We start from the raw sequence: 72,089 nt of genomic DNA, 5'->3' as shown, positions 1-72,089 counted from the left end.
AAGTCTATTATGGCAATGTAGCATGAAAATATTGCGTAATTAGACTGGAAAACCTTTTTATATAATATGCCTGTGTCTCTGCGTCTATTCAGAGTTTTGTTTTGTTTTTTTAGCACTGCACATGTGCAGGGAGGGGCGCAGAAACACAGGGGAAAAGTTGAGGGAGGATAGGGCCAGAGGCGGCCAGCGTGTGCGCAACGGTGTATGAGGGCACGCGCGTGGCGGGTGCATGTGCACAGCGGGCACATGCATGCGCAGCGAAAGGCCTAGCTTGTTTTTTTTTAAACGGGCTAAGGTCATTAGTTACTAAATGAGATTTGTTTGTCTTGCAGAGAAATGCCTGGTTTCTCTAGGGTTGAATGTTGTACTGATTAGCTGAATGGCGTGAAGTGGCAGAATGTGTTGATGATGAAGTGTGAATTGAGTTGTTTCTAATGAATTGTATGAAGTTTGCTTTGAGACCTTACTGATATAGAGTGTATTATATGTTCAAGAATACCTCTGTTAAAGACGCTAGAATGTATGCATATGCTAGTTTAGAATAATACAAACAAACTGTGAAGATAACAGATTTTTGTTTATACCAGAATCTAGCTGGTGGGGTGGTTAAAGTAGAAACGATTCCTTATTGGAAAATGCATAAGGATGCGGTAGCTCCATATAGGGGAACACCTGTGTCAGCTGGGTTGGATTTGCATGCTTTAGAAGTTGTTATCATTAACCCCTCACAGGTTACAACCATTCCCACAGGTATAGGATGTAAAATACCTGACTAACATTATGGGCAAATAGCTACCCAATCCAGTTTTGCTCAGAAAGGAGCTATAGTGATAGAAGGAGTAATTGACTCCGACTATCAAGAATAAATTAAAGCGATCATGATTAACCTGGGAAATAGTGAGTTAATTATTGGAAAAGGAGAGAGGATGGGTTAAAGTTTTTAGGGGAGGACACTGTGTATACACAGGCCAAAGAGTTGTATAGCCCAGGTTCTCCTGAGGGCACTTTTACACTTAATGCGTTAGTATGCATTAGTACGCATACAATTTTGTTGTTTGTTTTTGTTTTTTCTTGTCTTTTGTTGTTTTTTCCCCAATGGCGATGCATTGTGAAAAGATTTCAATGTTTTTTCAGTGTATAGTGTGAAAGAGGCCATAGGGGGACACGGACGCTGGACTGTACATCAGTTGTTATTTTGATTACAGTTAACAGCAGCTGATTAAGTGTAAAGGGACCCTAATTCCTTTATTTGTAGAGAGGAAAGCCCATCAGTAAAGGGTGATGAATATTTTGGTTCTACTAATACAGTAAATGTTGGAGCTAAAATGTGGGTCAGAATCCCCAAGGACCGCCTCCTCCAGCAGATGTGATTGCAGTAGGCAAGGACCGAACTCTGCTGGTAATGAGGCCAGAACAGGAAAAGTGGGAATATATCCCACAGGAAAAATGTTATTTGCAAGAATAAGTCACACTTGTTTGGGTTTTTTGCAGATTGATCTCCATGTCTATGGCATTGTCCTTGGGATCCTTGGTATCGTGTGGTTGGAAAGTTGTGGCGTTAATGCATGGACTTCAGGTATTCGAGTAACCGATACAGGGGATCCATGGTGACTTTCGTGTGGGGAAATAAAACCAAGGGTTGTCTACAGAGAAACTTTACCTGTAATGCTAGGCAAGCATGTGACGTTCTCAATGCTACTTTCAATGGAACATGTCTCGGTGGGGCCTACTTTGATATTTGTGGATATGATGGATGCGAAAGTGGACCCTGGGCATATAAAGAGACTACCTTCCACTTGTGCAAAGGTGGGGCAACATGCCTAAAAGACTGTGATTCATGCACGTTTCCAGCTGCCATAAACTGTTCTAAACCACACTAAATACGGAGAGAGTGGTATGACACTTTGTTAGGAGGATATGGGACATTGACTGGAACTCTTAATAGTCTTGATATTGAAACATTAGCAAATAGATTGCATAACGCTGGAAGTAAAATAAATGATGTCTTAACTTTACAAGCTAAATGGATGCCAACTATATGGGCGCCATTTAAAATTACAAGCTAAAATAGATGATGATTTGCTTGACTTAATTAACGCAAGTGCCTCTGTTATGTATGAAACAGATGTTGATATAACTAGAATTGTAAACTGGACTATCTGTTCCATGCAAACCTTACAACAGCAACAACAGAAAGGGTTATTTCAAACTATGTTGTTGACTGGAAATGAGGAGGTTTGGAGGACCGTGTCCAGTTCCATGATAAGAACTGATCACTGGAGAGATATCAAAGCACCTAAAGTGATGTGCAATGATACATTTTGCATGGGACAATTAACACTTTACAATGTTACTAAAAGTAGTATAATGTGTAAGTATGTTATTTTTCCATTATTAATTGGGCCAGAAGGTGATCAGCACTTCTGGGTACCTACGTTTTATGGACAGGTTATTGATGACCGCAACAGAACACATGATTTGACTTTTTGTGATAATACTTTAAACAGTAAAATATGTAAGTTACAGTCTACTGTATATGAACCTTGTTTGTTACAGAACACTGTAAACAAATGTGAGTGGACCATAATGCCTATAACTAGGGATGGGACGAATCCACAATTTCTTCGAATCCGAATCCGGATCCGAATCTAAAAAGGTTCTCGAATATCTCGAACGTTTCGAATCCCGAATCTAACGAATCCTGCACATAAGAATTGTGCGATCCATGGAATAGTTGCCCGCACTATAGGTAGCTAGGTAAAGGTGTCTTCAGTATAGCTAGCAAGGTATAGGGGCCTTCACTATAGGTTGCAAGGTATAGTGGCCTTCAGTATAGGCAGCCGGGTATAGTGGCCTTCAGTATAGGCAGCAGGGTATAGGGGCCTTCACTATAGGTTGCAAGGTATAGTGGCCTTCAGTATAGGCAGCAGGGTATAGTGGCCTTCATTATAGGCAGCCGGGTATAGTGGCCTTCAGTATAGGCAGCAGGGTATAGGGGCCTTCACTATAGGTTGCAAGGTATAGTAGCCTTCAGTATAGGTAGCAGAGTATAGTGGCCTTCAGTATAGGCAGCAGGGTATAGGGGTCTTCAGTATAGGCAGCAGGGTATAGGGGCCTTCAGTATAGGCAGCAGGGTATAGGGGCCTTCAGTATAGGTAGCAGAGTATAGGGGGCTTCAGTATAGGCAGCAGGGTATAGGGGCCTTCAGTATAGGCAGCAGGGTATAGGGGGCTTCAGTATAGGCAGCAGGGTATAGGGGGCTTCAGTATAGGCAGCAGGGTATAGGGGGCTTCAGTATAGGCAGCAGGGTATAGGGGCCTTCAGTATAGGCAGCAGGGTATAGGGGCCTTCAGTATAGGTAGCAGAGTATAGGGGGCTTCAGTATAGGCAGCAGGGTATAGGGGCCTTCAGTATAGGTAGCAGAGTATAGGGGCCTTCAGTATAGGTAGCAGGGTATAGGGGCCTTCAGTATAGGTAGCAGGGTATAGGGGCCTTCAGTATAGGTAGCAGGCTATGGGGGTGCTTCAGTATAGGTAGCAGGCTATGGGGGGCTTCAGTATAGGTAGCAGGCTATGGGGGTGCTGCAGTATAGGTAACAGGTTATGGCGGGCTTCAGTATAGGTAGCAGACTATGGGGGTGCTTCAGTATAGGTAACAGGCTATGGGGGGCTTCAGTATAGGTAGCAGGCTATGGGGGTGCTTCAGTATAGGTAACAGGCTATGGGGGTGCTTCAGTATAGGTAGCAGGCTATGGGGGTGCTTCAGTATAGATAGCAGGCTATGGGGGGCTTCAGTATAGGTAGCAGGCTATGGGGGGCTTCAGTATAGGTAGCAGGCTATGGGGGGGCTTCAGTATAGGTAGCAGGCTATGGGGGGGGGCTTCAGTATAGGTAGCAGGCTATGGGGGGGCTTCAGTATAGGTAGCAGGCTATGGGGGGCTTCAGTATAGGTAGCAGGCTATGGGGGGCTTCAGTATAGGTAGCAGGCTATGGGGGGCTTCAGTACGGGGGGCTTCAGCATAGTTAGCAGGCTATGGGGGGCTTTAGTATAGGTAGCAGGCTATGGGGGTGCTTCAGTATAGATAGCAGGCTATGGGGGCTTTAGTATAGGTAGCAGGCTATGGGGGCTTTAGTATAGGTAGCAGGCTATGGGGGGCTTCAGTATAGATAGCAGGCTATGGGGGGCTTCAGTATAGATAGCAGGCTATGGGGGGCTTCATATGGGGGCTTCAGTATAGATAGCAGGCTATGGGGGCTTCAGTATAGATAGCAGGCTATGGGGGCTTTAGTATAGGTAGCAGGCTATGGGGGCTTTAGTATAGGTAGCAGGCTATGGGGGGCTTCAGTATAGATAGCAGGCTATGGGGGCTTCTTATGGGTGGCACATATCCTCCTCCTTCCCCCCGCAGCCTCCTCCGCTTGTCCCCCTGCATACATAAGGAGAAGCAGCCTCTCACCTCCAGCATCAGCGTGGAGCCCGGAGCAGCAGACCTCTTCCTTCACTTCCTGGTTCCCCCTAGTGGCCACCTGACCGGCTCTTACTGATGACGCGTAGTAAGAGCCGGTCACTAGGGGGAATAAGGAAGTGTGCAGGAGGTCTGCCGCTCCGGGCTCCACGCTGGAGGTGAGAGGCTGCTTCCTCTTATTTATGCGGTGGGCGAGCGGAGGCGGCTGCGGGGAGCGGGAGGAGGACAATTGCGAGCGGGGGAAGCGGCGGATGCGCGGCGATGCAGCGTCGGGATTCGGCGGACAGAAAATGGCGTCGGGATTCGAGTCCATGAATCTCGAATATTTCCTAATATTCGAGGGATTCGTGGATTCGCCGGATTCGTCGTCCCACCCCTACCTATAACATACCGCTGGATGGTGGAAATAACACCTCAAGTGGTATGTGTAGTGACAGATCGTCAGGTGGTCCCTAAAATGAGGGTGCCTTTTGCAGGATGTATACACAATATCACTGTATTCCAATGGGAAAATGAAACTTTTATGTTAATGCCAGACATAGCGTTAACTACAAAGGTTTCCTGGCAAGGTCAAGGTTTGGATGTCCCAAATTGGGATCTAAACCTTACCAAATTGCAAAAGATCATAGAACAATCTCATGAGGTACAACAGACAATAAAACAGTTGAATAGAAGTATAATCGTACACCAGCTCAGTACTACCGTGATTGCAAACAAAATTGTTAAAGTGGGCTCTGCCATAGCAGATGCCACCTCCCACCATTGGTGGGATGTATTTATGGGTTATTCGCCATCAGCAGAAACAATGATGAAGTGGATGGTTCATCCTCTTTTGATTGTAATGATTGTTATAGTTATCCTATCCATATGGAACTGTTATGTGGCATATGGAATCTGTTGTAAGAAGGAAAAAGTTGTCATGGTTTCATATGTTAATGGTCATCGCTAAGGACCGAATGTGATACACGTCTGAAGAGCTTGTGTGATTGACTGGCTGTTAGGAGAAAAACACATTAGCAAGCTAGTCTGTAGGCAGATAGGACATATTTTGATCTTTTAGTAGCGATGTACCATTCTCCATAGAAAAACCATGGACAGACCAAGAGGTTACTACGAGTTAAGAAAACATGTTGTTTGCGCTGCCAGCACGCAGTGGTCACGAGGGATGAATCATGCTTCCACGTTGTGGATAGGCTGAAGGCCGAACAAACCCTATCACAACAAGTACTGAGCATGCGTGGCACGTGATATGGTTATATAACATTGTGTTGCAATAAGCGTGTAACCCTGAATTAACTGTTTCAGGGATGGCACGACTTAACTAGAACTAGTTCTGTTTATGAAAATATTGACTATAAGTCATCCAACCGTAGTGAAGCTCATGCCTGTGCATCCCCAGGATGCAATAGGGAAGATGAGTGGAGCTATGAGTATAAGAAAGAGAGATTTCCCTTGCTCTGATGGGACTCTCCACTACTGACGAGTTGTGTGATGTTGTGTATGCGCTGCCTCCTGACAATCGCTGGTCCCCCGATACGGAACGATGATGCAATATCCGGTAATGTATTGATTCTTTACTCTATTACTTATCCATGATTCACTGCTATACCTGTAAATAATGTAAATAATTGAATAAATATCCTAATACAGTGTGAAGTTGTAAGCTATGTATTTACCTAGTCTGTGTGCTAGTGTGAGTCGAGTGTGATGCCTTAGCAACGCCAAAAACATAGCATTACACGCGGCCGTCACGCCGCTTTTTCCAAGAGCGGGGTGGATCCATGTGCCTAATGGCGCTGAGACGCTGGGTTATGTAGTGAAGGCCGGAGGTGACAGCGGACGTGATGTCAAACCTGCTCACGGCATAGGTTTGAAAAGGAAGTGACCGTTCGGATTGCGAGGAACACGGAACCACGCTGGAGCGCAAAGAAGTAAGTAAGTATACAAGCTAATGCGTAACAAGGACACTGCCAATAAGTGCCCATAGATAACAGAACCACGCAGGAGCGCATGGATAGGTAAATATATACTAATGGGAAGCATTGTATACATATTAATCCAGCGTGGTTAATGGACCTGCAAGATATGGGGGTCCAAGCCAGAAGGCAAAAAGGATAATTAATAATAAAGTGGGGAAATTGATATGGATTACATTAGATCCACGTATGATCTCACTCATGTAATTACTGTTATAAACCTATCAATACACTGAAAATATCACAATTATACATAGATATAGTGATTCTTATTTATGAACAATACACTCATTAAATTGTATATATTAGGGGCCAATCACATAACGGGAAGAGGAATCAGAACAAGCAGACACAGACAGTTTCAATGTGTGAACCATTATAGACCAGATGAAACACAGCGGCGTAAAATGGCACAAAAACGTGTCGCATCAAAAATTGAAACTCCAGAGGGCGTTTATTTGCAGTCCATACTTTACGAGCAACATATATATATTTATATAGTTCTCAACGAGTCCATGGTCCATACAAAACGTACAAGAGTATTATAATGGAAAGGAACATCAGGGAATGTTACAGATATGGCACAGTTCTGAAACATAAAAATAAAAATGTCAATACAAAGATTCAAAAAATCATACTACTCAGAGACCTTATGAGAAACCAGAAAAATCAATTTCCTCATTGAGACCCACTTTTGTACTTAGATTATAAATCCATCTAGCCTCTTTCTGTAAGAGGGTTTTCACAATATCCCCCCTCCTAACAGAGGGTCTGACCCACTCCAGGCCAAATACTTGCAATCGACTATATGATCCAGCATGGTGATTAGAGGTGGGCCGAACGGTTCGCCGGCGAACGGTTCCAGGCGAACATCGGGTGGTTCGCCCTCGCCGGCGAAGGTGAACTTTCCCGGAAGTTCGATTCGCCCCATAATGCTCTATAAGGGTCAACTTTGACCCTCTGCATCACAGTCAGCAGGCGCATTGTAGCCAATCAGGCTACGCTAAGCCCTGGAGCCCCACCCCCCCCTTATATAAGGCAGGCTTCGGCGGCCATTAGCCTCACTCGTGTGCCTGCTAGAAGAGACAGAATAGGGACAGCTGCCGCAGACTTGTTCTCCTAGGGACAGATTAGTCAGGCTCTTGCCTTCTTAGCTTGCTTAGCTGAATCTTATTGCTATAATAGCGCCCCAGAAAAACGCTTTTCAGAGCTCATCCTGCTGTGATCAATTTTTTTTTTCTGTGTTTGAAACTGACACTTGTGGTGTTTAGACAGCATTGCTAATTCATACTGTGTGTCCCACTGCCAGCAGCAGCAGCACATTCAGTGACTACTACCTGTGTGTAGAGATGTCGAGAACCTCCGATTTTCAGTTCGCGAACCGGGTTCGCGAACTTCTGCGGAAGGTTCGGTTCGCGGAAAAGTTCGCGAACCGCAATAGACTTCAATGGGGAGGCGAACTTTGAAAAATAGAAAAAATTATGCTGGCCACAAAAGTGATGGAAAAGATGTTTCAAGGGGTCTAACACCTGGACGGGGGCATGGCGGAGTGGAAAACATGCCAAAAGTCCCAGGGAAAAATCTGGATGTGACGCAAAGCAGCGTTTTAAGGGCAGAAATCACATTGAATGCTAAATTGCAGGCCTAACGTGCTTTAAAACATCTTGCATGTGTATACATCAATCAGGGAGTGTGATTAGAGTACAAGAAGTGCTTCACACTGACACACCAAACTCACTGTGTAACGCACCGCAAACAGCTGTTTGTGTAGTGATGGCCATGCTGGACTACTGCGCAACATGGCGAGATTGCTCTTCCTCACTCAGTGATGTAAGGTAATGTGTGACTTCCTTCTCAACTTTCCATGGCATTGTTAAAAAGCTTACGTTTTGTTTTTAAATTACATTTTCTACTTGCTGTGTACTTGTTCAGTACCGCTACAATGAGAATCCTGTGGAGGCGGGCAAGTCTGCCATTGTGACCCCGGGTAATGGCCGGGGAATGAGGGGTTTGAATCCGGTGTGGAGCCTGAGCAACGGCTACCACTACACGTCCAAGGAGGGCAGCGGGCAGGCATGCACGCCCGCCCGCCCCGAGGTAGTGACCAAAAATAACAATACAGGAGGCGGACTTTCGAGGCCCTGCTGTGTATTTGAAATGAATTAACTTTAAATCCTTTAACGGGAATCCGTTATGGAGGGCAAGTCTGCCATTGTCACCGCGGGGAATGAAGGTTGGATTCCGGCCCGAAGTGGGAGCCTGCTGAGACCCATGCTGTAGCTGCCCTGACCGTGCTTTGCAGACCAGGCATCTGTGGTCAGATGGACCCTTGAGCCAGCGGAAGACAAAGCAAGTCGAAAGCATTTGCCAAGAATGTTTTACGGAGGGCAAGCTTTTTTGCCCTTTTTTTACATTGTTTGAAAAATGATAGATGGTTGTATTTTTAAATAGTTTGAAAGTTTAAATGGTTGTATTTTTAAATTTTTTGAAAGTTTAGATGGTTGTATTTTTAAATTGTTTAAGTGTAGCCATTCTTCCTCCCCCCAGCCACGAACAATACCATGGGAACTTGGAGCAGCAGAAGCCCCCTGTGACGGCTGCCGCGGTTGTTCTCCGCGGCTTGTCTTTTGAGGGGTGCTGCTTTTCCTCAGGTGTTCTTGCCATAGCTGTTTGTGCCTTCTCTCCAGGTGCCTTCGTAAAGCACTTGTTCCTATGTGACAGTTGGCCTTTCCACGGCTCAATTTTTGCTGGCAGAGACACTAGATGGCTTTGCTCTGATCTGAGACACACACGTTAAAAAATTTCCAAACCGCAGAGCCCACCTGGGCTGATGGCGCTACGGTGGCATCAGCAGCTGACGTTGAAGGGCATGTTGGCTGTCTGGCCATAGCGAGCGATACATGGCGCCGGACACTGCCCCCAGCTGTTTCTGAGGACGAGCTCCCTCTGCTTCTATCATGGAGTCGTCTCCTCCTAGTCCCCTCTGACTCCTCCTCTGAACTGTCCCCCTGGTCATCTCCTCTACCGGGAACATATGTGGTATCCGTATAATCGTCATCATAATCCTCCTGGCCAGGTGCACTTTCCTCAGACACCTCCTCAACTGCACCAACTTCAGGTGTTTCATCAGCCCCCTCCACACACGTTTTGTCCATACTATCGCCACCTAACTCAGACGTAGGAGGTGGTGTACCTGCGCCTTCTTCTTGTTGTTGCAGTAGTGGCTGTGAATCGGTGATTTCACCACCACCACCACCACCAAATAAAACCTGCGAAGTGTCAAATGCAGCGGATGTGGTGCTTGTTGTAGTGCTGGTGGCTGCGGGAGATGAGGTGTTCTGTGTTAAATACTCAATCACCTCCTCACGATTTTGGGAAGTGATGGCACATGCCTTCTTCTGAGCACTGTATTTTGGGGCAGGTCCGCACGAAATCACAGCAAAACCACCTCACACAGACCTGCCGGTGCCTGGTGGCCTTCCTCTGGGTCTGCCTCTACCTCTTCCTCTACCTGGTTTGTCCATTTTGTCCATCTCGGGGGGATGCTAGGTATATGCAGTGAGCTGGGTTCACTGAACAGTAAAGGTACTAGGATGCAGTGAGGTGGGTTCACTCAACACAACAGGTAGTAGGATGCAGTGAGCTGGGTTCACTGAACAGTAAAGGTACTAGTATGCGGTGAGGTGGGTTCACTCAACACAACAGGTAGTAGGTATATGCAGTGAGCTGGGTTCACTCAACACTACAGGTAGTTATGTGCAGTGATGAGGTGGGTTAAGTAAACACAACAGGTAGTAGTAGGATGCAGTGAGCTGGGTTCACTCAACACAACAGGTAGTAGGTATATGCAGTGAGCTGGGTTCACTCAACACAACAGGTAGTAGGTATATGCAGTGAGCTGGGTTCACTCAACACTACAGGTAGTTATGTGCAGTGATGAGGTGGGTTAAGTAAACACAACAGGTAGTAGGTATATGCAGTGAGCTGGGTTCACTCAACACTACAGGTAGTTATGTGCAGTGATGAGGTGGGTTAAGTAAACACAACAGGTAGTAGTAGGATGCAGTGATCTGGGTTCACTCAACACAACAGGTAGTAGTAGGTATGTGCAGTGAGCTGGGTTCACTCAACACTACAGGTAGTTATGTGCAGTGATGAGGTGGGTTAAGTAAACACAACAGGTAGTAGTAGGATGCAGTGAGCTGGGTTCACTCAACACTACAGGTAGTTATGTGCAGTGATGAGGTGGGTTAAGTAAACACAACAGGTACTGGGGGTATATGCAGTACTGGGTAGTACAATGTGCAGCTCCCTGTCACACACACAGGCAGTCAGTCACTGAATGTGCTGGGCTGCTGGCAGTGGCACACACACACTATCAATTAGCAAGGCTGTGCATGCAACAAAAGTGTCAGTTTGACACACAGTAAAAAAAAAAAAAAAGTACAGGATGAGCTCTGACAAAAGCTAGGGTGCTATAAAGCAATAACAATCAGCCAAGGAGCAAACTAAGCAGCCAAGAACCTAACTAATCTGTCCCTAGAAGAACAAGTCTGCAGCAGCTGTCCCTTTCCTCTCACTAGCAGGCACACGAGTGAGTGTAATGGCCGCCGGAGCCTGCCTTATATAAGGGGGGGTGGGGCTCCAGGGCTTACTGTAGCCTGAATGGCTACAATGTGCCTGCTGACTGTGATGCAGAGGGTCAAAGTTGACCCTCATAGTGCATTATGGGGCGAATCGAACTTTCGTAAAAGTTCGCCTGACGCAGGCGAACGCGAACCACCAATGTTCGCCTGGAACCGTTCGCCGGCGAACCATTCGCTACACCTCTACCTGTATGTGTGATAAACTTGTGTTGTTTAGACAGCATTGCTAATTCATACTGTGTGTCCCACTGCCAGCAGCATCAGCAGCACATTCAGTGACTACTACCTGTGTGTGTGATACACTTGTGTTGTTTAGACAGCATTGCTAATTCATACTGCGTGTCCCACTGCAAGCAGCAGCAGCACATTCAGTGACTACTACCTGTGTGTGTGATACACTTGTGTTGTTTAGACAGCATTGCTAATTCATACTGTGTGTCCCACTGGCACTGCCAGCAGCAGCAGCACATTCAGTGACTACTACCTGTGTGTGTGATACACTTGTGTTGCTTAGAAAGCATTGCTAATTCATAATGTGTGTGTACCACTGCCAGCAGCCCACCAGCATTCAGCAGCACATTCAGTGACACCTGTGTGTGTGACAGGGTGCTGCACATTGTACTACCTACCCAGTACTGCATTTACCTACTACTAGTACCTGTTGTGTTTAGTTAACCCACCTCATCACTGCATACACCTACGTTTGTGTTGAGTGAACCCACCTCGCTGCACATAACTACCTTTTGTGTTGAGTGAAATTGCGTCACTGCATATAACTACCTTTTAAGTTTCACCTCACTGCATATCTACCTTTTCTGTAGAGTGAACTCACCTCACTGCATATATAACTACCTTTGGGTTGAGTGAACTCAGCTGACTGCATATAGCTACCTTTTGTGTTCAGTGAACTCACCTCACTGCATATAAAACTACATCTGGGTTGAGTGAACTCACCTCACTGCATATATAACTACCTTTGGGTTGAGTGAACTCACCTCACTGCACATAGCTACCTTTTGTGTTCAGTGAACTCACCTCACTGCATATATAACTACCTTTGGGTTGAGTGAACTCACCTCACTGCACATAGCTACCTTCTGTGTTCAGTGAACTCACCTTACTGCATATATAACTACCTTTGGGTTGAGTGAACTCACCTCACTGCACATAGCTACCTTTTGTGTTCAGTGAACTCACCTCACTGCATATATAACTACCTTTGGGTTGAGTGAACTCACCTCACTGCATATAGCTACCTTTTGTGTTCAGTGAATTCACCTCACTGCATATAGCTACCTTTTGTATTCAGTGAACTCACCTCACTGCATATAGCTACCTTCTGTGTTCAGTGAACTCACCTCACTGCATATATAACTACCTTTGGGTTGAGTGAACTCACCTCACTGCACATAGCTACCTTCTGTGTTCAGTGAACTCACCTCACTGCATATATAACTACCTTCGGGTTAAGTGAACTCAGCTGACTGCATCTAACTACCTGTTGTGTTTAGTGAACTAACCTCACTGCATATATAACTACCTTTGGGTTGAGTGAACTCACCTCACTGCACATAGCTACCTTCTGTGTTCAGTGAACTCACTTCACTGCATATATAACTACCTTTGGGTTGAGTGAACTCACCTCACTGCACATAGCTACCTTTTGTGTTCAGTGAACTCACCTCACTGCATATATAACTACCTTTGGGTTGAGTAAACTCACCTCACTGCACATAGCTACCTTTTGTGTTTAGTGAACTCACCTCACTGCATATATAACTACCTTTGGGTTGAGTGAACTCAGCTGACTGCATATAGCTACCTTTTGTGTTCAGTGAATTCCCCTCACTGCATATAGCTACCTTTTGTGTTCAGTGAACTCACCTCACTGCACATAGCTACCTTTTGTGTTCAGTGAACTCACCTCACTGTATATATAACTACCTTTGTGTTGAGTGAACTCAGCTGACTGCATATACCTAGCTTCCCCCCGAGATTGACAAAATGGAGAAACCAGGTAGAGGAAGAAGTAGAGGCAGACCCAGAGGAAGGCCACCTGGCACTGGCAGGTCTGTGCGAGGTGGTGTTGCTGTTATTTCGTGCGGACCTGGCCCAAAGTACAGTGCTCAGAAGAAGGCACGTGCCATCACCTCCCAAAATTGTGAGGACGTGCTTGAGTATTTAACACAGAACACCTCATCTCCCGCAGCCACCAGCGCTACAACAAGCGCCACATCCGCTGCATTTGACACTTCGCAGGAGTTATTTGGTGGTGGTGGTGGTGAAATCACTGATTCACAGCCACTACTGCAACAACAAGAAGAAGGCGCAGGTACACCACCTCATACGTCTGAGTTAGGTGGCGATAGTATGGACGTAATGTGTGAGGAGGGGCATGATGATCCACCTGAAGTTGGTGCAGTTGAGGAGGTGTCTGAGGAAAGCGAAGCTGGGCAGGAGGATTATAATGACGATTATACGGATGTCACGTATGTACCCAATAGAGGAAATGACCAGGGGGACAGTTCAGAGGGGGAGCCAGAGAGGAGTAGGAGGAGACGACTCCATGATAGAAGCAGAGGGAGCTCGTCCTCAGAAACAGCTGGGGGCAGTGTCCGGCGCCATGTATCGCCAGCTATGGCCAGCCAGCCAACATGCCCTTCAAGGTCAGCTGTTGATGCCACCGTAGTGCCATCACCCCAGGGGGGCTCTGCGGTTTGGAAATATTTTACGGTGTGTGCCTCAGATAGGAGCAAAGCCATCTGTTCTCTCTGCCTCCAAAAATTGAGCCGTGGAAAGGCCAACACTCACGTAGGGACAAGTGCCTTACGAAGGCACCTGGAGAAAAGGCACAAACAGCTATGGAAGAACACCTGAGGAAAAGCAGCACCCCTCAAAAGACAAGCCACCCTCCTTCTCCTCTTCCTCCTTCAGGTGCATCGTCTTCATCCGCTTTCTCCCTTGAACCTTCACAGCCACCCTCCTTCACACCGCCTCTGCCCTTGAGCGGTTCCTGCTCCACTGCCCACAGCAGTAGCCAGGTGTCCGTGAAGGAAGTCTTTGAGCGGAAGAAGCCAATTTCGGCCAGTCACCCTCTTGCCTGGCGTCTGACAGCTGGTGTGGCGGAACTATTAGCTCGCCAGCTATTACCATACAAGCTGGTGGAGTCAGAGGCTTTCCGTAAATTTGTGGCCATTGGGACACCGCAGTGGAAGATACCAGGCCGCGCTTATTTTTCACGAAAGGCCATACCCAAACTGTACCGTGCAGTTCAGAGGCAAGTGGTGTCATCTATTGCAAAGAGCGTTGGGTCAAGGGTCCACCTGACCACGGATGCCTGGTCTGCCAAGCACGGGCAGGGCCGCTACATTACGTACACAGCCCATTGGGTCAACCTGGTGACCGATGGCAGCAAGCAGGGAGTACGTGGCTGCGCAGCGGACCGACTTGTCACACCTCCACGGCTTGCAGGCAGGCCTCCTGCCACCTCCTCTCCTTCTCCTCCAGCTACATCCTCTTCGCTGTCAACCTCCTCCTCCTCCTTGGCTGAGTGTCAGTTGAACTTTAGCGGTACTGCCATCTCCTCTTCCTCTCCAGCTACACAGCCCCATCTCCCCAGAGCCTACGCTGCATGCCAGGTACGACGGTGTCACGCAATTTTAGACATGTCTTGCCTCAAAGCGGAGAGTCACATTGGAGCAGCTCTCCTGGCTGCTCTTAACAAACAGGTGGAGCAATGGCTGACCCCGCACCAGCTGGAGATCGGCAACGTGGTGTGTGACAACGGCAGCAATCTCATTTCCGCTTTGAATTTGGGAAAGCTGACACATGTACCCTGCATGGCACATGTGCTGAATCTGGTCGTGCAAAGATTTGTCTCAAAGTACCCAGGCTTAGAGGACATCCTGAAGCAGACCAGGAAGTTGTGTAGGCATTTCAGGCGGTCTTATACTGCCATGGCAAGGCTTGCGGACATTCAGCGGAAAAACAACTTGCCGGTGAGGCGCTTGATATGCGATAGCCCGACTCGCTGGAATTACACCCTGCTCATGTTCTCTCGCCTGCTAGACCAGGAGAAAGCCGTCACCCAGTACCTGTACAGCTACAGTAGAAGGACACAATCTGGGAAGATGGGGATGTTGTGGCCCAACAGCTGGACACTGATGCGAAATGCATGCAGGATCATGCGGCCGTTTGAGGAGGTGACCAACCTGGTGAGTCGCGCTGAAGGCACCATCAGCGACTTGATCCCTTACGCTTACTTCCTGGAGCGTGCCGTGCGTAGAGTGGTGGATCAAGCTGTGGAGGAGCGGGAACAGGAACAGCTACGGCAGGAGGAGTCGTGGGACCAATTTTCAGCCGAACCACAGGTTTCCTCAACACCTGCGGCACCACAGAGGGGGGAGGAGGAGGAAGAAGAGGAGTTGTGTGGGGAAGGAGAGGAGTCAGACTCGGATGATTATGAGGAAGGTGTTTCTGTGGAGGAGGAAGAGGCGGCAGCGGCAGAAGAACAACCGCAGCAGCCGTCACAGGGGGCTTCTGCTGCTCCACGTTCCCGTGGTATTGTCCGTGGCTGGGGGGGAGGAAGAGAAGTTGCGTGACGTCACTGTGGAAGAGCAAAAGGAGATGGAGAGTACGTCTGGATCCGACTTTGTGCAGATGGCCTCTTTCATGTTGCCCAGCCTGTTAAGGGACCCCCGTATCAAAAAACTCAAGGGGAATGACCTGTACTGGGTGGCCACGCTACTAGACCCTCGGTACAGGCACAAAGTGGCAGACCTGTTACCATCTCCACACAAGGCGGAAAGGATGCAGCACTTGCAGAACAAGCTGTCAATGATGCTTTACAATGCATTTAAGGGTGATGTGACAGTACAACGCAATAAAGGTACCACTGGCAGTATTCCTCCTCCTCCTCACCAGTCCACGCAGGCAAGGACAGGCCGCTCCAGCGATATCGGGGTGATGTCGGACATGCGGACATTCTTTAGTCCAACGCCTCGCAGTAGCCCTTTGGGATCCACTCTCCACCAATGCCTGGACCGGCAGGTAGCCGACTACCTGGCCTTAAGTGTGGATGTACACACTGCGACTGCGAGCAGTGAGGATGAACCCTTGCTCTACTGGTTGCGCATGCTTGACCTGTGGCCAGAGCTGTCCCAATTTGCCATACAACTTCTCTCTTGCCCTGCCGCAAGCGTCCTGTCAGAAAGGACCTTCAGTGCAGCTGGAGGCATTGTCACTGAGAAGAGAAGTCGCCTAAGTCATGACAGTGTTCAGTACCTGACCTTTATCAAAATGAACGAGGCATGGATCCCTGAGGGCTATTGCACGACCGAAGACTAAGTCAGTCCCCACAGACAGCATCTCTCCCTGCAGGCCGTTTGACTGCCTTCTCCGCCACCACCACCAGGGTCCAGAACTCTAGGCGGATTCCAGAATTTTTAAGGCCGCTGCTAGCAGCGGCCGCTATACTAATTTTTCTTGGGCATGCACATGCCTGCCTAATTTTTATGGCTGAACTGCAGGCGGCTGCAACAAAAAACAAAAGGCATGTACATGTGCCCATCCCCCTTCATGATCATTACCTTGCCGCGGTGAAGGGGCTTGCGTATCACAATGAAGCAATGACCGCCGGCTATATGAGTGTCTCGGGTGGGGGTGGCACACCAAAGATAATAAGGTTGTTGTTTCATTGTGGTCAGACCAGATTTGATCAGCTGGACAGTCACTGTTCTGTCATTCAGCTACATCAGCCGGGCGAGCATATGGGCTGAAAAGCCACCATCACCTGCACTCTCGTCATGGTGCGCACCAGTCCAGCATGGCCGTCACTACACAAACGGCTGTTTGCAGTCACTGCATACCTTTCACTGCATCTGTGACTGCACATTATACCTGGCAGTCAGTGCATAACTTGCACTTGAATGGATACAGTTTCAAACAATTTAAAAATACAACCATCTAAAGTTTCAAACAATTTAAAAATACAACCATCTACATTTTCAAACAATTTAAAAAAATGCCAACAAAAATTGCCCTCCGTAAAACATTCTTGGCAAATGCTTTCGACTTGGTTTGTCTTCCGCTGGCTCAAGTGTCCATCTGACCACAGAGGCCTGGTCTGCAAAGCACGGTCAGGGCAGCTACAGCATGTGTCTCAGCAGGCTCCCACTTCGGGCCGGAATCCAACCTTCATTCCCCGCGGTGAAAATGGCAGACTTGCCCTCCATAACGGATTCTCGCCGGAGACCAACCTGGTGAATCGCAGTGAAGGCACCATCAGACTTGCCCTCCATAACGGATTCCCGTTAAAGGATTTAAAGTTGATTCATTACAATTAGGGCCGCAAAAGGTCCTCCTGAGTCCTGTATTGTTATTTTTGGTCACTACCTCGGGGCAGGCATGCATTGCCTGCCTGCCTGCTGCCCTCCTTGCCTGGATGTGTGGTGGTAGCCGTTGATCAGGCTCTAACTCCGGAACGCAATACAACCATCTAAAGTTTCAATCAATTTAAAAATACAACCATCTAAAGTTTCAATCAATTTAAAAATACAACCATCTACATTTTCAAACAATTTAAAAAAATGCCAACAAAAATTGCCCTCCGTAAAACATTCTTGGCAAATGCTTTCAACTTGGTTTGTCTTCCGCTGGCTCAATGGTCCATCTGACCACAGAGGCCTGGTCTGCAAAGCACGGTCAGGGCAGCTACAGCATGGATCTCAGCAGGCTCCCACTTCGGACCGGAATCCAACCTTCATTCCCCGCGGTGACAATGGCAGACTTGCCCTCCATAACGGATTCCCGTTAAAGGATTTAAAGTTGATTCATTACAATTAGGGCCTCAAAGTCCTGTATTGCATGCCTGCCTGCTGCCCTCCTTGGATGTGCAGTGGTAGCCGTTGCTCAGGCTCCACACCGGATTCCATCCCTCATTCCCCGGCCATTACCCGAGGTCACAAATAGCAGACTTGCCTGCCTCCATATGATTCTCGTGAAAGGAATGTGGTGTCATCTTTGCCCGCCATAACTGGTTCTCGTTAAAGGATTTAAAGTACATTCATTTCAAATACACAGCAGGGCCTCGAAAGTCTTCCTCCTGTATTGTTATTTTTGGTCACTACCTCGGGGTGGGCGTGCATGCCTGCCTGCTGCCCTCCTTGGATGTGTAGCATTGCTCAGGTTCCACACCGGATTCCATCCCTCATTCCCTGGCCTTTACCCGGGGTCACAATGTCAGACTTGCCCGCCTCCATAGGATTCTCATTGTAGCGGTACTGAACAAGTACACAGCAAGTAGAAAATGTAATTTAAAAACAAAACGTAAGCTTTTTAACAGTGCCATGGAAAGTTGAGAAGGAAGTCATACATTACCTGACATCACTGAGTGACTGAGGAAGAGCAATCTCGCCATGTTGCGCAGTAGTCCAGCACGGCCGTCACAACACACAACAAACAGCTATTTGCGGTGCGTTACACAGTGAGTTTGGTGTGTCAGTTTGAAGCAGTACTCTAATTACACTCCCTGATTGATGTATACACATGCAAGATGTTTTAAAGCACGTTAGGCCTGCAATTTAGCATTCAATGTGATTTCTGCCCTTAAAACGCTGCTTTGCGTCACATCCAGATTTTTCCCCGGGACTTTTGGCATGTATTCCACTCCGCCATGCCCCCCTCCAGGTGTTAGACACCTTGAAACATCTTTTCCATCACTTTTGTGGCCAGCATAATTTTTTCTATTTTTCAAAGTTCGCCTCCCCATTGAAGTCTATTGCGGTTCGCGAAATTTTTCGCGAACCGAACCTTCCACGGAAGTTCGCGAACCTAAAATCAGAGGTTCGGCCCATCTCTAATGGTGATCCAAAAAGTGTGATGCTACTGAAGTGAGGGATTTGCCCTCCATTCTGTGTTTTTCCGCTAATCTAATGTTAGACAGATGTTGCTGTATTCTTAAGGGCATTTTTGGTCTGGCCCACATAGATTTTTGGGCAGGTGCATCTGAGGACATATATCACCCTGTTAGTACGGCAGTTGATATTTTGTTTCAGGGTATATTCTTTTTTGCCCGTAGCATCCGTGATCTTGATTTGGTTCTGCAAAAAGGGGCAGACATTGCACTCTCCACAAGGGTAAGTACCACAAATACGTGCACCTTGTATGTGGGTCAACATTGGTCTATAATGGCTGGAGCATAGACAATCCCTCAAGGTAGGGCATTTTTTAGCCATAACTGAGGGATGTGGCATAATGTTTTTTAGAAATATCAGGATCCGCCTGCAGAATCGGCCAGGCCCTATGTAAGGCTTTATTAATATTGGACCAACCATTATTGTAAGTAGTACAGAGTCTCACCAAGTTATCTTGTACTTTTGGTCTGCTGTTTATCAGGTCACAACGGTTCTTCAATCTGGCTCTATGGAAGGCAGATTTGATGACTTTTTTCGGGTAACCCCGGTCAAGGAAACGTTGTCTCAGGATCTCTGTCTATCTGTGAAAATCGGCATCATTAGAGCAAAGTCGTCTCAATCTCAGAAACTGGCTATAGGGAATATTATCTTTCAGTGATCTATTATGTGCACTTTTGTAATGTAAGAAACTATTGACAGATGTGGGCTTACGGTAAAGGTCCGAGGTCACTGAGCCATCATCTTGTATATGTATTGAAAGATCCAGGGACTCCACCTGCTCCGAAGAAATCTGTGATGTCAAAAAAATATTCATATTGTTATGATTCATATCAGAGATGAACTTCTTAGCTACCTCAACAGGACCATTCCATAATATTAAAAGGTCGTCTATATAACGATGCCAGGCTAAGATATGGGGAAGGTAAATGGAGAACTGGTCTTCAAACACAATTTCACGTTCCCAATACCCTAAAAATAGATTGGCTATTGCCGGAGCACACTTTGCTCCCATGGCTACGCCACATACCTGTTTATAATATTTGCTGTTGAATAGAAAGAAGTTATGACCCAGGATAAACTGAAGTAGTTGTAGTAGAAACTTATGGAGTTCCTTTTGAGGACCAACAGGACTGGGATTTTGGAACATTACCAATGTGCGCACCCATTATAGTGTTTTTATCTAGTGTTGTATTCATGAGGGTGGCGCAGTTTGCTTTGAACTTTTGAATTTAAATATTCCACTTGAACATCAATAGGTGGATGTTGTAGGCTCCACCCACTTTCCTGATTATTAATCCAAGTCACCCAGTGACCAACTGTGCCAAGTTTAAGAACCATGCAATTAACATTCTAAGAATGGCTGCAGTTTGCATGTTCCCATTTAAAATGAATGGCTAAAATTTGATTGGCTATTTTATGCTTTGCCCACTTTCCCTGAATTTTTAACCTTGGTCATCAAGTGATCAACTGTGCCAAGTTTGTGGACTTTTTTTTCGCTTTTATGCTTTTTCTGTGAGAATGGCAGCCTTTTAAATGAATTAATAAAATCTGATTGGCTGTTTGTGGTTCTGCCCAGGTGTGCAGGGGGGATCTGAAACCCCCAGAACATATTTTCCCAGGTAGTAAGGGATCTATATACCAAGTTTTGTTGAAATCAATCAAGGTGTTGTCAAGTGATGGCAGCATATACATACATGCAGTTAGCCATCTCTCCTTCCCACGTACTGGTTAGGAGGGATGTTATTATTATTATTGATTTATAAAGCACCAACATATGTTGAACTAAAGGCCACAACTCCCCTTCCACCAGACAGTGCAGCTCAGCCACATTAGGAAAAAAGAACTACGCAGAACGTGACCACCACTGTTGAGGTATTAAAGAGAAGGTTCACGGACATGTTTAAAAAAATAAAAATACTAATTCACTTACCTGGGGCTTCCTCTAGCCCGTAGCAGGCAGGATGTGCCCTCGACGCCGCTTCGGAGGCTCCCGGTCTTCTCTGGTGGCTCACCCGACCTGGCCAGGCCAGCTTCCTGGTCGGGCTTCTCTTTGCGCTCCAACGTGCATCTCACGCGGTTGCGCTGATGTCATTGGACGTCCTATGGACTGTACTGCGCAGGCGCAGAACTACTGCGCCTGCGCAGTACAGCCTGGAGGACATCCGATGACGTCAGCGCGACTGCATGAGATGCATGTTGGAGCGCACAAGAGCCCGACCTGGAAGCCGGCCTGGCCAGGTCGGGTGAGCCACCAGAGAAGACCGGGAGCCTCCGGAGCGGCGTTGAGGGTATGTCCTGCCTGCCACGGGCTGGAGGAAGCCCCAGGTAAGTGGATTAGTATTTTTTTTTTTTTTACTTACACCCCGAACCTTCCCTTTAAGAAGTGTTTTTACCAATTTAGACTGTACTTACATAACTAAGGGAGGTGAAGGGAGTTGTTTCTTTACTACAAAGGAAGACAGGATGAGGAAAGAAAGTTTTACAGGCTTTTCCCATGAAGCAGTTAATTGAATTAATTCAGTCATTCAAAACATTAGCTCACGAGACACAGCTGATTATACCACGTTCTAATCACACTGTCCTACCATCACCAGAAAACTGAGATTTACACAACACTTTACACAATTCTCATCTCCCTTTGCATCATATAACGCCACATGGGAACTTATAACTTAGTGGTTATTTCGGACATGCAACAGACTGGGCAGCCTCTTACGCAAATGAAATCAGTTGTGCATTGCATCAGTTTTAGTGGGATTTCCATTATTCCATAAAACAGAGATTTAATAAATTAAAAAATGCATCTTCAATCTACAGGCCACAAATATAGATAAGGCAGCTACTAAATATCACTCATTACAAGTATCAGACTTATTAAGCATTTTTTTTTAGGTTTTCTATAATCTCCTTCAGGGCCGCCATCAGAAATTTTGGGGCCCCTCACACATCATCAGGCCTGGGCCCCCCCTTCCTGGGCCCACCCACTGGTTGCTGTGCCCACCCACTCGCCACCTCACCCGTGTCCCTGTATGAAGTGCGCTGCGGTGAAAAATGTGCATGTCTTCGACACTGAAGAAAGCGGCATGCACAGCGTGATGCGCAGTGGGCGTGACCATGACATGTTGTGGGTGGAGCCAAATACTAGCGAATTACAGGTAGTGCCTGGTTAACAAATGAGATAGGGACTTGTAGGTCCGTACTTGCCCCCCTTCTTTTCTTCCTGTGCTTCTTTTGCCCCCCTCTGTCTCACCTCAGTTTGTCCCTCTGTGTGACCTCATGTTCCCGTCTTGTCTCTTTTCACCCTGTGCCTCTTTTGTCCGCCTCTGTTCACCCTGTGCCTCTTTTATCTCCTTGTGTTACCTCTTGTCCCCTTCTGTCTCAGCTCTTTCCCCGGCCCTAGCCAGGTTTAGGTGCCCCCAGTATAGGTATCTAGGCATAGGTGCACCCAGTATAGGTAGCCAGGTATAGTTTCCCCCAGTATAAGTAGCCAGCTATAGGTGGTGCCCCAGTATAGGTAGCCTGGTATAGTTGCCCCCAGTATAGGTAGCCTGGTATGGGTAGAACACCAGTATAGGTTAGCCAGGTACAGGTGCCCCCAGTATAGGTAGCAAGCTATGGGCGCCCCAGCATAAGTAGCCAAGTATAGGCTATGCCCCAGTATAGGTAGCCAGGTATAGGTGGTGCCCCAGTATAGGTAGCTAGGTATAGGTGGTTCCAGGCAGCCCCAGTATAGGTAGCCAGGTATAAGTGGTGGCCCAGTATGTTAGTTAGTGAGCCACAGGCCCGCAGCCAGCACATGTGGCGATTCCAGCGCTTTGGGGGGCCCAGGGCCCCCAGAAGCCCGGGGCCCCTCACTGCAGTGTCAGTTGTCCCCCCCCTGATGGCTGCCCTGATCTCCTTGATTAGCTGATCTCATGTAAATCATTTTTAGGGCTGGAGCCCACAGCGTTTTTGAGAACTATTTTGCTGCAAAAAAGAGAGCCTGTAGTATTACATTAGCAAGAGCTTTTCAAATCACAAGCGCTTAGAAAAACTCATGCTAGTGGGCTCCAAGCCTGTGAGCGTTGTGTGTGCCTTTACACTTTAAGCAGTATGATAATGTCTCCAGCTGAGTTGCTTCAGGGCCTTCAATCACATTTTTAAAACCTCATTTTTTAGAGATCCACCATTTATGTCACTGTCCAATAATGAAGCATAGTACCATCTAGCTTTTGTCTATTGAGCAACGGCGTAGTGTTTGAGGGCCGTCTATGCGTTTGCAGCGAGATGCTCCGTCCCCATCACATTGCACCACAACTCACAAATTGTCGTTCATATGACCCTGCGGCAGAGTGCACCGACAGGGTCATATGCATAGCGCCGCGAACACCCTCCCCCCCCCCCCCACATGCCCTTTGCCACTCATCGCCCCCCCCCCCCCCCCTTGCACAGTGTCGGAATCCCTGCTGGTAAAGAAGTACGTCACCGGGATTACCAGGTTCCCAGTTGTATTTGCATAGTTCCGTGCATGCGCGTCGCACAGCCAACGTGTTTAACCACTTCAGCCTACAGCTTCGAAAATCTTATGCATCCGAGCAATGTTCACCTCCCATTCATTCGCTAATAACTTTATCGCTACTTATCAAAATTAATTGATCTATATCTCGTTTTTTCCGCCACTAATTAGGCTTTCTTTAGGTAGTACATTTTGCTAAGAGCCACTTTACTGTAAATACATTTTAACAGGAAGATTAACCACTTGAGGACCACAGTCTTTCTACCCCTTAAGGACCGGCCACTTTTTTTCCATTCAGACCACTGCAGCTTTCACGGTTTATTGCTCGCTCATACAACCTACCACCTAAATGAATTTTGGCTCCTTTTCTTGTCACTAATAAAGCTTTCTTTTGGTGCTATTTGATTGCTCCTGCGATTTTTACTTTTTATTATATTCATCAAAAAAGACATGAATTTTGGCAAAAAAATGATTTTTTTAACTTTCTGTGCTGACAATTTTCAAATAAAGTAAAATTTCTGTATACATGCAGCGCGAAAAATGTGGACAAACATGTTTTTGATTAAAAAAAAACCATTCAGTGTATATTTATTGGTTTGGGTAAAAGTTATAGCGTTTACAAACTATGGTGCAAAAAGTGAATTTTGCCATTTTCAAGCATCTATGACTTTTCTGACCCCCTGTCATGTTTCATGAGGGGCTAGAATTCCAGGATAGTATAAATACCCCCCAAATGACCCCATTTTGGAAAGAAGACATCCCAAAGTATTCACTGAGAGGCATAGTGAGTTCATAGAAGATATTATTTTTTGTCACAAGTAAGCGGAAAATGACACTTTGTGACAAAAAAAAAGAAAAAAAAAAGAATCCATTTCTTCTAACTTACGACAAAAAAAAATGAAATCTGCCACGGACTCACCATGCCCCTCTCTGAATACCTTGAAGTGTCTACTTTCCAAAATGGGGTCATTTGTGGGGTGTGTTTACTGTCCTCGCATTTTGGGGGGTGCTAATTTGTAAGCACCCCTGTAAAGCCTAAAGGTGCTCATTGGACTTTGGGCCCCTTAGCGCAGTTAGGCTGCAAAAAAGTGCCACACATGTGGTATTGCCGTACTCAAGAGAAGTAGTAGAATGTGTTTTGGGGTGTATTTTTACACATACCCATGCTGGGTGGGAGAAATATCTCTGTAAATGACAATTTTTTCATTTGTTTTACACACAATTGTCCATTTACAGAGTTATTTCTCCCACCCAGCATGGGTATGTGTAAAAATACACCCCAAAACACATTGTACTACTTCTCCCGAGTACGGCGATACCACATGTGTGGCACTTTTTTGCACCCTAACTGCGCTAAAGGGCCCAAAGTCCAATGAGTACCTTTAGGATTTCACAAGTCATTTTGCGGAATTTGATTTCCAGACTACTCCTCACGGTTTAGGGCCCCTAAAATGCCAGGGCAGTATAGGAACCCCACAAATGACCCCATTTTAGAAAGAAGACACCCCAAGGTATTCCGTTAGGAGTATGGTGAGTTCATAGAAGATTTTATTTTTTGTCAAAAGTTAGCGGAAAATTGATTTTTATTGTTTTTTCACAAAGTGTCATTTTCCACTAACTTGTGACAAAAAATAAAATCTTCTATGAACTCACCATACTCCTAACGGAATACCTTGAGGTGTCTTCTTTCTAAAATGGGGTCATTTGTGGGGTTCCTATACTGCCCTGGCATTTTAGGGGCCCTAAACCGTGAGGAGTAGTCTGGAAATCAAATTCCGCAAAATGACCTGTGAAATCCTAAAGGTACTCATTGGACTTTGGGCCCTTTAGCGCAGTTAGGGTGCAAAAAAGTGCCACACATGTGGTATCGCCGTACTCGGGAGAAGTAGTACAATGTGTTTTGGGGTGTATTTTTACACATACCCATGCTGGGTGGGAGAAATAACTCTGTAAATGGACAATTGTGTGTAAAAAAAATCAAAAGATTGTCATTTACAGAGGTATTTCTCCCACCCAGCATGGGTATGTGTAAAAATACACCCCAAAACACATTGTACTACTTCTCCCGAGTATGGCAATACCACATGTGTGGCACTTTTTTGCACCCTAACTGCGCTAAAGGGCCTAAAGTCCAATGAGTACCTTTAGGATTTCACAGGTCATTTTGCGAAATTTGATTTCCAGACTACTCCTCACGGTTTAGGGCCCCTAAAATGCCAGTTCAGTATAGGAACCCCACAAATGACCCCATTTTAGAAAGAAGACACCCCAAGGTATTCCGTTAGGAGTATGGTGAGTTCATAGAGTATTTTATTTTTTGTCACAAGTTAGTGGAAAATGACACTTTGTGAAAAAAACAATAAAAATCAATTTTCCGCTAACTTTTGACAAAAAATAAAATCTTCTATGAACTCACCATACTCCTAACGGAATACCTTTGGGTGTCTTCTTTCTAGAATGGGGTCATTTGTGAGGTTACTATACTGCCCTGGCATTTTAGGGGCCCTAAACCGTGAGGAGTAGTCTTGAAACCAAATGTCGCAAAATGACCTGTGAAATCCTAAAGGTACTCATTGGACTTTGGGCCCCTTAGCGTACTTAGGGTGTAAAAAAGTGCCACACATGTGGTACCGCCGTACTCGGGAGAAGTAGTACAATGTGTTTTGGGGTGTATTTTTACACATACCCATGCTGGGTGGGAGAAATACCTCTGTAAAGTGACAGGTGGTGATAGGGGGTGATTGATGGGTGATTGATGGGTAATTAGTGGGTGTTTAGAGGAGAGAATAGATGTAAACAATGGATTTGGGAGGTGATCTGATGTCGGATCTGCGGGCGATCTATTGGTGTGGGTGGGTGATCAGATTGCCCGCAAGGGGCAGGTTAGGGGCTGATTGTTGGGTGGCAGTGACAGGGGGTGATTGATGGGTGATTGATGGGTGATTGATGGGTGATTGACGGGTGATTGACAGGTTATCAGGGAAGATAGATGCATACAGTACACAGGGGGGGGGGTCTGGGGAGAATCTGAGGGGTGGGGGGGTGATCAGGAGGGGGCAGGGGGCAGGGGGGGGGGTAAAAAAAAAATAGCGTTGACAGATAGTGACAGGGAGTGATTGATGGGTTATTAGGGGGGTGATTGGGTGCAAACAGGGGTCTGGGGGGTGGGCAGGGGGGGGTCTGAGGGGTGCTGTGGGCGATCAGTGAGCGGGGGGGGGCAGATCAGTGTGTTTGGGTGCAGACTAGGGTGGCTGCAGCCTGCCCTGGTGGTCCCTCGGACACTGGGACCACCAGGGCAGGAGGCAGCCTGTATAATACACTTTGTATACATTACAAAGTGTATTATACACTTTGTAGCGGCGATCGCGGGGTTAACATCCCGCCGGCGCTTCCGTATGGCCGGCGGGATGTTACGGCGGGTGGGCGGAGCCAGTTGCCGGGGGAAGCGCGCGTCATCAATGACGCGATCGCTCCCCCGGCATGCCTAAAGGACGCGCCGCCTGAAGGCGTATTGCGGTCCTTTAGGCGTCCACTTTGCCGCCGCCCATGGGCTGTGGGCGGTCGGCAAGTGGTTAAGATAGAAATGGAAAAAAATCATTATTTCTCAGTTTTTGGCCATTATAGTTTAAAATTAATACATGCTACAGTAATTAAAACCCATGCATTTTATGTGCCCATTTGTCCCGCTTAATTACACCATTTAAAATACATCCCTATCACAATTTATGGCGCCGATATTTTATTTAGAAATAAAGGTGCATTTTTTCAATTTGCGTCCATCACTATTTACAAGCTTATAATTTTAAAAAATTTAATAAGATACTCTCTTGACATGTATATTTAAAAAGTTCAGACCCTTAGGTAACTATTTATGTAGTTTTTTTTTTTTAATTGTAATTTTTTTTATTTTTTTTTTAATACAAAACTGTATTTGGGTAATTTTAGTTTGGGAGGTAAATAGCCAATTTTAGATGTATTGTAATGTATTTTTTTATTCAGTACAGGTATGTGGGTGCAGTTTACTATTTGGCCACAAGATGGCCACATTCAAAAAATTCCTAGATGCGAACGATGTCGCATCTAGGAACTAAAAAGAAGAGAAGAAGTTTCCTGGGGGCAGAAATACCACGCTCTCTGATGAGAAAGCGTCGGTATTTCTGCCGGGGATTTAGATCGGTGAATGGGAATTATATTCCCATTCACTGATCGGGGGGGCAGCGGGAGGCAGCGGGAGCGCGCGCGGGCACGCGCCCGATCGCGCGCACCACACGGCTGCAGCACCACTGCCTATCTGGACGGATATATGCGTCCAGATATGGCGAAGTGGTTTGTTATGCATCATCCATTGTCTTACATTACTTCCGCCGCCACTGCGTCGGTATGGAAATCGATGATAAAGCACTGTTGACTTTGCAATGACTCGGCGGTAAATCAGGCACTTCCAATGCAAATCGACATGACAGGGTAAATGTACTAAGCCCCATAGACTTTCATTGCTGTTGTGTTACCCTGCGTGTATAAAAGGTAACGCAACGCAATGAAACAGGCCAAGTGTAAAAGGGCCCTGAATCCTTTAAAGGACAACTGAAGAGAGAGGTATATGGAGGCTGCCATGTTTATTTCCTTTTAAGCAATACCAGTTGCCTGGCAGCCATGCTGATCCTCTGCCTCTAATACTATTAGCCATAGCCCCTGAACAAGCATGCAACAGATCAGGTGTTTTAGACTTTAAAGTCAGATCTGACAAGACTAGCTGCATGCTTGTTTCTGGTGTTATTCAGATACTACTACAGAGAAATAGACCAGCAGGGCTGCCAGGCAACTGGTATTGATTAAGAAGAAATAAATATGGCAGCCTCCGTATACCTCTTACTTCAGTTCCCCTTTAAAGCTAGTTAATAAATGTTACCATCCTGGTTCCCAACTAGATGTTAATGTGCTTCATTATTGAAAATAAATGGTGGATATGAGAGTACCAAGTAAAAGGGAGCTGGAAAACAGGACTATAATATAGAATATACACCAATAATAAACCCGCAAAGCGGCAATGTTTTACATAAAAAACAAATCCACACTCCTTATTAGTATAGGCATGCCCACGGCAGGACTTTGTACAACATGAGAACCAGAAAGGAAAGAATCCAGCAATTTAGGCTGCACAACCGATTGTGTTCAAAAATGTAAATGTTTTATTGGTATCCAAAAAAGTCAGTGCTTATACAATGAACATTAAAATTAGAGCAACACATAACAAACAAACAAGGGGCACTCCACGTTCACGTAAGACAAGTGTCGAACTACAAAGTGGGTCGAAACTATACACTGGGAACTAGTCGCGGGCCAATCACAGTGTCTACTGGCCACTTTCCTCCCTTACAAATTTCCCAGGTATCTAATGCCCTTCCCCCCCAATGCTGGGCATACACAAGGAGTTCCTCCCTTATCAATCAAGCCGCTTAGAAAGAGGCTAACCAAGGAGATTGATACAGTTAAGTTTTTAGCCACGCCTTCTTTTAAAGTGAACCTTAAGGTGCGTACACACGCACTATTGTAACAAACGACGGGTCCGTCAGACCCTCCCGCTGGTCAGATGATCTGCCGACAGTAGGACATGTGTACAGTCTGTCGGCAGACTGATAAGACTGTCTTATCAGTCTGTCAACAAACTGTACACATGTCCTACTGTCGGCAGAACGTCCGCCCAGCGGGAGGGTCTGACGGACCCGTCGTTTGTTACAATAGTGCGTGTGTACGCACCTTTAAAGAGGAACTTCAGCCTAAACAAACATACTGTCATTACGACAACAACAAATAACATTTGTAAAGCGCTTTTCTCCCGTAGGACTCAAAGCGCATAAGCATGGCTCAGACCATCGTGGTACAGAGGAAGAATTTTATAAGTCCGAAATGCCAGGCTAAACAGGTGGCTTTTCAGTCTGGATTTGAATAGTTAGTTACAAATCTCTTACCCACCCTGTTTTAAGGCCTCTTTCACAGTGGGACGATGTGTTTGATGCGACGTTAAAGTCGCACAACGTGCCCCTAACGCAGTGCATGTAGGTTATGAAATTAGATGTTATTTTGCACTGCGTTATGTGTCTCCTGGTGCACCGTTTTTGTCGCATACTGATGGAACGAAACTGGTGCATGCGTTACATTTAAAAAAAAACATTACTGAGCATGTGCAATACAAATAACACAGCAAACGTATTGCTAAAAGCACAGCATGCAGCACTGTCTAAATATTGCTGCAAGTTACACACAACACATCGTGTGCACTGTGAATGTCGCACAGACTTTGTATTGCTGTGCGTTAGTCTGTGTTATAATTTTTTATAACGTGCGACTTTAACGTCCCACTGTGAAAGAGCCCAAAGAACAGGCAAATGTTTGTGATTTCATGGGGGCAGCCATCTTTTTGATTGAAAGGAGGTGACAGGGATCATGAGACCCCTCCCATCTGCGCGCACTAGGCAACGAGAACAACAACATCAGAAATCCCATCATGTTTTGCACAGCATCAGGGGAAAAATGCCCGGGCAGATTTCTTTGATGGGGCGGAGCTTAGGTTTTGTGCAGCTAAAAATTAGGCTTGGGTAAGAAAAACAAAGTTCTAATGCTGTGAAACTGTTAAAGAAACACCAAGCCTTTTCAATGCTGCTGAGTAGATGTTTAGTCTGGAGGTTCACTTTAACTGAGCAACAATAAAAAGGTTTTGTAAAAGAGATGTGGAGGCGCCCGATGTGTGTGCACAGTAAGGATGTGTTCTTATACACTTAGATCTGGTATACTCAGAGGTAAGAGGTAGATGGTCCTACCTTAAATAAGTAGTCTATCCGTTACGGTTTAAAAGGTGGGTACTTTATTTGGCACTAAACTGACAAAAAAAAAAGTTTCACTTACCTGGGGCTTTCACCAGCCCCCTGCAGACATCCTGTTTCAATTTCGGCAAATGCCCCAATCACACTCCTGTTGCCGTGGCCATCCTTGGCATGCGCAGGCCTTAGAGAGGTAAAAATTAGTGGGTTTACTTATATTGAAAGTTGTCTTTATTTTAAAGAGGTCTAACACCCAGCATTTCAACTTTGCTTTAAAAGATTGCTTACAGCTTAGAAACGATTATGTCAGATTTTTTTTTTTGCAGAAATTCACTGAATGGATGAAACATGACATTTTAGTGTTGCATTTAGCTAGAAATTCTCCTCCGTGCTTAGGTTTAGTTACAAATGTATCTATTTACAAAGTAAATAACAAACACTGCTCTGAGAGAACAAAGAGGGCTTCCCCGGCAGGCTTTTCAAAGGTCTATTTGTATTCCAAATAAAGATACATTTGTAACTAAAGATAAGAACGGATGCGGATTCCTAGTTAAATCCAACACTAAAATGTCATGTTTAACCCATTCAGTGAAGTTCTGCTTAAAAAAAAATCTGGCATAATAGTTTGTAAGCTGTAAGCAATCTTTTAAAGCAAAGTTGTAATGCTGAGTGTTAAACCGCTTTAAGTACTGTATACCATACTTTGCAATGTAACATTTGTAGTAACTGAGCAGCTTGTCTCCTTGTTTACTCAGTTATGTGTCGCAATGCAATTAAAAATCTTTGAAAAGAGAAAAATACACGAAACAATGATGCAATCTTGAAACTTGCTTAGAGTGGGGAATCCCCAATCCTATAAGGTACTGGAGAGTGATGAAAAATTCCTCCTCCCACAGGCAGCTCTATACTTGCAACAATCAGAATTACAGGACATTGCTGCTGGCAGTAAGCAAACACCTCAGTCACATCTTACTAGAGACCTGCTACTGCTACATTAAGGTAAGAGAACACAGCTTAGTCATGCAGATAGCATTTTGTACAATCAGTTATATTCTTGGTCTACTTGTTATGCTTGGCTTATGATTTCTTAGCATGGAAGGTTTGTTCATGCTGCAGGAGAAATGTCAAAATATTCTATTATAGGAAGCACAAATTAAAAATTGTTTATTTTACGTTGTTTTTAAAGCAGTAGGATCAGCCATACTATGCCAGGGAAAAAACCACATATATAAGTAGATAAATACTTGATCTACTTGCATACCACATGAATTATACTGCCCACGTTTTGATTTCAGTGAATGTTATATAGTAAGAAAAACAAAAGTTTGCTTTCTTTGAACAGAAAGAATTTGCGATAATTCAGGTTGGAGTGAGCTTGAGATGTCTCACAGGGCATCACTGCTGAATATATGCAAATTAACCATTGTATATAGTAAATGACGAGAATTCTGTTAGTGGTGAAGGCCATGTCTTTTGCCCACAGTTAAGGCTAACTCCTGATGTCATTTCTGCCCTTTACTTTTTTTCTTGTCTCCTCCAATCGCTGAGTCGCCTCAGCCTTATTTGTAAACACAACTGAGTAGGGGATTAGGTTTCAGATAAGCAGCTGGCAGGGAAATAAAGGAAAGAGGAGGAATACATTAAAGATAAAAAGAAACCCCAGCAGTACATTATAGATAAAAAGAACCCCCTGCATGCAATTCTTTGGGACCGACTACTAAAGGGCCATTGCTCCTTAACCACTTCCCGACCGCCCACTACACAGGGGCGGCGGGGAAGTGGAGCCCTGTAGGACGGCCTCACCCACAGAGGCGGCAGTCCATTTAAGGGCATGGGCGGAGCGATCGCGTCATCCGTGACGCGATCCTCCGCCCGGGATCGAAGCACGGGCATTTTGTCTCCGCTCGCCGGCCACTTAGCAGAGCCGGCGAGCGGAGGAATCCGCAGGATCAGCCAATCCCTGAGTATAAGGCACTTTGTTAGGTAAACAAAGTGCCTTATACGTGCTTCCTCCTCGCCTCGTGGTCTCATTGTTCCAGAGACCACCAGCGAGGAGGAAGCACTTGTAAGTTTCACTGCACGCAGCTTGATTTTGCCCACAGCCTCCCTGATCACCCACCCCAGGCCTCATACCCCCCCTGATCACCCCAGCAGACCCCTGCCCAGCACCCTTGCACCCCTGCAAAACCCCCACCCCCCCCACCTGCCACTAACTAGCGACGCTGCCCCTTAGTTTAGGTCCCTAACTGCCTCCTAGTCACCCCTGATCCCCCCTCCCTACCTTTAGATCACCCCCACACCCCATCCCAGACTACCCCCCTGTATACTGTATACATTTGTATACAGCTACATTACCCTCTGATCCCCCTCTGATCACCTGTCTATCACCTGTCCATCAGCCCTCAGCACCCCCACCCATCAGAGCAGACCCTAACTGCCCCGCGGGGGTAACCGATCACCTGCCCAGGCCCTCGATTGCCCTCGTACCCCCCTTCTGATTACATCCCCTGCTGTTTGTTTACATCTGTCCTCCCCAGCAATCACTAACTGATCTTTGATCAGTAACCCCCTGTGTCTGCCTCTCATCAGATCAGGACTCAGTCTGCCCCGTGCAGGCTCCTGATCAACCCCCCATCCCCTCAAATCGCCCTCAGACCCCCCCCCTAATCACCGTCCAAGTGCATTGTATTTGACTGTGCTGCGCTTGTATTCGATTGTGCTGCGCTTGTATTCAATTGTGGTGTAATTGTATTTGATTGTCCCGTGATCGGCTTCGATTGCCCCGTGATTGTTTGATTGCCTGAGACCCCACTTCCCGCCACACCCAACCCCACCCTCCCCCCCACCACACCCAACCCCACCCCACCCCCCCCCCCCCCACCACCACCTCCAACCACCACCTTCCGAGTGCATCAGATTTGCTTGTGCTGTGATTGGAGTCGATTGTGCTGTAATTGTATTTGATTGTCCTGTGATCGACTTCGATTGCCCCGTGATTGTTTGATTGCCTGAGACCCCACTTCCCGCCACACCCAATCCCACCCTCCCCCATCACCTTCCGAGTGCATCAGATTTGATTGGGCTGTGATTGGAGTCGATTGTGCTGTAATTGTATTTGATTGTCCCGTGATCGACTTCGATTGCCCCGTGATTGTTTGATTGCCTGAGACCCCACTTCCCGCCACACCCAATCCCACCCTCCCCCATCACCTTCCGAGTGCATCAGATTTGATTGGGCTGTGATTGGAGTCGATTGTGCTGTAATTGTATTTGATTGTCCCGTGATCGGCTTCGATTGCCCCGTGATTGTTTGATTGCCTGAGACCCCACTTCCCGCCACACCCAACCCCACCCTCCCCCCCACCACACCCAACCCCACCCCCCCACCACCTCCAACCACCACCTTCCGAGTGCATCAGATTTGCTTGTGCTGTGATTGGAGTCGATTGTGCTGTAATTGTATTTGATTGTCCCGTGATCGGCTTCGATTGCCCCGTGATTGTTTGATTGCCTGAGACCCCACTTCCCGCCACACCCAATCCCACCCTCCCCCCATCACCTTCCGAGTGCATCAGATCTGCTTGTGCTGTGATTGGAGTCGATTGTGCTGTAATTGGATTTGATTGTCCCGTGATTGTTTGATTGCCTCTGAGACCCCACTTCCCACCAACCCCAATACCTCTCAAATACTCCCTTTTTGCTAGGTAGGTGCTCTTTTTTTCTGGGTAGTCTCGGAGGAAAACCCCATAAATTTAGCAATCCAAAATGGCAAGAAGGGGGCTTTCCGATGACGAGGTATACAGGTACATGGACCAGTCGGATGAGTTCTTTTGGGAAGAATCATCCGTCGAATCTTCCGGGTCCGATTTTGAACCTGTAGAAAGCAGTGGTTCCCTGACCGATAGTGATGACGAGGCTATGGTCCCGGCTAGAGCCAGGCGTACCAGACCCCAAGTCGTTAGACCGCAGGTGGCGCAGGATCCGCCTCAAGGGCAGCAGGGTGGTGCTAGCGCTGTTGATAGTTTTCTTGGTGAGGCAGGCACCAGCAGCGCAGCATCTCCTGGACTTAGTGCCAGTGCTTCCGTAGACCCTGACGAAGTGGTGAGCGTCAGCATGGAAGTTGAAACTGGTACGGTGGCAAGTGCAGTAGTACCCCCGTCGCAGCCACCAACAAGAAGACGGGCCCGTAGTACCCATAGACTCCCAGAGGTGCTGGCACAACCAGATTGGCAATCCCCTGATTCCGCCGCACCCGTAGTGCCCCCTTTCACCGCCCAGTCTGGAGTCCAGGTGGCGACAGCTCATCTAGGAACGGCCCTAGACTTTTTGCAGCTGTTCATCACCCAGGTTCTCTTGGACTTAATTGTGGTTGAGACCAACCGTAAAGCCACACAATTCATCACCGAGCACCCGGAGAGCATGTATGCCCAGCCTTTCGGGTGGAAACCAGTCCAAGTTTCCGACATTAAAATCTTTTTGGCCCTTATCCTTCACTTGGGACTAATGAAACAGAATGTACTGCGGTCGTATTGGTCTACGAACCCAGTAAATCATGTTCCCTTGTACCCTGCTGCCATGTCCAGGACACGATTTGAGTCCATCCTGCGCTTCCTGCACTTCAACGACGACAAAACCTGTCATGAAAAGGGCCACCCTGCTTATGACCGGCTCCACAAAATTCGGCCCCTCATAGACCACCTGTCATCAACATTTGCAGATGCTTATATCCCTGAACAGAACATCTGCGTAGACGAGTCCCTCTTACGCTTTACCGGGCGCCTTGGCATCAAACAGTACATCCCAAGCAAGCGCGCCCGGTATGGGGTGAAACTGTATAAGCTCTGTGAAAGGGCCACAGGCTATACATGTCGTTTTAGGGTCTATGAGGGAAAAGACTCAAAATTGGAGCCGGTCGGATGCCCTGACTACCTGGGGAGCAGTGGAAAGGTTGTGTGGGACTTGGTGTCACCCTTGTTCCAGAAGGGGTACCATCTTTTTGTGGACAATTATTACACAAGTGTGGCCCTCTTTCAGCACTTAAAGTTAGAAGGAATCCGATGCTGTGGCACTGCGCGGCCTAGTCGCCAGGGCTTCCCCCAACGGCTCGTTACCACCAGACTTTTACGGGGGCAGAGGGTCGCCTTGCGTACTGAAGACCTGCTCGCGGTGAAATGGAGGGACAAGAGGGACGTTTACTTTCTGTCCACCATTCACACAGACACGACAGTCCAAATTCAACGGGCAACTGCGGTCATTGAAAAGCCCCTTGTCGTCCACGAATATAATGTCAACATGGGAGGGGTGGACTTCAATGACCAGAGGTTAGCGCCCTATTTAGTTACCCGGAAAACAAGACGCTGGTATAAGAAAGTGTCTTTTTATCTGATTCAATTGGCAGTTTACAACAGCTTTGTTCTCTACAGTAAGGCTGGGAGAACTGGATCTTTCCTCCAATTTCAGGAAGAGATCATTATGGACATCCTGTATCCAGGAGGTGCCAGGCCCCCCCCCCCAGATGCAACTAGCCGACTGCATGGAAGGCATTACGCCTATCAGCTTCCGTGTGCCCCAGGTCAACGCATCCGAAGAAAACGTTGCCGTGTCTGCAGCAGGGCTGGAACAAGGAGTGACACCGTTTATTATTGTCCCCGCTGTCCTGACCAGCCTGGTCTATGCGTAGGGCCGTGTTTTGAGAGGTACCACGAGCAGGTACACTATTAGAACCTAGGGAACTCCAGACACAGGAGTAGGCACACACTCAGTGGTCTTTCGCACATTGTCGCAGGGAGAGGAGAGGTAAGCTTGAAGACCAAACGGGTAAGCATAAAAATGGGAAGAAGGATCGGTTTCCATGCTTGATATTGCTGATCTGTCCTGGGTTGGCGATATAAGACGGCATGTTTGAATTTCCCTTGAGTGTGGACACCCCCGGTTTATATGTGATTTGGGCCTATGATGATGCTTTAATGCCACACAGAGTCATCTCTATTGGCAGGCATATTGCTGTATCCTACAGGCATAATGCTGTATACTAAAGTTCTGAGGCCCAGTCACATAAGTTGGTGGCTCACCCTGAGTGCAGGGTGGCACGGGGTGTCTCTCTCCTGAGGTTATCACTGCCATTGATGTGGAGGAAGATCTGCCATTGATGTGGAGCAAGGTATGTTTGCCGTTCATTTTTCCTTTCAGCCCAGAGTGCATTACTTGTATACCCAATATAAGGAGTATAGCAGAAACTCCTAATACTGGCCATACATGTAATGATTGCAGAGACCCTAAAATGCCAGGACAGACTCCACAAATGACCCCATTTTGGAAAGAGGACACCCTAAAGTATTATGTGAGGTGCACGGTGAGTTCATAAAAGATTTTAGTTTTTGTCACAAGTTAGCAGAATTTTTTTTTTTATTTTTTTTTAACAGTGTCATTTTCCGTTAACTTGTGACAAAAAATAAAATTTTCAATGACCTCACCATTCCCCTCATGGAATACCTTGTTGTGTATTCTTTCCAAAATGGAGTCATTTGTGGGGTTTGTTAACTGTCCTGGCAAGTGGGCGGGGTGCTAAATTTTGAGCACCCCTGTAAAGCCTAAAGGTACTTATTGGACTCTGGACCCCTTAGCGCAGTTAGGGTGCAAAAAGGTGCCACACATGTGGTATCGCCGTACTCGGGAGAAGTAGTACAATGTGTTTTGGGGTGTATTTTTACACATACCCATGCTGGGTGGGAGAAATACCTCTGCAAATGACAATCTTTTGATTTTTTTACACACAATTGTCCATTTACAGAGTTATTTCTCCCACCCAGCATGGGTATGTGTAAAAATACACCCCAAAACACATTGTACTACTTCTCCCGAGTACGGCGATACCACATGTGTGGCACTTTTTTGCACCCTAACTGCGCTAAAGGGCCCAAAGTCCAATGAGTACCTTTAGGATTTCACAGGTCATTTTGCGGAATTTGATTTCCAGACTCCTCCTCACGGTTTAGGGCCCCTAAAATGCTAGGGCAGTATAGGAACCCCACAAATGACCCCATTTTAGAAAGAAGACACCCCAAGGTATTCCGTTAGGAGTATGGTGAGTTCATAGAAGATTTTATTTTTTGTCACAAGTTAGCGGAAAATGACACTTTGTGAAAAAAACAATACAAATCAATTTTCCGCTAACTTTTGACAAAAAATAAAATCTTCTATGAACTCACCATACTCCTAACGGAATACCTTGGGGTGTCTTCTTTCTAAAATGGGGTCATTTGTGGGGTTCCTATACTGCCCTGGCATTTTAGGGGCCCTAAACCGTGAGGAGTAGTCTGGAAATCAAATTCCGCAAAATGACCTGTGAAAGCCTAAAGGTGCTCATTGGACTTTGGGCCCTTTAGCGCAGTTAGGGTGCAAAAAAGTGCCACACATGTGGTATTGCCGTACTCGGGAGAAGTAGTACAATGTGTTTTGGGGTGTATTTTTACACATACCCATGCTGGGTGGGAGAAATACCTCTGCAAATGACAATCTTTTGATTTTTTTACACACAATTGTCCATTTACAGAGTTATTTCTCCCACCCAGCATGGGTATGTGTAAAAATACACCCCAAAACACATTGTACTACTTCTCCCGAGTACGGCGATACCACATGTGTGGCACTTTTTTGCACCCTAACTGCGCTAAAGGGCCCAAAGTCCAATGAGTACCTTTAGGATTTCACAGGTCATTTTGCGGAATTTGATTTCCAGACTCCTCCTCACGGTTTAGGGCCCCTAAAATGCCAGGGCAGTATAGGAACCCCACAAATGACCCCATTTTAGAAAGAAGACACCCCAAGGTATTCCGTTAGGAGTATGGTGAGTTCATAGAAGATTTTATTTTTTGTCAAAAGTTAGCGGAAAATTGATTTGTATTGTTTTTTTCACAAAGTGTCATTTTCCGCTAACTTGTGACAAAAAATAAAATCTTCTATGAACTCACCATACTCCTAACGGAATACCTTGGGGTGTCTTCTTTCTAAAATGGGGTCATTTGTGGGGTTCCTATACTGCCCTGGCATTTTAGGGGCCCTAAACCGTGAGGAGTAGTCTGGAAATCAAATTCCGCAAAATGACCTGTGAAAGCCTAAAGGTGCTCATTGGACTTTGGGCCCTTTAGCGCAGTTAGGGTGCAAAAAAGTGCCACACATGTGGTATTGCCGTACTCGGGAGAAGTAGTACAATGTGTTTTGGGGTGTATTTTTACACATACCCATGCTGGGTGGGAGAAATACCTCTGCAAATGACAATCTTTTGATTTTTTTACACACAATTGTCCATTTACAGAGATATTTCTCCCACCCAGCATGGGTATGTGTAAAAATACACCCCAAAACACATTGTACTACTTCTCCTGAGTACGGCGATACCACATGTGTGGCACTTTTTTGCACCCTAACTGCGCTAAAGGGCCCAAAGTCCAATGAGCACCTTTAGGCTTTCACAGGTCATTTTGCGGAATTTGATTTCCAGACTACTCCTCACGGTTTAGGGCCCCTAAAATGCCAGGGCAGTATAGGAACCCCACAAATGACCCCATTTTAGAAAGAAGACACCCCAAGGTATTCCGTTAGGAGTATGGTGAGTTCATAGAAGATTTTATTTTTTGTCACAAGTTAGCGGAAAATGACACTTTGTGAAAAAAACAATACAAATCAATTTTCCGCTAACTTTTGACAAAAAATAAAATCTTCTATGAACTCACCATACTCCTAACGGAATACCTTGGGGTGTCTTCTTTCTAAAATGGGGTCATTTGTGGGGTTCCTATACTGCCCTGGCATTTTAGGGGCCCTAAACCGTGAGGAGTAGTCTGGAAATCAAATTCCGCAAAATGACCTGTGAAATCCTAAAGGTACTCATTGGACTTTGGGCCCTTTAGCGCAGTTAGGGTGCAAAAAAGTGCCACACATGTGGTATCGCCGTACTCAGGAGAAGTAGTACAATGTGTTTTGGGGTGTATTTTTACACATACCCATGCTGGGTGGGAGAAATAACTCTGTAAATGGACAATTGTGTGTAAAAAAAAATTAACAAATTGTCATTTACAGAGATATTTCTCCCACCCAGCATGGGTATGTGTAAAAATACACCCCAAAACACATTATACTACTTCTCCTGAGTACGGCAATACCACATATGTGGCACTTTTTTGCAGCCTAACTGCGCTAAGGGGTCCAAAGTCCAATGAGCACCTTTAGGCTTTACAGGGGTGCTTACAATTTAGCACCCCCCAAAATGTCAGGACAGTAAACACACCCCACAAATGACCCCATTTTGGAAAGTAGACCCTTCAAGGTATTCAGAGAGGGGCATGGTGAGTCCGTGGCAGATTTCATTTTTTTTTGGTGCAAGTTAGAAGAAATGGAAACTTTTTTTTTTTTTTTTTTCGTGTCACAAAGTGTCATTTTCCGCTTACTTGTGACAAAAATTAATATCTTCTATGAACTCACTATGCCTCTCAGTGAATACTTTGGGATGTCTTCTTTCCAAAATGGGGTAATTTGGGGGGTATTTATACTATCCTGGAATTCTAGCCCCTCATGAAACATGACAGGGGGTCAGAAAAGTCAGAGATGCTTGAAAATGGGAAAATTCACTTTTTGCACCATAGTTTGTAAACGCTATAACTTTTACCCCAACCAATAAATATACGCTGAATGGGTTTTTTTTAATCAAAAACATGTTTGTCCACATTTTTCGCGCTGCATGTATACAGAAATTTTACTTTATTTGAAAACTGTCAGCACAGAAAGTTAAAAAAATCATTTTTTTGCCAAAATTCATGTCTTTTTTGCTGAATATAATAAAAAGTAAAAATCGCAGGAGCAATTAAATAGCACCAAAAGAAAGCTTTATTAGTGACAAGAAAAGGAGCCAAAATTCATTTAGGTGGTAGGTTGTATGAGCGAGCAATAAACCGTGAAAGCTGCAGTGGTCTGAATGGAAAAAAAGTGGCCGGTCCTTAAGGGGTAGAAAGCCCTAGGTCCTCAAGTGGTTAAGTATATGATAACTCCAAACCATAACAGCAGAAAAAGTTTTGAATGCAGGATTAGCATCTTTATCACTTAATACACTCAGGCCAGTTGCTGTTGAAATTTGATTTTTATGGTGACGATACCGCTTTAAGATACAGGCATTGCAAACCTATTATGGGGTGTATTTCACTAAACTGTGTTAAGCAAAATTACAAATGTGAAGTCTTACACACGAAAAGTAGAATGTAGTGCATTGCATGAAATGTATTGCATGCTGCTCTACTTCTCGTGCATTACATGCTGCTCTATTTCTCGTGCATTGCATGCTGCTCCACTTCTCGTGCGTTGCATGCTGCTCTACTTCTCGTGCATTGCATGCTGCTCTATTTCTCGTGTGTTGCATGCTGTTCTACTTCTCGTGCATTACATGCTGCTCTATTTCTCGTGCATTGCATGCTGCTCCACTTCTCGTGCGTTGCATGCTGCTCTACTTCTCGTGCATTGCATGCGGCTCTATTTCTCGTGTGTTGCATGCTGTTCTACTTCTCATGCATTGCATGCTGTTCTACTTCTCATGCGTTGCATGCTGTTTTACTTCTCATGCATTGCATACTGCTCTACTTCTTGTGTGTTGCATGCTGCTCTACTTCTCGTGTGTTGCATGCTGCTCTACTTCTCGTGCATTGCATGCTGCTCTACTTCTCGTGCGTTGCATGCTGCTCTATTTCTCGTGCATTGCATGCTGCTCTACTTCTCGTGCGTTGCATGCTGCTCTACTTCTCGTGCATTGCATTCTGCTCTACTTCTTGTGTGTTGCATGCTGCTCTACTCCTTGTGTGTTGCATGCTGCTCTGCTCCTTGTGTGTTGCATGCTGCTCTACTTCTCGTGTGTTGCATGCTGCTCTATTTCTGGTGTGTTGCATGCTGTTCTGCTTCTCATGTGTTGCATGCTGCTCTAATCCTTGTGTGTTGCATGCTGCTCTACTTCTCGTGTGTTGCATGCTGCTGTACTCCTTGTGTGCTGCATGCTGCTCTACTTCTTGTGTGTTGCATGCTGCTCTACTTCTTGTGTGTTGCATGCTGCTCTACTTCTCGTGTGTTGCATGCTGCTCTACTTCTCGTGTGTTGCATGCTGCTCTACTTCTCGTGTGTTGCATGCTGCTCTACTCCTTGTGTGTTGCATGCTGCTCTACTTCTCGTGTGTTGTATGCTGCTCTACTTCTCGTGTGTTGCATGCTGCTCTATTCATTGTGTGTTGCATGCTGCTCTATTCATTGTGTGTTGCATGCTGCTCTACTCCTTGTGTGTTGCATGCTGCTCTACTCCTTGTGTGTTGCATGCTGCTCTTAAGCTACAAACACACGAGGCACGGATGTCTGCAGTTGCATGGAGACAAGCAACAGTTGAAAGTCTCCAGAAACGACAGTTGTATACAAGCGACGATTGTATACACATGGCAACAACCTGTCTGCAACATAGCGGAAACTGTTGCTCAGCAACTTCTGTCGCAGGTTCAATGAACTGTCGGACTCACAAGAGTTGCTAGAGACTAGCATACACACGACCGCACCGACTTGAGACTAGCGACGGTTCCTGCAACAGCTGTTGCCGGTGATTGGCCACGTCAATCGCCTGGCAACAGCTCTGATTAGCAACAGTTCCTTGCGCGCGCCTCATACACACGGGGGACCTGTTGCCGCAACATGCGCGCGCCATGTGTTTCCTGCAACAGTTGTAGCCCGTGTGTATGGACCAGTACGTCTTGTGTGTTGCATGCTGCTCTACGTCTTGTGTGTTCCATGCTGCTCTCCTCCATGTGTGTTGCATGCTGCTCTACTCCTCGTGTGTTGCATGCTGCTCTCCTTCATGTGTGTTGCATGCTTCTCTCCTCCATGTGTGTTGCATGCTGCTCTACTCCTCGTGTGTTGCATGCTGCTCTCCTCCATGTGTGTTGCATGCTGCTCTCCTCCATGTGTGTTGCATGCTGCTCTACTCCTTGTGTGTTGCATGCTGCTCTCCTTCATGTGTGTTGCATGCTGCTCTACTCCTTGTGTGTTGCATGCTGCTCTACATCTTGTGTGTTGCATGCTGCTCTACTCCTCGTGTGTTGCATGCTGCTCTCCTCCATGTGTGTTGCATGCTGCTCTACTCCTCGTGTGTTGCATGCTGCTCTACTCCTTGTGTGTTGCATGCTGCTCTACTCCTTGTGTGTTGCATGCTGCGCTACGTCTTGTGTGTTGCATGCTGCTCTACTCCTCGTGCGTTGCATGCTGCTCTACTCCTTGTGTGTTGCATGCTGCTCTACTCCTTGTGTGTAGCATGCTGCTCTATGTCTTGTGTGTTGCATGCTGCTCTATGTCTTGTGTGTTGCATACTGCTCTACTCATTGTGTGTTGCATGCTGCTCTACTCATTGTGTGTTGCATGCTGCTCTACTCATTGTGTGTTGCATGCTGCTTTACATCTCGTGTTTTGCATGCTGCTTTACGTCTCGTGCATTGCATGCTGCTCTACATCTCGTGCGTTGCATGCTGCTCTACATTTCGTGCGTTGCGTGCTGCTCTACTTCTTGTGTATTGCATGCTGCTCTATTCATTGTGTGTTGCATGCTGCTTTACGTCTCGTGTGTTGCATGCTGCTTTACTCCTTGTGTGTTGCATGCTGCTCTACTCCATGTGTGTTGCATGCTGCTCTACTCCTTGGGCTTGATTCACAAAGCGGTGCTAACCTACTTAGCACGTCTAAAGTCTTTAGACGTGCTAACCAGGGTGCTAAGTAGGTTATCACCGGATTTCTCAATGAAGTTTTATGCGCGCTAAGTCCCATAGGCTTTAATGGGCACTTCGCGGGGAGCGCCCTGCGCTCTGTGCAGTGCGCGCGTAAAGTTTTATGCGCATAAAGTTTTACGTGCATAAAGTTTTGCGCGCGAAAAGCTGGTTTAGACGTGCTAAGGGGGTTTTCACAGGCGTGCTAACAGTTAGCACTGCTTTGTGAATCAAGCCCCTTGTGTGTTGCATGGTGCTCTACTCCATGTCTGTTGCATGCTGCTCTACTCCATGGGCTCGATTCACAAAGCGGTGCTAACCCAGTTAGAGACTTTAGGCGTGATAACCATTGCACCACGCTGGTGAAAAGCCAGTTTAGGCGTGATAAGTTTAGATGTGATAAGTTTAGGTGTGATAAGTTTAGGCATGCTAAGTTTAGATAAGTGTAGATAGCGTGCAAAGTCCTGCACGCAAAGCAGCGCCATTAAACTCTATGCAAAGTGCACCAGACTTTGCTAGCGCAAAACTTTTGATCAGCTATGCACTGCGGTGCTAACCCAGTTGGTGCTTAAACTTATCATGCCTAAACTTATCACACCTAAACTTATCATGCCTAAACTTATCACACCTAAACTTATCATGCCTAAACTGAGTTTAGGCGTGATAAAGGGCTTTTCACCAGCGTGCTAACTGTTAGCTCCGCTTTGTGAATCAGGCCCCATGTGTGTTGCATGCTGCTCTACTCCTTGTGTGTTGCATGCTGCTCTACTCCTTGTGTGTTGCATGCTGCTCTACTTCTCGTGCGTTGCATGCTGCTCTACTTCTCGTGCGTTGCATGCTGATCTACTTCTCGTGCGTTGCATGCTGCTCTACTTCCCGTGCGTTGCATGCTGCTCTACTTCTCGTGCGGTGCATGCTGCTCTACTTCTCGTGCGTTGCATGCTGCTCTACTTCTCGTGCGTTGCATGCTGCTCTACTTCTCGTGCGTTGCATGCTGCTCTTTTTCTCGTGCATTGCATGCTGCTCTACTTCTCATGCGTTGCATGCTGCTCTACTTCTCGTGCGTTACATGCTGCTCTACTTCTTGTGCATTGCATGCTTCTCTATTCATTGTGTGTTGCATGCTGCTTTACATCTCGTGTGTTGCATGCTGCTTTACATCTCGTGTGTTGCATGCTGCTCTACTCCATGTGTGTTGCATGCTGCTCTACTCCTTGTGTGTTGCATGCTGCTCTATTTCTCGTGCGTTGCATGCCACTCTACTTCTCGTGCGTTGCATGCCACTCTACTTCTCGTGCTTTGCATGCTGCTCTACTTCTCATGCATTGCATGCTGCTCTTCTCCTTGTGCGGTAAGACTTTTATGCATGTTATTCTGCTTAACGCAGTTGTTGTTTACAACACTGATAGTAACCTAATTGCAATACATACTGACATCTGTTTAGGGCCTCATTTCCACTACAGGCAAGTTGGGTGGCGAAACATTGCCTATCCCTCCTATGGATTGCTGTCTGAATCGCAGTGCTATGCAGTTTCCCGCAGCATGCACTTGAATCCCTGTAGCCGTGCATAGCACAGCTAATTGATTCGGATGTCCACTCTCATCACTGCAAGTGCTGGCATGTGTCCTGCGAAACTCACGACAGCTGAGTGGAAACCGGCCCGGAAATGTGTTCTATGAACCTGTTAAAGTGTACCTAAACTCTTGCACAGGACAGAAGGAAAACGGAGAGAAATGCACACCAAGAACGCTTTTAAAAACGCTTGGTTAATATATTTGAATGGGATGGATCACACCAGAGCGATGTGATATTCTCCAAAACGCAAACGCGGGTCCTGCAGCATTTCTGCTGATTTCTGAGGCGATTCAGCCTCAATGTTAAGTAGAAGCAAGAAGTTTTAAATCAGGATGATACCATTTATTGGCTAACTAAAAATGAATAAAATAAGCAAGCTTTCGGCCTTGCAGCCTTCGTCTGGCTTATATCCTGTTCAGGCATGGTCGGAATAGCCCATTTCCGTTTCCGGCACAATTCCGCATTCCATCATATTGAAATTTCCGTTACCTTTCCATTCCGACGGTATACCGGGCCAGTTTCGCGGAACTCCGCCGGAAAAATTTTAAAATCTCTCTCTCCCTCCTCCTGACCACACTACATGCTAAAGCTGGCGGTAGCATAAACCATACTTCCATTATGATCAATTCGATAGAAAAAGTAGCATGATTAAGGATTTGTACTTTTTGAAAAGCATGCTTATATACCATAGCTGGGATTTGAACCCAGGACCTAGTGGGTAGTAGGTATCTGTCTTAACCTCTAGACCATGACCCACACTACATGCTAAAGCTGGCGGTAGCATAAACCATACTTCCATTATGATCAATTCGATAGAAAAAGTAGCATGATTAAGGATTTGTACTTTTTGAAAAGCATGCTTATATACCATAGCTGGGATTTGAACCCAGGACCTAGTGTGTAGTAGGTATCTGTCTTAACCTCTAGACCATGACCCACACTGCATGGTAGTAGGTACCTGTCTTACCCACTAGTAAGGCTGAGGCTGGAGAGGCTGCAGCCTCAGGGCGCAGTGTAGGAGGGGGTGCACAATTCATTCAGCTGTCATTCCCAATTGTGTTTGAAGCAGAAAGAAATAAGAAAAGGTGATACATGGCAGCGACTGCAAGCCAGATAAGTAGAGATTAAGGTGTTGGGGGTGGGGGGGGTGGGGGGGGTGGGGGCCCTGGGGCACCTCTTAGTGTAATAGCAATCAGTGTGTGACAGCTGGGGTGGGAGGGATGGGGGGGCGCACTTTGCTGTCTCAGCCTTGGGTGCTGAAGGACCTTGTCCCACCTCTGACCACACTACATGCTAAAGCCTGGCCCTGAGTGTGGTTGATGGTCTAGAGCAGTGGTCCTCAAACTAAGGCCCGCGGGCCGAATGTGGCTCCCTAAGGCTTTCTTACCGGCCCCCCACACAGAAAATGTATTGCTTATAAATGCAGTCAGCTACATCTTTAAAAATTGGTGGTCCACATATGGAATAGCAGTGCAGCACCCCCCATCCACATGGAAGCCAGAAAGCAGAAATTTTGCTGGTTTCCAATCAAATTCCACATCAGGTGACACTGCTGTCCAATTGGCTTGCAGATTGTCACCTGGGTATGCTTCACTGTCTGGTCCGCAAAGACTTCTACATCATTTTATGTTTACTCCGGCCCCCCAGCGGTCTGAAGTATGTTGACCCGGCCCTCAACCCAAAATGTTTGGGGACCCCTGGTCTAGAGGGTAAGACAGATACCTACTACTCACTAGGTCCTGGGTTCAAATCCCAGCTATGGTATATAAGCATGCTTTTCAAAAAGTACAAATCCTTAATCATGCTACTTTTTCTATCGAATTGATCATAATGGAAGTATGGTTTATGCTACCGCCAGCTTTAGCATGTAGTGTGGGTCATGGTCTAGAGGTTAAGACAGATACCTACTACCCACTAGGTCCTGGGTTCAAATCCCAGCTATGGTATATAAGCATGCTTTTCAAAAAGTACAAATCCTTAATCATGCTACTTTTTCTATCGAATTGATCATAATGGAAGTATGGTTTATGCTACCGCCAGCTTTAGCATGTAGTGTGGGTCATGGTCTAGAGGTTAAGACAGATACCTACTACCCACTAGGTCCTGGGTTCAAATCCCAGCTATGGTATATAAGCATGCTTTTCAAAAAGTACAAATCCTTAATCATGCTACTTTTTCTATCGAATTGATCATAATGGAAGTATGGTTTATGCTACCGCCAGCTTTAGCATGTAGTGTCATGGTCTAGAGGTTAAGACAGATACCTACTACACACTAGGTCCTGGGTTCAAATCCCAGCTATGGTATATAAGCTGTTTTGAAAATCTGCAATTCCCTGATGGATGGAGAGGAGGAGGAGGAGAGATTTTTGTGCTATTCCGGAAAATTCCGTCGGAATTATAAAATTTCCGCGGAATTCCGTTTGAGAGGTATAGGAATTCCGTTTGAGAGGTATAGGAATTCTGATTGACTATCGGAATTAACCTAATTCCGGCCGGAATCACGGAATTTATAATTCCGCGGAATTTTCCGAGCATCCCTAATCCTGTTATGCTTCATACACACTTGAGATAAAAGTCTTTGGAAAATGAAAGATCACAGACCAATCTTACCCCCTTCCATGTAGTATGAGAGCCATACCTACACAGTCTATTCTATGGAGCTGAACTCCCCAACAAATAAAATCTTTGCAGGATGCTGCACACACAGATGCCCGTACACACTCAAAAGATCATTATCTGCAAAAGATCTGTTACTGCAAAAGATCCATTCCTGCAAAATGCATTCATAGTCTATGAGATCTGCAGATCATCATACACACTTGGTTTAATAGACAATCATCTGCAGATCAGATCCACCAAGGTGGATTTTCAGATCTGCAGATGATTGCCAGATATGCAGATGAAGTCTGTTAAACCAAGTGTGTATGAGGATCTGCAGATCTCATAGACTATGAATGCATTTTGCAGGAATGGATATTTTGCAGGAACAGATCTTTTGCAGATAATGATCTTTTGAGTGTGTACGGGCATCTTTGTGTGCAGCATCTTGCAAAGATTTTATCTGATGTGGAGTTCAGCTCCATAGAATAGACTGTGTAGGTATGGCTCTCATACTATATGGAATGGGGTAAAATTGGTCTGTGATCTTGCCTTTTCCAAAGACTGTTATCTCAAGTGTGTATGAAGCATAAGTTTGCAAACTGGTGATACAGACAGCTTTTATACATGCAACATCAAAAGGGAAAACAGATATTTTTTTCAAGCATAAATACATGTCATTAAGATGCCTTAATTCACACAGACCATAGACCTGGGGTTAGAGGTTGTAAGCCAAGATAAGAATCCTTGTTTACTCCCTGCTCACATACCTGGGAGTTGGACTGACACTGTATCGTAAATTCTTAGTTCACAAGTTCAGCTATAATGGCTGAGAAAAGTTCAAATGTCATCAGTCTCATACCAATATAGAAAGTTGTTGTCCTTGTTGTTAAGTATAGGAAAGTGGAAAATCGCTCTGAAAAGCACTAGAGCAGAGCAATTTTCGAAGCATTTTTGTTACAGAAGCTGTTCAGTTACAGCTCTACTGTAACAAAAAATAAAAAACACTACACCAAAATGCTCCAAAAATCACTAGGCATGATTAGAAAATCGCTAGGCACATGCCTAGAATCGCCTAGAAAAATCACTTCAAAAAGAGCTGAGCGTTTGCGATTATGCTAGCGCTTTTTGGTGTGCACTGGCACTGATGGACAGTTAGTGACAAGACAATGTACTCTGTACAGCGCTGTGTAATGTGTCAGCACTATATAAATACTTAAATATATAACAATGAACTATAATAACTATAGTGAGAGTTAGTTAGAGCAAGAGTGTTTACAGTAGTTCATGTCCTTCCCACAGAAAACCACAAGTTCAAAAGCTCAGCTTCTTGATTATGTGTGTTTTCACCTCACTCGGAGTAGGTTTTGAGGAACTGGAGAACATGCACTATGTTCCAAATGATGTAGTTGTACCATATGCTTCTGTTTTGCATATACTGGTATTTTGAAATTACCCTTAAATTCCCTTTCCTGTTATTAAAACTGCAAGCCCAGCTAAAATGAACTCCTACCCATGCTAAATTGCAAGTCACAAAGTACCTAAATTCTAGGGTATTGTAATCCTTACCCCATGCCTGAATTTCCCAACTGTGTAACGTATTCAATAATAAAAAAAAAAAAAAATCAGTTTTTGCCCAGCAGTCATGTGACAAACGTCTGGACTCTTCCACTTGATTATGTTGTTATTGAGTGCCATGCCTCTGCAACATTCTCTCAATTCTCCATCTAAAATTGAAAAACAGACCAACTGGATCCAACTTCAGCCTCCGTTGATCCATTTTGAAGCTGCATAAATTTGCATAAAACATTTGCATAATTCAGCATGGACTCTGACTAATTTTTTGCATTCATCGACCATTTATCTTATTTTATAGCAAGAAACAAAACTTTTCTTAAAGTGGAATGGAACTCAAAATATAAATCATATTAAAATGAAAAAGGCCACTAAATATATTCCGTTTTAGGCCTGGGGCCCACTACAAAGCGCAATCATTGCAAGCGATTTGGGGAGTGATTTCCCTGCTCCTATACAATACATTAGAATGAAAATGCTCCCAAAATGCGGCATCTACTGCGATTGCGATTTGCCTAATCGCTCCATTGGAATCAGTCCCATCCACATACAAGGTGTTTAGGGAAGTCGCTAGCGATTTTAAAGTGATCCCTCTAAACGCTAAAAAAAATGCTCTCATAGGTGCCTACTCTGATACTGTAAATAAAGCATCATTTCAGCCTTACTTCTAACTTTGATTCTCAAACCTGAACCTATGCCAAGAACGAGTCACTGTGCATTCTGGGGCAGGTTTTTTTTTCTGTCGTTGCAGGTTTCCTCCGGGAGTTTTAATTTATGACCTGCAGCTGCCTCCATCTCTACTAGTACTCAAAAAGTTTGTCTGATAGATGCCAAAAATGGATGGAGCTGCAGATCATAAATGAAAACTCATGGAGGAAGCCTCAGAAGTCTTTGGTAGTCTCAGAAGCCTCAGAAGTCTTTGGTATTTTTCGCACGGCATAGAAAAACTTCCCCAGAATGTACAGCGGCTCATTCTCTCCATAGGGTTTATAAAGGAGTTTAAAAAACAAAAGTAAAGGCCAGGTGCCTACTATAGATCGCTAATCGCTATTGCAATTGTTCCGCGTTTTTACTAGCATTTTGTACAACAATTTCCGGAGCAATTTCAGGCGCTTTTAGAAGTTAATGCTAGCGATTTCTAGAGCGATCACGATTACCTTTTTCAATTCTGATTTTTCTCTGTCATTAAATAGCAAAGGTTTGCAACACTAAGCTATGTTGTTGTTGCAATTATTTTAGGTCTACTGGATATATTTTAAAAAGGTAGGCACAGTACATGACTGCAATTGCATCACTGCTGTTTCGCTAACCTTTTACAAATGCCACTGTAATCTGATATGACACAGGTGAGGGTGCCATGCTATAACAGATCATTTTTATATCACTTCAGTCAAGGTTCGTTGGATCACAAAGGATATCCACTGCTCTCCAGTGTTATCCTTCTGCAAATGATGTAATATGCTAGTGAGTGACTTGACATGTGACTTAGGGAAAATCCAGCTTTGTAATAACATGACAAGCTTAACCGAGTTACCGAGTTCATCAAGCAGTTTTCTCCTGTCATGCTACAACTAAGCATATGCAGCAGAAACAATGTGTGATTCATCATATTTACTTATTTCTCATGTGCGGTGTCCGTAGGTCTGTAAGGAATTCTTCTGTACTGCTGCATCATTATTTTGCCAGTCAGAAATGTTGGACAACTGCAGGTATAAATGTTTTACTAATCCTATGCCGGCACTCGGTGGCGGATCGCTCAAGACCAGTCTTATCAGCTGAACGACGGACTGTACAAACGCCCAATTTGACGTCCGGACGACTGAACCACGGGACGTCCAAACGACGGGTCGTTTAACCCTCTGGGCGATACAATTACATCGCTCAGGAGGGGGCGCAGCACTTTTTTTTTAATTTTTAATTTTTTAAATCATGTAGCGAGCCCTGGGCTCGCTACATGATAGCCGCCGCGCAGCGGCATCCCCCACCCACCGTCGGCGATCAGAGTAAGCAGGAAATCCCGTTCAGAACGGGATTTCCTGCTGGGCTTCCCCGGTCGCCATGGCGACGGGGCGGGATGACGTCACCGACGTCATGGACATCGTGACGTCAGAGGGAGTCCCGATCCACCCCTCAGCGCTGCCTGGCACTGATAGGCTTGGACAGCTACTGAAGGGGTCGGGGGCTGCGCGGCACGGCGGATCAGCGGCGATCGGACGTTACACGCAGCTAGAAAAGTGCTAGCTGCGTGTAACAAAAAAAAAAAAGTTCTGCAAATCGGCCCACCAGGGCCTGATAAATCCTCCTGCACGGTTTTCCCCCGAGCTCAGCTTGGGATTATCGCCCAGGAGGTTAAAAAAATCCGACTACTGTACCGGTAGGAGCCCGGCAGAAGCAGAAGCCATTGAGGCTCTCCATTGGGTTGAAACAGACCAATGGGAATCTTTCCCCTGCATTAAATATGCCATTTATCTGCCCAATTACCTGGGTTAAGCGCCTTCTGTTTACAAAATAATGCAGCCAAATGGAGCATTTTAAGCAAGTCAGCAATTGAAATGCAGTGTGGTTACTACCCGGTTACAAAAACACTATGTCCCACATGCTAGAGATCTCCAGAAATACTGTCCGCTTGCAAAGAAACAGGAGCTGACAAGTAGTGAAGTGTACTGCTCTCAGCCGATCATGTGAAAGAGTGCTTATAGATTTCACTTATCTCACCTTACCGCTTTTGTTTGAACAAGCAGCCAGATTGTAGTACAACAAGGGAATTCCCCACCTGCTGAGCATTTGTCATGGATATGGATAACTGTCACATTTTTCACACATTTCCTATTTCAAAGAATGTTCAGAGCCCACGGGCGCACACACACCCACACACACACCCACCCACACACCCACACACACGCGCACACACCCATACTATAGTGTGATACATCTGCTGTTTTAGATATGACTTTATTTTGTATTTTGTCTTTTTTATAGGAAAAGTTTTGATGTCCATTGTATGCATACCACTTAGATTTCACTGAAACCATTCAGAACTATGCATTTTATTTATATCACTGCACTGTGTTTTTTATTAATGCACTGTGTGTTGCACTCTTAGCCAAAAATGTGTTTTTTTTTGTTTTTCAAAGCTACTGACAGGAAAAAACGCAACTGCAAAAACAAAAGGATACACTTGCGAAACAAAACAAGTATATCAGAACTGCTCTACGAACATCCAAAGTACTTAACGCCCACAGGCTTCCCGGTCCAGAAGCTACCTAGCTGTTTGCGACCATGGGTGTTTTGGGAAACAGTGAAAAAACTGATTTGCTATGGAGGAGAGGGGGAGCTTATATGGGCTGGGCCTAATTAGTTTAATTATTTAATTTGTCTTTAGGGGTGGGATCAGTCTACTCTCAGGAGGAAGCCATCCTGAAGGACAATGAGAGAAAGTAAAGTATTTTCCTACTGTGTAAGGGCAAGTGCACACTAAAAACCTCTAGCAGATCCGCAAAATGCTTTGAAGAAGATTTGCAGAGTGATTCTAGGCGTGTTTCGAGAGATTTTCTAAACATGCCTAGCGTTTTTTGGAGCATTTTTTTTGTGTAGCAGATTTCATATATTGTTACAGTAAAGCTGTTACTGAACAGCTTATGTAACAAAAACGCTTGGAAAATCACTCTGATCCAGCGTTTTTCAGAGCAGTTTTCCACTTGCCTATACTTTAACATTGAGGCAGAAACGCGTCAGAAATCTAAAAAATGCTGCAGCCCCTGAGGTTGCATTTGTGGAAAAAAGGAACCGCCCTGGTGTGCACCAGCCCATTGAAATACATTACCCATGCAGTTTTGAAACCGCTAGCATTTTTAAAAACGCTCCAGAACCACTCTGGTGTGCACCAGGGTAGACTTTTTGACCCTCTTTACAAAGTTTTAGCATACGTATGTGTGTGTGTATGTGTGTCTAGGAGAGTGGGTGTAGAAATATATACCTTAGCAACCGCGTTCAGGTTTAAGTACTAATGTGGATAGTTATTAAATAGATAGTTCAATGGAAACTATGTTGATAATATGAAATGCTGTTATAAATACAAAAATAATAAAGAAAACTAGCTGTTTACTTATCATGTCTTAATCCACATCGTTACAGTTCTTTTTAGTGTGTTTGTTTGTCTTTTTCAGTAGATGGAGATGGATACTGTATTTCAGACTGAAATGTCAGTTAGGCGTACATTTCAAGGTATGAAGAAATATAGTAAATATAGTACTGCCAAGTATATTATTAATGGCAAATGTTAGATACTAACCTCAGTACAGAGAACTAGTAGAATTTAAGGAAGAATAGGACAGACAACTGGAGCCCAATCTGGTGTAGTATTTGGATGTAATGCTGGGCATACACGGCCCGATTTTGCTTCTCGATTCTTCCGCTCATTCGATTCCCAGCTCAATTCGGCAGGCAATTCTCTTATCTTCCACTCGTTTTTCTTATCTTTTTCCATTGTGCTCAATGTGGAATTGAGCGTCGAAACGATCGGGCGGGAGATTGAACGTGTCGGAAATGATCTATTGAGCCATCTAAATGCCTCCGAATCGAGCTGTGTATTCCCAGCATCAGGAGAAAATAAGGGGAGGAAGATGAAGGATTCTTGCAATTGGATACTCACAATTTCCGGGCTGCATCCAAAGCAACCACAGTATGCACATGTGGGGAGAGCCGTCCTCTCTCAGCCTTTGGAGGTACAATTGCGGTCACTCTCAGAAAAATCCTGATATTTTATGTACAAGAACATAAAAAAATCTAACGACCCTTGAAGAGGGGTGTAAGCTAGAACAGAATGGGATAGAGGCGCCAGGTAGTATTAAAATTAAAGATATTGGCCTCAATTCACTAAGATAATGCTGGAGATAATAAGGAAAGAGCAAACTTACCACCACACAGTGAGAGAGTTATCTTATCTCTTCATTCCTTAAGTTACCTTCTCTGTAGTTATTTTCACACGCAGTTAATTAACATCCTGTCTAGAATTCTGGAGTTATTTTAAGGATTGAAGAGTTAACTTAAAGACAGAAGAATTACTTTAGGTTTGCCTGAGGTGAAATGTTTCCTGAATACTACATGTCTTGTCACCATGGTGATAACTATAGAAACTTTATTAAAGACAGGAGATAAGCTTAGTGAATTACGGCCATTGTTTTGTTCAGAAAGCACAGGGTAGTACAACGCGTTTCATGGTTATAAGAATCAAGAAGCAGTTTTTGCAACTGTGAAATATGTTGTCCTTCCCTCAGATTTCCGAAAAAAACGTTCTTTCAATTAAAGGAAACTTTAATTAGTAAAAAAAAAAAAAAGAGTTTTACTTACCTGGGGCTTTTGCCAGCCCCCTGCAGCCGCCCTGTGCTCGCACCATATTGGAACGATCCTCCACAGCAGCTCACTTTCGCTTTCGGTGACTTAGCCTGTTGCCAGCCACTGTGTCTGCGTGGTGCTGGCTGTGCATGTCCTCTTTCCCTGATGCTGGGAGTGTCATGCACAGGCGCAGTATGAGTAAACCTTGTACTGCGCCGGCACAAATGAGGATGTACGCGGCCAGGGCCTCACAGGCGCAGTGGACGTCGACTTGCAAGTTAGCAAAAGTGAGCTGCGGCGGGGGACTGAAGGATCGTTCCAGGAGGGTACGTGCACAGAGTGGCTGCAGGGGGCTAGCAGAAGCTCCAGGTAAGTGAAACTTTTTTTTTAAGCTCATTACAAGTTTCCTTTAAAGGGAACCAGAGATATACCCTAGATGAAAAAATGAAAAAGAAGTTATACATACCTGGGGCTTCGTCCAGCCCCATATGCGGTGATCGATTCCACGCCATAGTCCTCCGCTGTCTGCATCTACGAGGACCGGCTCCCATGGCTAATGTCATCGGAGCCAGCTAAGCAGGAGAAGTGCGCCCTCTACGTATCTCTCCATACACTGCTGCAGAGATACGCAAAGAGCGCACTTCTGCTACGCTTAGACTGGCTCCGACTGATGGAACAGTGGGGAGCCGGTTCTCGTAGGTGCGGGCAGAGGAGGATGGCGGCGTGGGATCGATCAGCGTGTATGGGGCTGAAAGAAACCACAGGTATGTATAAAATCTTTATTTTTTCATCTCTGGTTCCCTTTAAAGGTGGCCACACATGATATAATAAAATTATCCGATTTTACGGCAATTCGATAAAAACGATCAGATTTCCCCCGCAATGGAAAGCTTTTTCTTTTATTTGAGCAAAATAATTGATTGGATTTCCCATTTTTATTCGATAAAACTTGATGGGGAATGGTGGATTTTTCTGATCAATTTTTATGAAAATTGAATGGTGTGTGGTAGATTGACAATTTATTAATATACAGTACACACCCGAGCAATTTTCTCAGTTTCCAAAACTTTTTATCATAACTGAGGAAACATGTGTGTGGTACATTTGTCAGATTTTTGAAATGTTACAATCAGTCAGAAAAATTGGTTGCAATTCTTGAATTGAACAGATATTTAAAAAAGTGTATGTTGTGTGGCCACCTTAAGTGATTCTTTATGGTGAGATTAACTCTTGCCTTTGTATAAAAAGTCTATCATTTTAATAGTACCTGGGCACCTTTATCTACAGTAATCTGTTTAGTATAGGGAAACCTCTGGATAATCCTAAAGGGGCCCATACACCTAACGATTTTGCCGCCAATATACAGCAGATTCAATCACTGTGTTCGAATCTGCTGGGAAATCGTTGCGCAAACGCTGACAGAATTATTGATTTCCATCCGAAATCAATCGTTCCGGTCGATTCCCGTCGATCCGTCCGTGCGGAAGATTTTACTCGATCGCCGGCGGGTCGGGAGTGTGTCGATGGCGGCGTTCAAATGCCCGACGACCGACGCTAGCTGCAATACATTACCTGCTCCGGCCGGCGCAACTCCTACCGTCTCTGCTGTCTTCTTCTCCGCGCTGGGTTCCGGGTCCAGCTGGCTTCACTGAACTTCCTGTCCCGGCAGGAAGTTTAAACAATAGAGCACCCTCTACTGTTTAAACTTCCCCCGGACAGAATGAAGTGAAGCCAGCCGGAACCCAGAGCCCAGTAGGAGAAGGAGCAGCAGGGACAGAGGAGGACTCACGCCGGCCGGAACAGGTAATGTATGGGGGGATGGGGGCGGCGGCAGCAGCAGCTTCACAGATTGTGATCGGTTTCATGCTGAAATCGATTCACAATCTGTTTGCAGCAAAGGCAGCCATACGATCCCTCTCTGATCAGATTCGATCAGAGAGGGATCTATCTGTTGGTCGATCTTATGGCAAATTGACCAGTGTATGGCTACCTTTTGGCTTCCCTCATTGCCCCTGAGCTCACCGTTCCAGTGCTGGGACCCTCTGAACTTATACAACAAAGGCTTGACAAACAGATATGGGCAACCGCACTCCCATCCATAGCATCTTTCTGGGCTTCAGATGTATATATATTTTTATTTTATTTTATATATCTTTTTATTTTAATATGATTTTTACTTTGATTTTAATTACACTGTAAGAAAACAAGACCAGATTTTATTACAGACTACCGTATGTACTTGGATATAAGTCGACCTCATGTATAAATCGACCGACCCTCATAAGATGGAATTTTTGCAGTGACTCAAGTATAAATCTTTCCAGCAAAGTTAACGAATGCACTTTAGGACCAGGAAGGGTTAATGGCTGCACTGCATAAAATATTTTAGCCATTAGCCCCTCCAGGCCCCCAAGTGCAGCCAATAACTCCTCCAGACCTCACATGTGGCCAGAGTGGTTTGATCCTTCTCCTCCTCCCCACAGCACCAAAGCGGCCAGCTACTACTTTGATTCCCACCACCACCCATGATAGACTTTCTGACATGACTACCAATCATAAATCTACTTTGGCTTTAATCCATACTTAATGTAAAGTACTGTATATCAGCCTGTAGCAACAGTCTAGTACAGGCAAGTAAGCCCAAATACGTTATAAGCCCAGGTTTTACCAAACTGCACACCATCTATTACTAAATCATTTAAATACTTTTTGGATTAGTCAATTTAGATCTAGTAAATGCTAGCTTTATTGTGAAATGGTAACATGTCAAATGTGCCTCTTTTGGTCTCTGTCCAGGGCAATCATAACTATACAAAAAAAAATAATACGTGAATTAACTATCCATTTAAACAGCTCCATATATAAAACAGAAAACCTAAGGTCTTTCAAGGATCATTTTTTATTATACCTAAAGCTCATCTCAACTATTGTGACAAAGTGATTGTTGGGACCTTCCTGTAATCCAGGCTAAGAACCGCTGGACTCCTTCACCTGGGCCAAAATTTAGGAGATCTCCCTTTCCACTGAAGCTCAGCATTATAATGTTAGAGGCCTCCAAGCCTAGAGCTGCTTACCATGTGAAGACTCCGCCACAAATAACATGCACACAGAAGCAAATAGGAAATTCACCCAGGGGGCTTGGCAAGTAAAATTTAGAGCAAGCACAACAACAGAAGCCGTCACTCACTAATCCGGTGCCCTTTTCACTTACTCACTCACTCACTCACAAGCATTAGTGTACCTCAGGCTCCTGAAGTCATGTAACATCAATAGCTGGAGCAAACCTTAAGTTGCAGACTGGTGTGAGTGAGGGAAAAGAAAGGACGCTGCTCCTGGCACTGGATTGATTAGTGACGGCTTCCACTGTGTTACTCCGCATCTTACTTACAGGGAGGGGGGGGGGGCAGTTCTTCTTTGGTTAGTGGTAGGTGGGAAAGGTAACCAAGGTAGCCAGCTATTTTGTGATGCAAGTAGGGGGAGAGAGAGAGCCCCCCCCCCCCCTTCCCGTATTCAAGCTATAAGTAGGGAAATTATGGACTGACACCGTATAAGGCGATTACCTAAACTTTTATACTGTGAGAGTCCTATTACACTTAATGCATTGGTATGCGTTAGTATGCGTTGGTATGTGTTTTTTCCATAGCAGTGCATTGTGAAAAAGCTTTCAGTTAAAACGCGCATAGTGGGAACTGAGCCATTGGGAAACATGGGGATTACTTTGAAAATCAGTTTTCTTTAGCTATAACTGAGAGCAACTGATTGATTAAGTGTAAGGGCCATGAGTCAGTCCTAAATTTTTTGACTTATAGCCAAGTATACATGGTAACTCCGTTTAGAAGAGTCTGCCTCCTTTGCCTAGGTCATGTGACCATAGTTCCTGTTCCCTATTCCTTTTGATTCATTTGTCCCTAATTTAGAACTTATGTACAGATGTTAATGTTAATGTGTGTATTTTTCTATTGAAACAGTGTTTAATGGGCTCTAAACTTTATCATCTTTTAAATTGATCTATTTCTTATTTTAGAATGTTATTATGAAGAAATAATTATGATGAGTGTGGTTTTAATAATAAACCATCTTTTGCTTATTCATTTTTTGTGCTCTGTGTTGGTTTGGGTATAGTGGGGGCATACATTTAAAAAAGCAGAGAGTTAAAATGGGCGTAAATTTACCTACTGTTAATAAATCAGGGCTGTGCAATCACTATCACTCTGCAGAGCTGGTCAGACAGCCTTGGGACAGCAATGTGCACATTAGCACAGGCAATTCTTTATTTATGTGTGATTCTATCACTTGCCACTCAAAGTAAACAAGATGGAGGCTGTAATGAACATTTTCTGTATGACATTGTGAATTAAGCGGTATGTAATTACAGATGTAGTGGATGCCTTTAAGAATTCGCCCCGTGATTATACACCACACCGTTTTACAAACATCTACAATGAGCCCCTGGTTGTACATCCAGATAAGTGTGTTGCTGCTTTTCAATCGTTTGGACCAAAACAAGAAACAGATGGTGGTGAGTTTAACCTTATTGCTATAATGCTTTAATTTCCTGTCTGAATCCTTGTATTTCCCCAAATCATCCACTTTCTATGATGTGATGTGATGTGGAAGAATGGTTAATCCAGATGCTGAAATAGCAGCGTGGCTTACAGTTATGGGGAAAGGGGGGGGGGAGTAGATAAATCCACTTAGCTTTAGCACAGCCTCCTCCTGTGCAGATAGACTGACTTCCCAGGCAGTGTGATAACAGGAGAGCATATTGAGCATAACAGGAGAGCATGTGAGTCCAATAATCAGGCGCAGGGCCGGATTTGTGGGCAGGCACCCAAGGCACAGGACTAGGGCGAATTTATATGCTGCCTTCCGTGGGGCGGCCGCGGGTGACAGGTTAACTGACTGCACCTGTCACCCTCCTCCTCCATAGACTAGCTGTCTACCGCGAGCATCCACAGCCGCCCCCCGCCCGCTTGCCGCTCTGCTCTGACTGTCACTGTGTGTGTGCGATCATGTGACTGTCTGTGAGCAGAGGCAAGGCAGGTCTGGTGGAGGCGGCCGCAGTTGCCTAGTTACGAGTCGACTGACTTACGAGGAGGCAGGAACCGGAGCCCAGAGGACTGAGGAGATGGTGGAGGAAGGGAAAGAGGTCGGAGCCAATGCCATGCAACATCGTGGTGGGAGGTAAGCTGCTGCCCCCCTGCCCTGTACTGGAGCGAGCGGCGAGCCTGTCTGTATCTGGCCACAACAAGGCAGACATTCGCTCTCCAATGATTCCCAGCTTTGCGCTCAGGCGTCCAATAGAGTGGCTTGGGGGAGTGGCTTTTGCCAGCACCGGTATTTACACTGGCGATCAGCAGCATGAGATTGGCGGGGACAATTTAATCTCAGCAGCGGGACACCTTGCACGGGCGGCCAGGCGGCGATCATGGTGGGACAGGCAGCAAGAAGCCAGCCAACTCTCATCATGCCTGGCTACAGCATGCAGTGCGACTGACAGCTCCCAATGTCCGATTCCTTCCTCCGCTATGCTGGGGATCCTGAATAGCAACTGTCTGCAAGTGGTGGTGGTAAGAGGGGCTTTTTGCAATTTGCAGACGGAGTGGAGACATACAAAGTTTAATGCATTGTGTGGTGTGCTGGGATGTTTAAGGGCTGTTACTTTTACACTGCCGAGTGCCAACCCACATCGCTGTACTTAGAGGAGTTTTAGTTTACAATCTAATCCCTGCCCTCATGTCCCTAGCTGTATGCAGAGGAGCTCACAATCTAATCCCTGCCCTCATGTCCCTAGCTGTATGCAGAGGAGCTCACAATCAAATCCCTGCCCTCATGTCCCTAGCTGTATGCAGAGGAGCTCACAATCTAATCCCTGCCGTCTTGTCCCTAGCTTTATTCAGAGGAGCTCACAATCTAATCCCTGCCCTCATGTCCCTAGCTATATTCAGAGGATCTTACGATCTAATCCCTGCCCTCATGTCCCTAGCTATATTCAGAGGATCTTAGGATCTAATCCCTGCCCTCATGTCCCTAGCTATATTCAGAGGAGCTAACGATCTAATCCCTACCCTCATGTCCCTAGCTGTATTCAGAGGAGCTCATGATCTAATCCCTGCCCTCATGTCCCTAGCTATATTCAGAGGAGCTAACGATCTAATCCCTACCCTCATGTCCCTAGCTGTATTCAGAGGAGCTCATGATCTAATCCCTGCCCTCATGTCCCTAGCTGTATTCAGAGAAGTTTATGATCTAATCCCTGCCCTCATGTCCCTAGCTGTATGCAGAGGAGCTCACAATCTAATCCCTGCCCTCATGTCCCTAGCTGTATGCAGAGGAGCTCACAATCTAATCCCTGCCCTCATGTCCCTAGCTGTATTCAGAGGAGCTCATGATCTAATCCCTGCCCTCATGTCCCTAGCTGTATCCAGAGGAGCTCATGATCTAATCCCTGCCCTTATGTCCCTAGCTGTATTCAGAGGAGCTCACAATCTAATCCCTGCCCTCATGTCCCTAGCTACATTCAGAGGAGCTCACAATCTAATACCTGCCCTCATGTCCCTAGCTGTATTCAGAGGAGTTTATGATCTAATCCCTGCCCTCATGTCCCTAGCTGTATTCAGAGGAGCTAACGACCTAATCCCTGCCCTCATGTCCCTAGCTGTATTCAGAGGAGTTTACGATCTAACCCCTGCCATCATTCCGTAACTATACTCAGAGGATTTTACAATCTAATCCCTGCCGTTATGTCACCAACTTCATCAGAGGAGCTTACAATCTTCCTGCCGTCATGTCGTTAACTCTCCACACAATCTTATCCCTATCGTTAATCATATCACTGTGGTGTGTTTTTCTGGAAGGGTGTGTGTGTGTGTGTGTGTGTGGGAAGGGGAGGGGGGCGGTTAGTGATATTTGGCCTAGGGCGGCAAAAAGTACAAATCCGGCCCTGATCAGGCGACGATAACGTTGCCTGATCCAATTGCACTTGGCCCAATGAATTCTTTCCACTCTATCCTATTAAACTTTTAATGCTGCCGAGAAGAGGTTTTCCATCAGACATGCAGATATAAACTCGCTAACGCACGTCTTCCGCCGCTGCATCTAGGGGTCTCCTTTAACCTCTTGAGGACCAGTGTTAAACCCCCCTAAAGACCAGGCCATTTTATGTAAAATAGGCCACTGCAGCTTTAAGGCCTCACTGCAGGGCCACACAACACAGCACACAAGTGATCCCTCCCCCCCTTTCTCCCCGCCAACAGAGCTTCCTGTTGGTGGGGTCTGATCGCTCCCCCAGTGTTTATTTTTTTTTAAATAAATATTTGTTTTTTTTTATAATAAATGTTACTATTTATTTAAATATTTGGTTTTTTTTTATAATAAATGTTACTATTTATTTAATATTTTTTTTAAATCCCCCCTCCCCCCAGCCAGCCAATCACGGGTATCGGAGGTCATAGGCTTCAGTCTATGAGAGCCGATCGCTCTCCTGTGTCACACAGGCACAGGGCAAAACCTCTCTCCCCATCGCTCAGGATATGGGAGCACTGCTCAGGCTTTCACCTGAGCAATACTCCCTAACGATCCACCATTGCTCGAGTGAAACCTGCAATAGGATTTGCTGGTAATCCTCGTTTGATGGCAAGGTGATAAGTAGCTCACATTTGCAAGCAACTTCTCACCTGAAATAAAATCTGTCCCATTGTCTTTTATATCAATAACTCTGCTATGTATTAATGAGGTTCATAGAAAATCTATTCTTTTGATAGTTGTCCTTTAACCATTCATTGCTGGCTGGTATCTAGATTTTGTCCCCAGAGGTTGGGCGATCTATGTCCAATCAGATTGAGGATTGAGGCAGGTGGACCAGGCGTGATGTGGCACCAGGAACAGAGAGTACACTAAGGGAGGTGGTGGGAGGTTGAGGAATAGCATGAGTAACAAAAGGTGTGAGTGGGAAGGGGTACTGTGTAATAGCTTCTACATTATTTTAGTTATTGTGGGCCAGGTGAATTTTAGGGTAAAGCAGCTACTAGATCAACGTTGGGTTGCAGGAAGAAGTGTTGCTCTGACATCTTTTACAACTTGGAAAAATAGTGACCTGTGTTAGCAGGCTTGGACACTCAATTTTCTGTTTTTTGTTTCTCTTTAAGGTTCTCGGCCCTTGTTTTTCTTACAGCTGTACAGAGAACTAGATATACATTCCAGAGGAGTAGCAGTAGCCATCATTTGTAAAATTTACAATAAGACGTACATTCTGGCTGCTAATACTAGTGGGTCTCTTTATTTTAAGGTTTGTACAAGATCTAAACTGATTCAAAGCTATTATGATAAATTCTTGGTACTCATTTAATTTGAAATAAATGTAATTGTGTTATATACAGTGGGTTGCAAAAGTATTTAGCCCCCTTGAAGTTTTCAACATTTTGTCACATTACTGCCACAAACATGCATCAATTTTATTGGAATTCCACGTGAAAGACCAATACAAAGTGGTGTACATGTGAGAAGCGGATCGAAAATCATACATCATTCCAAACATTTTTTACAAATAAATAACTGCAAAGTGGGGTGTGCGTAATTATTCGGCCCCCTGAGTCAATACTTTGTAGAACCACCTTTTGCTGCAATTACAGCTGCCAGTCTTTTAGGGTATGTCTCTACCAGCTTTGCACATCTAGAGACTGAAATCCTTGCCCATTCTTCTTTGCAAAACAGTTCCAGCTCTGTCAGAGCAGACAGCGTTTGTGAACAGCAGTTTTCAGATCTTGCCACAGATTCTCGATTGGATTTAGATCTGGACTTTGACTGGGCCATTCTAACACATAGATATGTTTGGTTTTAAACCATTCCATTTTTGTCCTGGCTTTATGTTTAGGGTCATTGTCCTGCTTGAAGGTGAACCTCCGCCCCAGTCTCAAGTCTTTTGCAGTGTTAAGCTTGGAGGTGTAATCTCCACAGTCAGCATAGAACACATAAGCTGACGTGAAGGAGGTACACACACCAGCACAAGGGATCAGGATATCCCCAGTTTAGTGGAGGAGAGGACTGACTCCAATAGAAGATTGTGGTGCACAGAGCCGGTGCAGATCCGTACAGCCACAAACAACACTTTCGTAATAACGTCTCAGCGCAAAGTAGCGCTGAGCGCATAAACCAGGACTGAGGAGATCAGGACAGGTAGACAGAATGAACGCCTGCTTAACTAGCCACTACTTAGTGACAGCAAGCGTCCACAATAAGACAGACTGGAATGAGGCAGCCAATTCGTTAGCAGCGATGGCGTGCCTCACAAAGACAGGACAAGATAGTCAGGAAATAGCAGGATCAAGATAGATGAACGTAACACAGACAAATATACAATAAGTATGTTTTCCTAGCGTATTACAATTACAGCTATCAATGAAACTATTTGTAACGTCTGACTAACATATGTATATATCGGCAATGAACCGATATATGACATAAGCAGGAACACTGACTAGCACTGGAGCAATACAGGGAACAGGGCTCAGAAGGATTCACTATCTCTTCGCAGAGATGAACGCAATCCACAAACGGTAACAGGACAGGATTCAGAAGGATTCGTTATCTCCTCGCAGAGATGAACGCAATCCACAAACAGGACCAGGAGCAGGATACTAGCTCAGCACGGGTGCTCACGATACGCGCAAACTACCAAAACGTGCTGGAAGGCTGACTAACTGAACACAGGAAATAAACAGTTCGTGTACGTATATATCAGCGATACTGATGTATCACGTAACACGAATACAAGGAAAATAACAAAATGCGCAAGTATGCGTATATATTGGCGATGAACCAATATATGACACAAGACAAGCAAGTAACAACTTCTAGAACAAGAGCAGAACTAGGAGGACTCGCTGACCCCTTCGCAGGAGTCAGCGCAGTCCACACGGACCAGGAACGAGGTGGGGCACGAGCAGAGTAACAGACAGAATCTGAGACTATGGTAGCCCATCAAGCATTGCAGGAAGCAGTTCTTTATACTGAGGTCATCCAATGGGAGCAGACCTGCAGATTCCCACACAAGTGAATGGTAATTAATCACAGGCTGACAGCAGGAAAAGGCAGACAATGATATGCAGCCTGCAGGAAAGGGATTGCCCCTCCATTGCAGCAGACAATGTTTGTTTACACAAAAGCATATTAAACTGTCATTAACTTCAGAGCGACTGCAGATGGAATCAGCAACTAGTTTGAGTGCAAACCAAACTATGCAAGAAAATGCATGCAATGACATCAAAACTGCTTGGGTTACAATACCACTGCAGCCAGCAGTAAACGCTGCAGACATGATCATGACATGCAGTCTCCAAGATATTTTCTTCCAATATTGCCCTGTATTTGGCTCCATCCATCTTCCCATCAACTCTGACCAGCTTCCCTGTCCCTGCTGAAGAGATGCACCCCCCGAGCATGATGCTGCCACCACCATATTTGACAGTGGGGATGGTGTGTTCAGAGTGATGTGCAGTGTTAGTTTTCCGCCACACATAGCGTTTTGCATTTTGGCCAAAAAATTCCATTTTGGTCTCATCTGACCAGAGCACCTTCTTCCACATGTTTGCTGTGTCCCCCACATGGCTTGTGGCAAACTGCAAATGGGACTTCTTATGCTTTTCTGTTAACAATGGCTTTCTTCTTGCCACTCTTCTATAAAGGCCAACTTTGTGCAGTGCACAACTAATAGTTGTCCTAATGGACAGAGTCTCCCACCTGAGCTGTAGATCTCTGCAGCTCGTCCAGAGTCACCATGGGCCTCTTGACTGCATTTCTGATTAGCGCTCTCCTTGTTCGGCCTGTGAGTTTAGGTGGATGGCCTTGTCTTGGTAGGTTTACAGTTGTGCCATACTCCTTCCATTTCTGAATGATTGCTTGAACAGTGCTCCGTGGGATGTCCAAGGCTTTGGAAATCTTTTTGTAGCCTAAGCCTGCTGTAAATTTCTCAATAACTTGATCCCTGACCTGTCTTGTGTGTTCTTTGGACTTCACGGTGTTGTTGCTCCCAATATTCTCTTAGACAACCTCTGAGACCCTCACATAGCAACTGTATTTGTACTGACATTAGATTACACACAGGTGCACTCTATTTAGTCATTAGCACTCATCAGGCAAAGTCTATAGGCAACTGACTGCACTCAGACCAAAGGGGGCTGAATAATTACGCACACACCACTTTGCAGTTATTGATTTGTAAAAAATGTTTGGAATCATGTATGATTTTCGTTCCACTTCTCATGTGTACACCACTTTGTGTTGGTCTTTCACGTGGAATTCCAATAAAATTGATTCATGTTTGTGGCAGTAATATGACAAAATGTGGAAAACTTCAAGGAGGCCGAATACTTTTGCAAACCACTGTATGTTACGGCCAGAACCCGAAGTCTGGCCACTTCGGGTTCTGGCCAGTCAAAATGCGAAGTGGCCATGCCCCTGCCGCCAATGTGAGAAATGAAGAAATTCCCGTCCGTCTCACTGCGGCCAATGTGTGAAATTAAGATTCCTGCCCGTTACCTGCATAAAAGAATTCCCGGGCTGCAAAGTGACAGATTGAAGTCAGCTCTGCCCCCTCCGCCTGCCCCACTTCTATGCAGCTTTGGCAGCCGGGGGACACAGAGTCGTTCATAGCGGCAGGGAATTCTGCTGTTTGTTCCTCTGCAGAGTGGGTGCTGGCAAAAGCAATGTCTGCAGCCTTCCCACTCTGCTTCCCTGCTGCTACAAACGTCTCTGGGGGACACTCCTATGCCAGAGATGCATAGGAGAGGGGGCAAGGGGTGGAGGCAGAGCCGAAGAGGCGGCCAGGGTATTCATTCATTTATGCCACTTGGATTTCACACATTTGGCCACAGTGAGACGGCCACCTAATTCATTTATGCTGGCGGGAATCTTCATTTATGCTGGCGGGAATCTTCATTTATGCTGGCGGGAATCTTCATTTATGCTGGCGGGAATCTTCATTTATGCTGGCGGGAATCTTTATTTCTCGCATTGGCGGCAGGGGCACGGTCACTTCACATTTTGACCGGCCAGAACATGAAGTGGCCAGACTTCGGGTACCAAGAAAAGGGTGGAAAATTGTTAAAATATGTGAAGATTCATGTCTCCTCTACAGCTTATCCACTGATCTAGAGTTATGTGACAATGTTGTCTGTATGTTAACCATGAAGAGTTAAAATAAAGTTTACTTAGAGAGCAGAAAAAGAAAAGGAAAGTCAACAGTGTATGTTCCTGAGAGAAACCAAAGCAAGGTGTCTTTTTGTAGTTTATCCTCCCTCGGAGATCTGCTGTAACTCACAAGATAAGATTAGAAGGCAGCATCAGGCCAGTTATCCCACCTCTTAAAGTTAACCTGAACTCAGAACTTCCTCTTTGCTCTAAAAGATAAGCAACAGCATAATAACCTTTAAAGAAAAACATTTGTTTGTTACAGCTGATACAAATCCTGCAATAAATCTGCAGTGTGTCTTCTTTCTGCTTTTATGGAGGCAGATATAGTGTTCACATCCTGTGTTTACCAATTAGCTGCTCTGCTATGGCAGCCAGCTGACACAACTGTGAGATCAAATTACACTGGTGATTAGTCACAGATGAGGGAGAATTAGACAGGCTAAATACATACAGGGTGCATTTCTCTATTTTTTCCTTCTGCCCTGTGCAAGAGTTCAGGTCCACTTTAAAAGGAACTCGAGGTGAGAGGGCTACGGAGGCTGACTTGTTTATTTCTTATTTCTCTATAATGCACATTGCCTGGCTGTCCTGCTAATCCTCTGCCTCTAATACTTTAAGCCATAGACCCTGAACAAGCAATGCAGATTAGCTGTCTATGACAAGTCTGACAAGATTAGCTGCATGCTTGTTTCAGGTGTGTGATTTAGACCCTATTGACCAGAAAGATCAGCAGGACAGCCAGGCAACGGGTATTGTTTAAATGGAAATAAATATGTCAGCTTCCATAGGTCTCACACCTCGGGTTCCTTTTAAATCAGGATGGCAACAAGGATTTTCCCTCCGCATCCGACAATAACATTTTGTATACTTTGTTAGGGGGTGGGGCTAGTGTTTGCGGGACCTTGGACTCTTGAATTGGGTCATTTCACATCATGCTGAATAAGCCCTAGCCCAGGCCTACCAATTTTGTTCATTCTTTTTTTTCCTTATTTACTTACTTTTACTTACCATCTTAAAAGACGCCATAGCTTGCTTGAAATTGTGCAAGTCTGTGGTCAGAAATAGGCTTGTTGGTGGATGCATTTTTTAAAAGTGTTGACTCAAAGCAAATCTGTAGGCAATAAGAGCCTGAGCACCCTGCCGCATTGCTGATTGAATTCCAGTAATGCAGCTCAGCATGCAATATGAGAGGACTTCAGACAGTGCGTAGACTGTACTGACTGATGGGCACACTGATGCGCTGCGTAACGCGAAGATGTCTTATTCAGCATAGTTGAATGGGGCATTGCTTCAGCAGAAAGCAACACTGATGTCATGTATATGTGTATTATAGTGCTGGTGCTCAAATTTGACATATTGAATTTAAACACCCAAATACTCCCGGCCGTCGCTGTTCAGCACTTGAACAAAAGGTCAGGAGGAGTTTACAGCCTTGGGTGTCACGTTGAGCGTCACATAATTCCAATAGGTCCTCCTTCCGGTTTGACTCCGATACTTCCTTCTTCCAAACCGGAAGGAGTCATCCTTCCAAACCGAAAGGAGGACGTATCAGAATCATGTGAAGTGCAACATGACATGCAAGGCTACAAACTCCTCCTGACCCAGGAAAGAGGTAGTATCAGAGTCACGTGAAGCGCAATGTGACACGAAAGGGAGTGAACTCCTCCTGAACCTGTCCTCTTGTTCAGGGGCTGAACAGCGGCGGTCGGGAGTATTCAGGTGTTTGAACCCACTATGTTGAATTGGAACACCAACAGTAGTGTATAATGTATGGCCACCTGTGTCACTGAAGAAATAACAGGCCCTTACTGACTGGGATTGATTGATACTTTTGCTCTAGTAATGTTCTCCTCTCAGTATACTTGTAATGTTTGGTTCTTGCTGTGTGGGCACCTGTTATTTTGTGCTATAGTTTTGCGTGCTGCCATGTGGATCAATCTGAGATGCAAACAGTGTTCACTGAGATTTCAGACATCTACGTGTATTAATCCTCTTCATTTTCTTCCCACAATTTAGCAATGTGAACCACCAAAAGCAATAGAAGGGAAGAGCAATGAGATTATCTTCTATCAAAAAAGATTTTCTACTGGGCATAGGTCTTTCCGTTTTGAATCCTCTGTGAAAAAAGATTTTTTTCTTGGTTTCAACACTGACAGTGAGAAGATGCTGGTTTTAAAGGAAAGCAGTTGTGTTGATGTTGATGAAACAATTAAGATTTTTGTAGAAAGAAGTTTATAGCCACCTACCGGCAGTCTTGTATGGGTATGACTCGATGGATGCAATGTCACAGGATACTCAAAGGCTGTGATGACATTAGTTGAATAAGCTCAGTGTGCAACTGCTTTTGTTTAAAGAAGGCTTTAAAGCAAATCTGTAGCGAGAAGATAAAAGTCAGATACTTACCTAAGGAGAGGAAAGGCTCTACATCCTATTGACCCTTCCAAGCCCTCTCTTGTTCCACCTCCCCACCCCCACTAACACCCCCCACCCCCGGCGTTCCAGCGCTGTCCTGCCTGTAAATTTGCCGTCTCTGGGAGCCCTCGGGTACCTGCAAGACGGATGGCTCTGTACTGTGCATAAAACAGGTGGCTCAACACTAGTGCGCACTTGCACATTTGCAGTACAGAGTTGCCCATCTTCAGGAACACTCGAGGACACAAGTTCTCCTGAAGGGGCATTTGTCCAGTTTGTTGAATACATGCAATGGGGGTGATAGCACTGGAACAAGGGGACAGGAAGGCTCTATAAGTTCCAGAGCCTTCCCTCTACATAGGTAAGTGTCTGACTTTTTCCCCCCTCACTTCAGTTCTACATTAAGAGGGTCCTAAGTTTTCATTTTACCTCTAGCCCCTTCAGTCCCCATTAGCTTCACTTTCACTCAACAGTTTTGTTCTCATAGGCGGGACCAGATAGTAAGGGGAGGGTGTAGATTTTTAATATTGCATAAACATTCATGTTATATCAATTACAGTAGGAAAAAGACAAGAGGTCAGAATGGTGAAGGGGACTTTCCAAAAATTAGACACTATGGTAAAAACAAATAAACAAATGGGCCTGCTGCACTAATTTTATAGCTTGTCAGCGACATCCAGCTGCTTCTCACTACTCCCCTCTCCCAGGCAGTCTGAAATCAATCCTTCTTAAAGGATATCTGAGGCGAATAGGATTGTAAGAACGGGGGAGCAGGCATGTACAGGGAACAATCCTCATGCCCACTGCTCCCCTTATTCACCTTATTCTCCCTCTGTTCTCTACTAAAAGCCAGCAGAAGCTGCTTCCATATTAGCCAGATTGGCAGCAGTGTGCAAGTACTAGACCCAATGGCGCGTGTCAATGACCACGCTCTCGTAGCCAGGAGTGCTCTGCTCATTTAAAAGGTAAAATGGTAATCTGATGTCTGTATGTAATTTAAAATTTACTTCTGTCTAAATATCTATGGAGTGACACTGAAGCTTGAGTTGTTAAATTGTGCATGTTCTTTCTATCCTCACTAAGATGTTTCCATTTATAGCTGGTGACAACATTAGTGGTCACCACTCTAGTGACAGTAGGAGCAGCATAGTGAGGAAGAAGTGATGGGCACAATGTATGACTCAAACCACTCCATGAACAGCAAGTTCCCTTTAAATCCTCCAATTCAGCAAAACGGAATGTTACAGATACATATAAAACCATCGAGTAGAAACGGGGGCACTAGTGTTTCTGGTGACATCTTGAAACTGCAAGTCACAGTGAGGAAGTATATGTGTGAAGTCTTCTTTTGCGAGAGAGGTTAGCAGCAGGAACTGTAGACAAAACTGTTTAGTTCTGTGCAGAGTTATTAAGGGCTAGAACTGTCACTTGTTTTGCTGTTTATACCTGTGTGAAGATCTCTCGTTTTCTGCCTAGATGAATGGAGTGATTTGGCAGATAGTGGTGGAATTTTTTTTGGGTGGGCCACAGAAAGCAATAAATGACTGACTAAGGGTTCTAGCCCTTCCCTACAATATATACAAATATTAGAAGTTCTGTTTGAATATTGTCTGTACCTCTATACTTCTATACCTGCTAGCTGATTTAACAATGGTAAGGTACCTGAGTGAAAAATACATTTTTCATATAAAACCATGCCACTGCTTCATGGGTGTGCAATGCCAGTGAACCCAACATATTCAATATCCATTTTAAATTCATTGGAATCGGGTGTGTAGCCCCCCCCCCCCTCCCCCCCCCCCCCCCCCCCCACCCACACACACACAAATAATTAAAAAAAGAAATACATAAATTAACCACTTGAGGACCACAGTCTTTTTACCCCTTAAGGACCAGGCACTTTTTTTCTATTCAGACCACTGCAGCTTTCACGGTTTATTGCTCGGTCATACAACCTACCACCTAAATGAATTTTACCTCCTTTTCTTGTCACTAATACAGCTTTCTTTTGGTGCTATTTGATTGCTGCTGCGAGTTTTAGTTTTTATTATATTCATCAAAAAAGACATGAATTTTGTCAAAAAATGACTTTTTTAACTTTCTGTACTGACATTTTTCAAATAAAGTAAAATTTCCTATACATTTGAGCGCGGAAGTTATTCTGCTACATGTCTTTGATTAAAAAAAAAAAAACATTCAGTGTATATTTATTGGATTGGGTAAAAGTTATAGCGTTTACAAACTATGGTGCAAAAAGTGAATTTTCCCATTTTAAAGCATCTCTGACTGTTCTGACCACCTGTCAGGTTTCATGAGGTGCTATAATTCCAGGATAGTATAAATACCCCCCAAATGACCCCATTTTGGAAAGAAGACATCCCAAAGTATTCACAAAGAGGCATGGTGAGTTCATAGAAGATTTTATTTTTTGTCACAAGTTAGCGGAAAATGACACTTTGTGACAAAAAAAAAAAAGTTTCAATTTCTTCTAACTTGCGACAAAAAAAATGAAATCTGCCACGGACTCACTATGCTCCTCTCTGAATACCTTGAAGTGACACTTTGTGAAAAAAAAAAAAAAGTTTCAATTTCTTCTAACTTGCGACAAAAAAAATGAAATCTGCCACGGACTCACTATGCTCCTCTCTGAATACCTTGAAGTGTCTACTTTCCAAAATGGGGTCATTTGTGGGGTATGTTCACTGTCCTGGTATTTTGGGGGTGCCTAATTGTAAGCACCGGTGTAAAGCCTAAAGGTGCTCATTGGACTTTGGGCCCCTTAGCGCAGTTAGGCTGCAAAAAAATGCCACACATGTGGTATTGCCGTACTCAGGAGAAGTAGTATAATGTGTTCTGGGGTGTATTTTTACACATACCAATGCTGGGTGGGAGAAATATCTCCGTAAATGATGATTTTCTGATTTTTTTTTTTACACACAATTGTCTATTTACAGAGATATTTCTCCAACTCAGCATGGGTATGTGTAAAAATACACCCCAAAACACATTATACTACTTCTCCTGAGTACGGTGATACCACATGTGTGACACTTTTTTGCAACCTAGGTGCGCTAAGGGGCCTAACGTCCTATTAACAGGTCATTTTGAGGCATTTGTTTTCTAGACTACTCCTCACGGTTTAGGGCCCCTAAAATGCCAGGACAGTATAGGAACCCCACAAGTGACCCCATTTTAGAAAGAAGACACCCGAAGGTATTCCGTTAGGAGTATGGTGAGTTCATAGAAGATTTTTTTTTTTTGTCACAAGTTAGCGGAAATTGATTTTAATTGTTTTTTTTTCACAAAGTGTCATTTTTCGCT

The 72,089-nt window shown here is 45.2% G+C and overlaps 1 protein-coding gene and 1 long non-coding RNA gene across 2 annotated transcripts in view; both read left to right on the top strand.

The window, feature by feature from the left end:
* Positions 1-2,018, top strand: part of LOC137522736 (uncharacterized) — a 2,707-nt gene extending 689 nt beyond the window's left edge. The window contains exon 2 of the long non-coding RNA XR_011022424.1: positions 1,492-2,018. This is a non-coding gene — a long non-coding RNA (uncharacterized lncRNA). The remainder of the gene's footprint in view (positions 1-1,491) is intronic.
* Positions 2,019-31,261: 29,243 nt separating this feature from the next.
* Positions 31,262-70,566, top strand: LOC137522737 (interleukin-18-like). The gene is made up of 5 exons (XM_068242796.1): positions 31,262-31,312; positions 53,003-53,057; positions 58,543-58,686; positions 62,315-62,454; positions 68,373-70,566. The coding sequence occupies exons 2-5, from the start codon at positions 53,003-53,005 to the stop codon at positions 68,592-68,594; spliced, it is 561 nt and encodes a 186-aa protein (XP_068098897.1). The 5' UTR covers positions 31,262-31,312; the 3' UTR covers positions 68,595-70,566.
* Positions 70,567-72,089: the final 1,523 nt, after the last annotated feature.

The sequence above is a fragment of the Hyperolius riggenbachi genome, chromosome 6, assembly GCF_040937935.1.
Source record: "Hyperolius riggenbachi isolate aHypRig1 chromosome 6, aHypRig1.pri, whole genome shotgun sequence".
Classification (NCBI taxonomy): domain Eukaryota; kingdom Metazoa; phylum Chordata; class Amphibia; order Anura; family Hyperoliidae; genus Hyperolius; species Hyperolius riggenbachi.
This window is presented reverse-complemented; position numbering and strand designations above follow the sequence as displayed.

Excerpts from the sequence above, each read along its gene's own strand:
- LOC137522737 (XM_068242796.1), top strand. The coding sequence starts at position 53,003 with ATGGAGATGGATACTGTATTTCAGACTGAAATGTCAGTTAGGCGTACA. Across the intron at positions 53,058-58,542 it reads AGTTAGGCGTACATTTCAAG|ATGTAGTGGATGCCTTTAAG; the intron begins GTATGAAGAAAT and ends ATGTAATTACAG. Across the intron at positions 58,687-62,314 it reads AAAACAAGAAACAGATGGTG|GTTCTCGGCCCTTGTTTTTC; the intron begins GTGAGTTTAACC and ends TTTCTCTTTAAG.